The sequence below is a fragment of the Triticum urartu genome, chromosome 6A (genome assembly GCF_056163025.1).
Source record: "Triticum urartu cultivar PI428250 chromosome 6A, HENAU_Tu73, whole genome shotgun sequence".
Lineage (NCBI taxonomy): Eukaryota > Viridiplantae > Streptophyta > Magnoliopsida > Poales > Poaceae > Triticum > Triticum urartu.
The window spans coordinates 266,594,865-266,666,953 of NC_141878.1; the positions used below are offsets into that span (position 1 = coordinate 266,594,865).

Sequence of the window (72,089 nt, forward strand, 5' to 3'; positions counted from 1 at the left end):
ATGTCTTGATCTCAACACATGAGTAGGTGGTTCTCTCTCAGAACAAATGAGTTGGAATGATGTGTGTGTTCTGATGGCTCTCTCTTGGATGAGAAAGAGGTGGAGGGGTATATATAGCCTCCACACAAAATCCAACCGTTACACAGTTTTCCAATCTCGGTGGGACCGAATCATAAAACTCGGTCGGACCGAAAATGTAAACCTAGTGACCGTTAGGAATTTCGGTGGGACTGACATGCAACTCGGTAGGACCGATTCGGTTAGGGTTTGGGCATAACGTAATCTCGGTGAGACCAATTACACAAACTCGGTGGGACCGAGTTTGGTAATTAGCTAACCAGAGAGTTGGTCAGGCAAACTCGGTGGGACCGATTTGCTCTTTCGGTGGGACCGAGTGGAACTCGGTGAGACCGAAAAGTTACAAAAGGGAAACACTGAGTTTACATTGCAATCTCGGTGGGACTGATTCGCTCTTTCGGTGGGACCGAAAAGTTACGAAAGGGAAACAGAGAGATTGCAACCCCATCTCGGTGGGACCGAGAACCTTATCGGTAGAACCGAATTGCTAGGGTTTTGGCAGTGGCTAATGACAAGTGAAACTCGGTGGCGCCGGATAGGAAAAATCGGTAGGACCGAGTTTGGCTTGGAGTTTAGGTCATATGTGGATATGGGAAAGTAGTTGAGGGTTTTGGAGCATATCATTAAGCACATGAAGCAAGAGGCTCATTGAGCAACACCTCATCCCTCCTTAATAGTATTGGCTTTTCCTATGGACTCAATGTGATCTTGGATCACTAAAATATAAAATGAAGAGTCTTGAGCTTTTGAGCTTGAGCCAATCCATTGTCCTTAGCATTTTGAGGGTTCCACTTTCATATCCATGCCATGCCAATCATTGAGCTTTCCTGAAATAATCATCTTGGAATAGCATTAGCTCAATGAGCTATATGTTGTTATGAATTACCAAAACCACCTAGGGATAGTTGCACTTTCACAATGGCATAAGCCAAATCGGTGGGACCGAGTTTTTCAACTCAGTGGGTCCGAGATGGTTTCGGCGGAAACCTAACCCTAAAATTTTCGAATTAAACCTAATCTACGAGTTCATTGACTGGATAGAAGTTTGACAAACATGGCAAGAATCATGATGATCACAATGTGCTAAGAATTGGATTGGGGAATAGCACAAAGATCGAGTCCATACCCTAGTTTGGCGGAGACTCGCTACGGCAGCAACGGCGGGGTTGAATTTCCGTTGACAGCGACGGAGACCAGCGACTGGAGGCGGCTGGCGGTGAGGAGACGATCCGGAGACCAAGTTGGCAGAGCAGGCTATCGCGTGGGCGAAGGGGTTCAGAGAAATTTCCAAATTTTTGCCCGTGACTATATATAGCCCGACCCTGTCGGTGTGACCGAGTGGAACAACTCGGTGGCACCGAGATGCAAAACTGTATACAGTTGTTGCAACTCGGTGTGACCGAATGGTTCAAATTGGTTGCACCGAGATCGAAAACCTAGATCAACTTAATGATCTCGGTAGGACAGAAAGTAGGGTATCGGTCAGACCGAGAATCATCAAGAGGTTTTGGAAGTTTAAGTCTATGACGAATCGGGGACTCCGAGCGCTCCTCACACAGAGTGGTTCGAATCTGACTTGATCAAATTTTGTGATGTAGCATGAGTAGAGTTTGAGACGAGAAAAGCATAGATAGCTAGAGGAGGTTCTTAGGCATTCTTGTCCATCCACTTGGCAAAAGGAATTAAAACCAAACAATCAAAACAACAAGTGGATGTCCTCGAATGAGTAAAATATGCAACCAGCATGCTCACACAATAAGATGGCAAATGAAATATGTGACAAGGCATGCACAACCAATTCTAGCATCTATCAATCAATTTGCGATGACAAGGTCATCTATATATGAGTATATTGACTTAGGAGTCAAGTGAGAACACTTGATCATAGGTCATACTCATCGTTTAAGCTCAAGTGGAGTTACCACTTTTACATAAAGCATTGTTGTGTTCACATCTTTAGAGTTGCTTCAGCTCAAGTCTTAGAGTAAAGCTCCCCCTAGATGTGATATCCCCCCTTAGAGGGATGAACTAACCTCGGGTTTTGTCGATGATGACTTCATGTAGATGTTGAAGATGTGGATGCTCAATGTTGATGTAGATCACTTGGAGCTATCCATTTGAGTGAATTGCACTTTCAATACCTACATGGGTTAGTCCCACAAGGAACAAACAAGGATATCCATAGACATAGAGTGATGCACACACAAGATGATGTCCATGAAAACTTTTAGGTTATCTTGTCCCTTGTCTTACCAACAAGAGGGTTTGTGACTCCTTGAACTAGTGCAAGATGTGGAAGTTGATTGCACTTGTTCTTGCCAAAATGATAAGAGTGAAGTATGTTGGCGGAGTCACCCTCAAGAACTCTCTAGTTCTTCTTCTTTTGGATCCACACCATCTTGATGGGAATCCTTGGAGTTGTAGTCGTACTTGATGAAGTGGAACTTGAAGTAGTCTTGGGAATCCACTTGACTAAGGTCTTAGGAGCTTCTTCAAATGCATCAATTTCCTCTTGAAGCTTGTCCTTGCCTTTTTGCTTGTAGTTTTGTGGTGGAAGATCATCTTGAGCTTGTGTCCCCTTGAAAGAAGTATCATACTTCTCTTGTTGAGGAACAAAGTTTGTCTTGGGGTATTGATCTTCTTCCCACTCAACTCCATTGGCATTGTATTTTCGTTCAAAACCAACACCTTGATTCTTCCGGTGCATTCCTTGCTTGTGCACAATTTCCTCGAATTGCTTACTCCCGGCAAGGCTTTTGTACACTCCTTTCTCTATAATTCCCTTCAATAAGCTATTTTCTTGCTCAAGTGTAACTTGGCTAAGAGAATCATTAGTGGAATCAAGAGAACTACTAGAAGCAACAATATTGGATTTAGCATGATCATTGTTACTGCTAGAGGAAGAATCTTTCTTGTTCTTGTTACTAGACTTGACTTGAGGCATGTAAGTGGATAAGAGTAAAAGCTTGGCAATGTAAGAAGAACTTTTCTTGCGGAGATCATCATTGATTGCTTTTAAGAACTCATGCTCTTGCTCAAGATTGAGCTTTTCAAAGCGTAATTTCTCATGAGCTCTTAAAAGTTCTCGGTGATCTTCGAAGATAGTTTCATGAGCTAACTTAAGAGTGTTTAGTTCTTTAGTTAGAGCCTCAATCTTCTCCTTATCATTGTCATTCGTTTTATCTTGATTAGCATCATTAATTGACATTTCATCATAGTATTCATCACTAGAGTTGTCAACAAGCAAATCATCACCTAACAAGTCATCTTCATCACTATTGAAATCAACATACTCGGGGTGTGTTACCTTAGGACCTTTGGCCATGAAGCATCTTCCAATTCCTTCATTTGGTGAGTCAAATATGTCGTAGGAGTTGGTTGACACAAGTGCTAGACCGGCAACACCTTCATCTTGAGTATCTTCGGAGTCGGAGTGATAACTTCTCTCGGAGTGGCTGTCGGAGTCGGAGCCGGATACCCATTCACCAACATGAGCTTGATGTCTTCGTTTTGTGTAGCTCCTTGATGATTTTTCCTTCCTTTCCGAATCCTTGCTTCTTCGTGAGTATCTTCGTTCATAACGATCATCTCTACTCCTTCTCTCTCTTGGTGGTGATTCTTTGCTTCTTCTTTTTGGAGAATCTTCTCTTCTCTTGTAGGGAGCCGTACACTCATTGGAATAGTGTCCGGGTCTTCCACAACTGTAGCAGTTTCGCTCTCGACTAGAAGATCTTTTGTCATTGTAGGACCTTGACTTGAAGCTTCTATGTTTGCTTCTACTCTTGTAGAACTTGTTGAAGTTCTTCACCATTAAGCTCAATTCTTCATTGAAGTTTTGTTTCTCACTTGATGATGTAGGGGCTTCACATGAGGCTTTGTAGGCACCACTTGATTTGTTGTGAAGTTCCTCTTTATCCTTAAGTGACATCTCATGAGCAACAATTCTTCCAATCACCTCCGTTGGCTTGAGATCTTTGTAATTGGGCATCATTTAGATCAATGTGCATACGGTATCATATTTTCCATCCAAGGCTCTTAGAATCTTCTTGATGATGAATCTATCGGTCATCTCTTCACTTCCTAAGCCGGCAATCTCATTTGTGATGAGAGCAAGCCTAGAGTACATTTCAGCGACACCTTCACCATCCTTCATTTTGAACTTGTCAAGTTGACTTTGAAGCACATCCAACTTGGATTCCTTGACGGAGTCGGTACCTTCGTGCATATCAATCAAAGTGTCCCAAATTTCCTTTGCATTCTCAAGACGGCTGATTTTGTTGAATTCTTCGGGGCACAATCCGTTGAAGAGAATATCACAAGCTTGAGCATTGTATTGCAACATCTTCAACTCATCTGCGGTAGCTTCACGGTTTGGTTCTTTCCCATCAAAGAAGTCACCTTGCAAACCAACACACACAATAGCCCAAACGGCGGGGTTATGTCCAAGAATATGCACTTTCATTTTATGCTTCCAACTAGCAAAATTAGTACCATCAAAGTAAGGACCTCTACGGTGATAATTTCCCTCGCTAGACGCCATACTCTCCTAGGTTGTGAAACCAAGGCTATGACCACCAAAAGCTATGGAGATCAAAGCAAATGGAGACCAAAGCTCTGATATCACTTGTAGGATCGAAAGTATGTCTAGAGGGGGGGTGATTAGACTACTTGACCAAATAAAAACTTAACCTTTTCCCAATTTTAGTTCTTGGCAGATTTTAGCTATTGTAGGACAAGTCAAGCAATCATCACACAATTCAAGCAAGCATGCAAAGATTATATTGGCAGCGGAAAGTAAAGCATGCAACTTGCAAGAATGTAAAGGTAAGGGTTTGGAGAATTCAAACGCAATTGGAGACACGGATGTTTTTCCCGTGGTTCGGATAGGTGGTGCTATCCTACATCCACGTTGATGGAGACTTCAACCCACGAATGGTAACGGTTGCGTGAGTCCACGGAGGGCTCCACCCACGAAGGGTAATGGTTGCGCGAGTCCACGAAGGGTCCACGAAGAAGCAACCACCCACGAAGGGTCCACGAAGAAGCAACCTTGTCTATCCCACCATGGCCATCGCCCACGAAGGACTTGCCTCACTAGCGGTAGATCTTCACGAAGTAGGCGGTCTCCTTGCCCTTACAAACTCCTTGGTTCAACTCCACAATCTTGTCGGAGGCTCCCAAGTGACACCTAGCCAATCTAGGAGACACCACTCTCCAAGAAGTAACAAATGGTGTGTTGATGATGAACTCCTTGCTCTTGTGCTTCAAATGATAGTCTCCCCAACACTCAACTCTCTCTCATAGGATTTGGATTTTGTGGAAAGAAGATTTGAGTGGAAAGCAACTTGGGGAAGGCTAGAGATCAAGATTCATATGGTAGGAATGGAATATCTTGGTCTCAACACATGAGTAGGTGGTTCTCTCTCAGAACATATGAGTTGGAATTGTGTATGTGTTCTGATGGCTCTCTCCACGAATGAAGAGGAGGTGGAGGGGTATATATAGCCTCCACACAAAATCCAACCGTTACACACAGTTTTCCAATCTCGGTGGGACCGAATCAACAAACTCGGTCGGACCGAAAATGTAAACCTAGTGACCGTTAGAGATTTTCGGTGGGACTGACATGCAACTCGGTAGGACCGATATGGTTAGGGTTTGGGCATAACGTAATCTCGGTGAGACTGATTACACAAACTCGGTGAGACCGAGTTTGATAATAAGCTAATCAGAGAGTTGGTCAGGCAAACTCGGTGGGACCGATTTGCTCTTTCGATGAGACCGAAAAGTTACAAAAGGGAAATAAAGAGTTTACATTGCAATCTCGGTGGGACCGATTCGCTCTTTCGGTGAGACCGAAAAGTTACAAAAGGGAAACAGAGAGTTTGCAATCCCATCTCGGTGAGACCGAGATCCCTATCGGTAGAACCGAATTGCTAGGGTTTGGCAGTGGCTTATGACAAGTGAAACTCGGTGGCGCCGGATAGAAAGAATCGATAGGACCGAGTTTAGCTTAGGGTTTAGGTCATATATGGATATGGGAAAGTAGTTGAGGGTTTTGGAGCATATCACTAAGCACATGAAGCAAGAGGCTCATTAATCAACACCTCATCCCTCCTTGATAGTATTGGCTTTTCCTAAAGACTCAATGTGATCTTGGATCACTAAAATATAAAATGAAGAGTCTTGAGCTTTTGAGCTTGAGCCAATCCTTTGTCCTTAGCATTTTGAGGGTTCCACTTTCACATCCATGCCATGCCAATCATTGAGCTTTCCTGAAATAGTCATCTTGGAATAGCATTAGCTCAATGAGCTATATGTTGTTATGAATTACCAAAACCACCTAGGGATAGTTGCACTTTCACCATCCTTCTTCTTGACGAAGAGGACGGGGCAAGCCCATGGAAAAGAACTAGGACGGATGAAACCCTTTTTCAAGGACTCATTGAGTTGTTTCTTAAGCTCAGCTAGTTCTAGGGGTGCCATCTTATAGGGTCTTCTAGAGATTGGAACGGTTCCTGGTACAAGGTCTATCACGAACTCGACATCTCTGTCAGGTGGGACACCTGGCAGTTCTTCTGGAAAGACATCCGGAAAGTCACGGACTATCGGTATGTCTTCGAGGTCTGGAAGAGGACTGGCATTAAGAGAGTAGAGTTGACGCTTGGCCACTCGGGTTAAGACATTGACTGTCTTGCCCGATGGGTGAGTAAGTTGAACTGTTCTAGTGGCACAATCAATCTTAGCATAATGGGCTAACATCCAGTCCATACCTAAGATGATATTTATGTCCGGGGACTTGAGAGGTATTAAGGATGCAAGGAAGACAAGTCTATCGACAAGAATTTCATTCCCATGGCTTACTCTAGAAGTTTTCCATTTGGCACCCAGAGTTTGAATTGCCATGGAAGTGGGCATGTCACAAAATGTGGTGTTATGCAACCGAGCATAGCTCTCAGATATGAATGAATGAGATGCTCCAGTATCGAAAAGAACAAATGTCGGATGGCAGTTAACAAGGAGTGTACCAAGGACGATGTTGGGATCATCATGAGCCTCCTCTGCTGGGACATAGTTAACATGGCCACGTGCAGTGGTGGCTGGCTTGGCATAAAGCACCTTTCCCGTTGGCTTACCACGGCCAACGGACTTTCCAGACTGGTAGGGGGTATTGTTTTGGGGACACTCTCGGCTGTAGTGACCCGGCTCTCCGCACTAGAAGCATGTCACCGTGTTGGTGCGCGGAGCATCATTGGCGGCCGGTCCACCATAAGCCTTAGGCGGTGCATACTGCTGGGTTGGGCGAGGCGCCTCATAGGATGGCCTCAAAGTGAACCTGGGTGGCAGAGTTTTGTTTGGAATCCACACCCGACGCTTCTGGGAACCAGAGCCGGATGAAGAACCAAAATCATGGGAATGCTTACGTGTAGCTTCATAGTCAGTCTGACCGGTTTTAGCACAGATGGCTTTTTTCACAAGCTTCTGGAAGGAGGTGCACTCGTGCAAACGGAGGTCACGGCGAAGCTCGGGGCTAAGTCCCTTCCGGAACCTCGCCTGCTTCTTGGCGTTAGTGGACACTTCCTCAGGTGCATAATGCGACAAGTTTCCAAACTCACGTCTGTAGGCATCCACGGTCAATCTGCCTTGGGTGAAGTTGCAGAATTCCTCTCTCTTACGATCCATAAGACCCTCCGGAATGTGGTGTTCACAGAAAGCCGCACTGAATTCTGCCCAAGTGGTAACCTGGTCGGCTGGGCGCATAGCCTCATAGTTTTCCCACCAAAAGCTAGCAGTGCCCTCAAGGCGATAAGCAGCGTAAGTGACTTTGTCAGCTTCGGCTACGCGTGCAGAACGTAGCTTATGGGTAATGCTGCGAAGCAAATCATCCGCATCGAGAGGCTCAACAGAATGATGGAAGGTTGGTGGGGTCAGCTTGATGAAATCATTGAGAGATACCAAGTCGTTCCTCTGGGAATGTGCAGTATTCTGCACGATGCGTTCTAACAACAGGTTGGTCTCGCGTATATTCCTTTCTGCCTCCAACATGACTTCAGCCATGGAAGGTGGATGGGGCAGATTCCCATCCCTAGCTCCAATGGCTTCACCCTGCTCCTGAACAGCAGGGGTGCTTCGGGTGTTCACCGTCCTAGGAAAACAAAACAACGGTTTAGACAAGGATGGCAAAACTCTGGCATAAGAATGCAGAATGTAATGGATGACATAGAATGCAGAGATGTTCATTTGTACGACATGGTAATACAGAAACTGCCATATATACACCATCGGTCATACACACCATACATAGTTTAGTACAAGCCCAAGATGAAGTACAACTACGATGAAAGAACGGTACATCTCATCAGAGGCATTCCAAGCTCCTATACATTATTTTTCTACGCCTCTGGAATTCAGTACACACTAAGTCATATTCCACCAGACGCGCAGGACTGTGGAGATACAACGGATACAACACTAGTGAAGCTACTACCAACTCAGACATCTCCGTAGTAATCTTCATAGAGATTACCACCATGTCCTGGGAGCTGAACATGATCATCTGGAAACAGTCAGTCCTGTAGAGCTTGCGGTCCATAGGGACTTGGATGTGGCCTTGGTCCAACAAACGGTGGCAGACGGGGTCCATGGGGAGGGGTGGTGCCTCCTACATCATGCCAGTCCATACGATCCGGCAGACCAGACAGCACGGGGTACAAATCCCTCATGTCCATATACCCAGCCTGCACGGCAGGTGCAAACCGTGTCAGAGTGGCCCAGTGATCAGATCGACTGTTGAAAAGCTCCATTCGCAAAGCACGATTCTCGCGGTCCTTATCCTCAAGCAACATTGTGGTAGTGCGGAGTAGCGAATCCTCATGGGAGGAGTCAGCGTAGAGAGCCTGATAGTAACCTTCTGCCCCAAGGAGTGATGCTGGCATATAGCGGAACTCAGTGTTCCGAAGCAAGGGAAGTCTAGCTCGCATGATAGTCATCATCGAGTAAGCAGCGTCCTGCACGGACATCTCGATGGTAACCCCAAGTCCATATGAACAATGGAGGGGTTCAGTAGCTCCAGGATAGGAAGGGTATATCCTAACTGTGCAAAGGTATTGGCTCTGATTGAAATCTCGATACTGCTCCTCAACGGTATACTCAGGATACCATCAATAGCCAGCCTCGGTCATCACGCGGACCAGCATGGTTGTGTGACCAGGTACATCAAGGCACCGAGTCAAACGAACCACTTGATTCTGGATGCGGGTGGCCATCTGAAAGCACGAAATAATGCAAAGGCATTAGAATTTTCTAGGAGAAATCGGACGGCGTAACGGCTGTAATTGCTCAGAAAAAGATTTGAGACATTCACAACAGTTGGCAAAGCCACTCGGCAACATCATATCAAGGTTCTGGTTCAACTGACAACATACTAAAAGTAGTAGAAACTGAACTGAGGCCTGGAACCAACAATCCTAAGATTCTATGGATTAGTAACACGTGAACCTGATAAGAGATGAGATCCTAGTCCTTCACCCACGTAGAAAGAGAAAAGGATGACTCAGATCAGAGGGCGTAAGGTAAAGGAGTAAAAAGAGCCTTGCATCCCTCCCACAATCAATTTCCCTACATATAACTAAAGCATTTCTAGACTCGACATCGACCAGTTTGGCTTAACGAACCTACAGGCAGTCCGGCTCTGATGCCAACGCTGTCAGGACCCCGATTCTAAGTCACACCGATCTAGCCTGTAACACCTCATATCACTTTGCGGCCTCACGCACGGTATCCCCACGGGTGTCGCCTTACCATGGCTCGGGACCGTTTGCGCCTTTTGGCTCACGTATATGATAGTGTCGCTAGCATCCATATGACAGAGAACCCGGGCCGACATGACTAGTCGTGAACCCAAAGTGGCACTAACTTACAGGGACATGCATACATGAATCAACATCGAGCATGTCGGTCAAGGCGTATGAATCCGGGTTGTAGCAACTAGGCTAACAGGACTCCGGGAACCCGGGCTGTAGCAGGCTAGCAGGACTCCGGATGTCTCTGCATGACATTTCCCCGAAGGGACAGACACAAGAACGAGGTGAATCACATGTCGGGCAGTCTAAGTGTTCTGGAGAAGTAGTGCTGGGCTAGCAGGACTCCGGTAAACCGGGGTGTAGCGGACTACCAAGGCTCAGTGGAAGCACCAGACTACATTTCCCCATAAGAGAGGCTACCAAGGATAAACAACTAGATTGTCGGATCCCACACATACCAAGCATTTCAAACATACACACAATATGCTCGATATGTGTAAATACAACATGGCATCACAACAAAACTCTACAACTCAAAGTACTTTATTTAGAAGGCTCCAGAGAGCCATACATAATATGTTCATACAGGTAGGGGTCACACGACCCGACACTCAGGTCATACAAACATACAAGAACATGCAGAAGCAAACTTGTCTGAGTACAGACAACTAGAAAGCAAGAAGGCTTGACGAAGCATGTCTATCTACAAGGCCCTTCACGGCTCAGGATCACCACCTAGGTGGCAAATCACTCGTTAACGTCGAGATCTACATAGAATCCATCGGAGGGGGCGGTGTTCTCTTCTGCAACAGTAATTAAGCAAACATGAGTACAAAGGTACTCAGCAAGACTTACAAAGATCCTACTATACACGCAACATTCTCAAGAAGGATAGTGGGGTTATTGCAGCAAGCCAGCTTTGACTCTTGGCTAAGCTATCCTACGAGACAGCAACTTGTAAATGTTTTGCGCACACGAGTCCACTACTCACCACAACAATACACTACCCTGGATCCTCCTCTGTCATCCTACGGAAGGTCCATCCACGGCACTCACACTTGTCTTGAGGCTTTTAGGAGTATCCATTTACTTGTCTATGAACTATATAGGCAACCAAGTAGTCCTTTACCGCGGACGCGGCTATTCGAATAGATGATGTTAACCCTGTAGGGGTGTACTTCTTCACACACGCTCTCACCACTTACCGCCGTTTACACGACATGTACTCGGCAACCTTCAATCGGAAGCCCAACGAGGGTGTCGGCCACGGCCTACCTAAACACTCAAGTCTCTAGTCTAGGTTTATTGCCTATCCAGGTTCCATCCGCAGGGAGTCCGGCCGAGGTTTCCACATACGGCCCCGAACGATGTGTATAGGGTTCCCGAGACACCAAACGGGCGACTCGGTACACTTTGCCATGGTGTATCTACCGCATCATAGCCCACCCCTAGGGTCAGCGCTGCGCACGGCCTCCAACACATATCCTATAAACACCAGAAACTAGTTGCAACTCCTGGACAAAGGACTAGGGTGGTTAAGAAGCCGAGAGGGTCCATTGGTTTCGTACCCAATGCATGGTAGTAGCTGGTTCTTAAATCACACATACAGATCTCGGTGCTTAAGGACGGTTCCAATGAAACAACCCACCATGTACTCCTACATGGCCTCTCATTGATACCTTTACCAAATCGTGTTCAACACATCACTCACATTACCGACATATTCATTTCACTCTAGCCCATCACCCAGATGAACCAGACCTGACACGACTCTAAGCATAGCAGGCATAGCAAGGTAGGAAACACAGACATGGCTCAATCAACTCCTCCACATGCTAGTGGGTTTCATCTAGTTATTGTGGCAATGACAGGTCATGCAGAGGAAATAGGTTCAACTACCGCAGCGCACAGCAGTTTGAAACGTTGTTGTCTTAAATGCAGTAATTGAGAGCAGGAGCGAGAACATGGGATTGTATCGATATGATCAATGGGGATGCTTGCCTTATGGAGTGGTAGTAGGATACTGCCCTTTAGTCGGATATTCGTGGGTATCCTCGGAGGCAGAACCTACCACGAAAGACACATCGGAACACAGCCATCACATGGCAATATGCAACAATATGATGCATGCTATGACTTGGCAATATGGATGTGTTTTGGCTAATGCATTCTAAAACAGGTTGGTTTGAGTCCATTTGAATCAAAGATTCAAATGAAAGCCCATGATATGGAGTCATATTAATGCATTAGCTTGTTTCACTTACACAGCAAGGTTAAAGTGTTCTGACATGCATGAAACCATTACAGATGGAAAGATTGGATTTTTCTGATCAATTTTCATATATAAAACTTTGCATTTGGAGCTACAAATTATTTTCTATGATTTTTAGAAGTTAACACTATTTTCTGGAATTTCCTGAATAAGAATAAATCCAGAAAATGCATTACTGCGTCAGCATTGCGTCACTGTGACGTCACCAGTCAACTGGGGCGTCCAGGTCAAACCTGACCAGTGGGACCCACTGGCCAGTGTCTCTGTTAGTTAACTAACTAAATTAGTATTATTTTAACTCCTAATCTAGGTTTGACCAGGGGGCAGGGCCCACATGGTCAAATGGGTCAAACCCACCGGCGACATGACGATGGCGAGGCCAGACGCAACAGAGCAACGCGGGATTCCTCCTCCGGCGACCAAATGGACGGCGGAGGGCATCTACGTGTAGCTGGGAGCGAGCCGCGTCGGGTGGTGCTAGTGGTTGGGCTCGGGGGTCGCCGGAAACGACGCCCGTGACGAGTTTGGCGGCGGCCGGAGCTCAGACTCGTCGCCAGGAGGCACAGCGAGGTGCATGGAGCAGTGCTACGGGCTGCTTGGGCTGCGGCGAGCGCGATGGCGTGCTCGGAATCGAGCCAGCGTGGCTGTGGCCACGACGGTGACGTGCGGAGGCGGCGGCGCATGCGGGCGAGCTCGGTGTGGTCGCTGTGGTGCACGAGAAGGCAAACAGAGAGGAGGAGGTAGCAGGGCTCACGGCGCTTCGGATGAGCGGGTCAGAGGAGTCGGGGACGAGCCGGAGCAAGCGGGGCGGCGAAGTGGATCTCCGGTGACGGGCGGTGAAGACGAGGTCGGTGCGGTGGCTTCAGGGCGAACGAGCGCTCGGGGCTCAGTCTGCTCAACGGAGAGGACAATGGCGGAGCTGCTGGACACGGCGAGACGGCGAGGAGGCGACGGTGGCTGCGGTTTTCACGTCGGCGCGAGTGCGACAGCGTCGCCCATGATGGGGGAGAGTGAGAGAGAGGAGCATGGAGGAGAGTGAGGTGTCGGGGTGGTCGAGCGGGCGACGTGGAGGTCGACCAGCGCGTTCAGGGGTGAAGAGGCAAGCAGCTGGCGCGGTGCCGAGCTCTCGCGGCCGGCGCCACCTCCTACATACCTGCCTGGCTGGGAAGAAGCAGCTGGCTGGCACGGGCCAGCACAGTGCTGGGCCGCCAGGTGGGCCTGCCAGGTAGGTTGCGGCCAGGTAAGTCACTTCCTTTTTATTTTATGTTTTGTTTTATTTCTGCAAGTTTGTGGCATTTCTAAAAATAGCTAGACTCCTTCAAAAATCACCAAACTGCTCATGGCCACTGTTTGGAATAAATCCAACATGGAACATTTCAGTTTTAGGATTATTTGAGCATTTAAATTATTTACTAGCATTTAAATGCTCAAACTCAAATAACTAATGATTTGATCCTGTGACCTTAGGATGACCTAGAAAATTGTGCACCATTTTTGTCAGAGGTTTAGGACCAAGGCAAAGATGATGAACATTTTAGAAGGGCATTTCAGGTTCATTGAAAATATTTTTAGTAAACCCTAGTTGGTTTCAGGGGGTGCTGGGGGTTCTGTCATCCCCATTTCCAAGTTTCTGATAAAGTTAAACATGATGCAAGCACTCTAATGCATGAACTAGCTAGGGTGTGACATTGGAACATATCTATATGGATGGGGGATGTCAATAGCTACTCAACGAGCTAAAGAACGTCAAAATCGGACTCTGGATGTGGAAGATATGACCGAAACAAGAAATCAGCCGAAGCAGTTTTTGAACTAGCGGACAATCCGGTCCTGGGTAGCGGACAGTCCGGTCTTCATCCGAAAACCTTATGACTCGAGCGGATAGTCCGGTATGGCGGAGCGGACAGTCCGGTCTATGAGCGATTCGCTCCTGATGCGAGCGCACAGTCCGGTACGGGGGTCCGGACAGTTCGGTGCGGGTTGGGAAGGCACGGAATTGAAATTTTTGGGCAAAAATGAATGGTTTTGGGGTCAAAATTGAGGAGATTTCATGGATGGAAGGTGGGGAAACTTGTGGGGAAGCTAGATCCACTCGAAACACAACGAATCCATGGATCAAAATCAACAAAACATTATCAAACCAACAAATCACAAAAAAATTGGGGCTATTTTTGGTGGGGATTTTAGGACGAAGTCAAGCAAAGCAAGGCTAGAAAACGGTGGGGGAGACTCCAAATTCGTGATCAACGTGGCTCATGATACCAAGATGTTGTAGGGTGGAGACCCTAAGCGTAGATCTTTCACGAATTGGAGGGGAATCCACGAAGAACACGAAGAACACGAAGAACATGAAGAACAAGAGGGGAAATCACAAGAGGAAAACACTCAAGAATAAGTCCAATCACACATCCACTAGACTCACAACCACACAAGATCCACAAAGGCGCAAGAACGACAAAGGGAAAGATACAAGGTAAATTTCATCCCAAATCCAAAAGAGATGAGGTCTTGTTGATCCTATGATGGGGATCCTTCTCCAAGAGGAGGCCTTGATATCCACAAGAGAATCTTCTCCAAGAGGAGGGCTTGATCTCTAAGAGGAGCTTCTCCAAGATGAGGTCTAGATCTCCAAGAGGAGGAAGATGAGCAAACCTCTCTCTTTGTCTATCAAATACTTTTCTAACCCTAAAAACTAAGAGGAGCACAGAATATATAGTCTAGGGGCGAAGGGGTATGGGCCTCGGTGGTTACATGGGCTTTTTAGCCCAATTCGTAGCGAAACTGGGCCTACCAGACAGTCCGGTGGTAAGGACTGGACAGTCCGGTGAGGACAGATGCATTTTTGTGTGCCACCGGATTGTCCGCTATGGGGACCAGACTGTCCGGTAGTGCAATTTCTATGCGACCGGACTGTCCGTCGTGGGGACCGGACTGTCCCGTAGTGCAATTTCTGCACGCTTCATTTTCTTCGTCTTGACACCTCCGGTGAGCTCTTGGGTCTTGGGGTCCTTCTCCTTGGCCTCCGGGAAGCTTCCTAGCTGCTTGGTGGTGGTTGCCCTTGTACCTAATGATGCACAACGTTCCATGGTGAGGTAGCACCCAAGTCCAATGGATATTCATGTAAATCTCAAAGAGGAGCGGGTTCCCCTTAAGTCCGGTAGGTCCACTTGGGGCTTGAGGGGCTATGAAGGTGTACATGGAGATCACCGTAGGATGCTCCGCATCAGCTTGGGGATGCTGATCCGTCTCCGTCGTGTCTATAATTTTTTATTGTTCCATGCCAATATTATACAACTTTCATATACTTTTGGCAACTTTTTATACTATTTTTGGGGACTAACATATTGATCCGGTGCCCGGTGTCAGTTCCTGTTTGTTGCATGTTTTTTGTTTCGCAGAAAATCCATATCAAACGGAGTCCAAACAGGATAAAAACTGACGGAGATTTTTTTAGAATATATGTGATTTTTGGGAAGAAGAATCAATGCGATACGATGCCCGAGGGGGGCACGAGGAAAGGGGTCGCCCCAGGGGGTGGGCGCGCCCCTGGCCCTTGTGGCCACCCCGTAAGGCGGTTGGTGCCCTTCTTTCGCCACAAGAAAGCCAATATCCGGATAGAAACCGTGTTAAAATTTCAGCCCAATCAGAGTTACGGATCTCCGGGAATATAAGAAACGGTGAAAGTGCGGAATCAGGGAACACATAAACAGAGAGAGACAGATCCAATCTCGGAGGGGCTCTCGCCCCTTCGCCGCCATGGAGGCCATGGACCAGAGGGGAAACCCTTCTCCCATCTAGGGAGAAGGTCAAGGAAGAAGAAGAAGAAGAAGAAGAAGAATGGGGGCTCTCTCACCCTCTCTCCCGGTGGCGCCGGAACGCCACCGGGGCCATCATCGTGTGACGGTGATCTACACCAAGACCTCCGTCATATTCACCAACATCTTCATCACCTTCCCCCATCTATCTACAGCGGTCCACTCTCCCGCAACCTGTTGTACCCTCTACTTGAACATGGTGCTTTATGCTTCATATTATTATCCAATGATGTGTTGCCATCCTATGATGTCTGAGTAGATCTTCGTTGTCCTATCGGTAATTCGTGAATTGCTATGATTGGTTTAATTTGCGTGTGGTTATGTTGTTGTTCTTTGGTGCCCATTGATACGTCTCCAACGTATCTACTTTTCCAAACACTTTTGCCCTTGTTTTGGACTCTAACTTGTATGATTTGAATGGAACTAACCCGGACTGACGATGTTTTCAGCAGAATTGCCATGATGTTGTTTTATGTGCAGAAAACAAAAGTTCTCAGAATGACCTGAAACTCTACGGAATACCTTACAATAAATAATAAAAAATCCTCGCCGAAGATGAAGACCAGGGGGCCCACACCCTTGCCACGAGGGTGGGGGACGCCCCCCTCCCCCTAGGGCGCGCCCCCCTACCTCATGGGCCCCCTGGAGACCTCCCGACTCCAACTCCAGCTCTATATAACTGCTTTCGGGGAGAAAAATAGGAGAGAAGAAATCATCGCGTTTTACGATACGGAGCAGCCGCCAAGCCCTAAAACCTGTCGGGAGGGCTAATCTGGAGTCCGTTCGGGGCTCCGGAGAGGGGGATTCGTCGTCGTCATCATCAACCATCCTCCATCACCAATTTCATGATGCTCACCGCCGTGCGTGAGTAATTCCATCGTAGACTTGCTGGACGGTGATAAGTTGGATGAGATTTATCATGTAATCGAGTTAGTTTTGTTAGGGTTTGATCCCTAGTATCCACTATGTTCTGAGATTGATGTTGCTATGACTTTGCTATGCTTAATGCTTGTCACTAGGGCCCGAGTGCCATGATTTCAGATCTGAACCTATTATATTTTCATCAATATATGAAAGTTCTAGATCCTATCTTGCAAGTCTATAGTCACCTATTATGTGTTATGATCCGTTAACCCCGAAGTGACAATAATCGGGATACTTACCGGTGATGACCGTAGTTTGAGGAGTTCATGTATTCACTATGTGCTAATGCTTTGTTCCGGTTCTCTATTAAAAGGAGGCCTTAATATCCCTTAGTTTCCATTAGGACCCCACTGCCACGGGAGGGTAGGACAAAAGATGTCATGCAAGTTCTTTTCCATAAGCACGTATGACTATATTTGGAATACATGCCTACATTACATTGACGAATTGGAGCTAGTTCTCTGTCACCCTATGTTATGATTGTTACATGATGAACCGCATCCGGCATAATTATCCATCATTGATTCGATGCCTACGAGCTTTCCATATACTGGTTTACGCTTATTTACTTTCCCGTTGCTATTGTTACAATCACTACAAAATACCAAAAACACTACTTTGCTTTCGTTACTTTTTTGTTACCGTTACCATCACTATCATATTACTTTGCTACTAAACACTTTGCTGCAGATACTAAGTTTCCAGGTGTGGTTGAATTGACAACTCAGCTGCTAATACTTGAGAATATTCTTTGGCTCTCCTTATGTCGAATCAATAAATTTGGGCTGAATGCTCTACCCTCGAAAGCTGTTGCGATCCCCTATACTTGTGGGTTATCACCCATCATATGAGCGCGCGCGTGGATCACACCATAGGGTTAGTTGTATGTTGATTGGACTATGTATTGGAGGGTAAGAGTGACAGAAGCTTCAACCTAGCATAGAAATTGATGCATACGGGATTGAAGGGGGGCCAATATATCTTAATGTATGGTTGGGTTTTACCTTAATGAATGTTAGTACTAGCGGAAGCTTGCTAATAGTTCTGATCATAAGTGCATAGAATTCCAAGTCAGAGATGACATGCTAGCAGCGGCCTCTCCCACTTAAAACTTGCTATCGGTCTAGTAAAGTACTCAATTGCTTAGGGACAATTTCGCAACTCCTACCACCACTTTTCCACACTCGCTATACTAACTTTATTGCTTCTTTACCTAAAACAACCCCTAGTTACACCTACAAAGTACTTCTAGTTTCATACTTGTTCTGGGTAAAGCGAATGTTAAGCGTGCGTAGAGTTGTATCGGTGGTCGATAAAACTTGAAGGAATATTTGTTCTACCTTTATCTCCTCATTGGGTTCGACACTCTTACTTATCGAAAGAGGTTACAATTGATCCCCACTTGTGGGTTATCACCGCGTGGATCTGATCCAGAATCTGCGCTCGAGCGCCGCGGCGGGGTGGCAAGCAGGCAAAGGTGCGGCAGCGGCGGCGAGTGGTGCGACCGCGGGGACGAGTGGTGCGGCAGCGGCGAGGGGGATTTGGCTCGAGCATAAGGTCGAGGCAAGGAGGCGGAAGTGTGTGGGTATTTTTTCCCAGCGAATCGTTTTTTCCTTGCATAATTGTTTTTATTTTGCAGATAATGATGGATTACGGGTTTAATACACAAAACCACAGGGGCTTTTCTGTAAAAAGTGTGTGACGGTGAGCGGTTTTATATTACTAGCAAAAGGGCCCGTGCGTTGCAACGGGAGAGAAAATTAAAGTGTTCAGGATAACACCCGGCAACGCAGCATGACGGGGGTAGGGATGCATCGTGCCTAGGTAGAAATTCATCTCATGCTTCAATACCCATTACTGTGAAATATTCTTACCACCGGATTTCAATGTAGCCCCGTCTAATTCAAAAATTTCCTATGGGTGACTTCATCAATTTCAAATCTCATTTATTGGGGTGAGTGTACGCCAGCGCCTGCATCTATACTTTTTCCTTCAACCTTTGTATGCAGCAATTTAATGTGTCATCTAAAAAAAGTAATTTAATGTGTCCATTTGCATCGGAAGAAAAAAATTGTCGAACTTTTCTACTGACACATTCGTGTTGCCACTTTTCATGTTCGTCACCATCATCGATGATGGTAGGATTTTGGCATCCGCAACTGGAAAAGATTGATGAAGCCGTATTCATGTCATTTGACAATGTTTCCTTCAGTTTCACACTACATCAGATGAAAGAGTAGTGGTGTATTGAAGTTGGATTTTTCATAATTTATTAAAATATTTGATTGCAAGCGGGTTTTTACGATGTTGAATTTTCTTTAAGAGAAGGACGCGACTAACTACCAGACGTACTGATTTTAAGAAGAGATGCGGACGACCCGTACTAGCTTTGATCTGGTGAATGCAAGAGGAGAGTGAGGCTGAGGCATGCATGCGACCCAGCATGAGACGCGAGTGAGCACCTCATTTTTGAACATGCATGCATATACCAACAAATTTGATGATGTCAGCAAATATTCCTTCAAAAAACAAACTTCAAAATGATTTGTAGGTCAAACCGTCGGGCGGATTGGAAAACCGTTTTCACATAAAAAAATCATCGCGACGAGAGCTTCGAAACTAGATCCCATGTTGGTATGTTTCGACAACTTTTTTTTTCAGGCCAAAAGTTACCACGCTGAACTACGTAAGTTATCACGCATGCAGTACGTAATTTATCAACCGTACGGTAGGATTTTAGCGATAGATCTGCACGATCCCCTTCAATGGCTCCTGCTTCCCCCTTTCTCCCCCGATCGATTAGTTTGAAAATAATAAAAAACACAAATTGAGAAGAAAAAGTGTCCTATATGAGATTCAAACCTGCGTCGGGTAGCAAGGACACACCAAATGCTAATACCAACAACCATTACACCAACCTACAAATATTGTTCAATACTTGAAAACAAAATCGTCTAAACTCTTTCTCACCATTGTTAGATGACAAAAAGAAATGTATTTTCCTCAAAAAACTTCCACTGCATAAATGATGATGTACTATACGTGTGAATGTATAGAGGGGCTCCTCTATGAATTTTTATCAGGGTCAGGTACATAAGTTATCAGGTCCGGGATGTGTGAGTTACCATGTTATTCACATAAAAGTTATCGAGGTGATGTTTTATCAACCCCCCCCCCCCCCACCACCACCACCACCACCACCCCCATCGCCAAAGTTATTAGGACCGGGTACATAAATTATCAGATCTACGATGTGTGAGTTACCATGCTATTGACACAAAAGCTATTGAGGGGATATTTCATCAACTCCCCCCACCCCCACCTCGTTGCCAAAGTTACCAGGATAGGGGACATAAGTTATCAGGTTTGCGATGTGTGAGTTACCATGCTATTCATACAAAAAATTATCGAAGGTATGTTTACACTAGGTTTTTTGGGGTTAAAAAAGCTACCACGATATTTGTACATAAACTATCAGGTCTACGATGTGTGAGTTACCATGCTATTCATACAAAAAAGTTATCAAAGGTATGTTTACACTAGTTTTTTTGGGTCAAAAAAGCTACCACGATATTTGTACATAAGCTACTAGGTCTATGATGTGTGAGTTACCATGCTATTGACACAAAAGCTATCGAGGGGATATTTCATCAACTCCCCCCCCCCCTCCTCCTTGTTGCCAAAGTTACCAGGATAAGGTGCATAAGTTATCAGGTTTGCGATGTGTGAGTACTATGCTATTCACATAAAAGCTCGTCAACTCCCCCCTCCCCTTCGACCGCCAAAGATATTAGGACAGGGGTAAATAAGTTATCGGGTCTTTAAATGTGTGAGTTATCATTCTATTCACAAAAAAATTACCGGGGAATATTTGATCAACTCCTCAAAGAAAAAGGAAAAAGGAATCAACAGGGAATGGCCAAAAAGTATGATGTGCATTCTTTTGCACAACAAAATAGTTTAGCTGAGCTGGTTAGTGTGTGTTTCACATTAGCTGCTTGGTGTGTGTTCAAATCCCATATTCAGTGCTATTTTTTTTGGACTAAAAATGTAACCAGGGTGTGCCAATAGATCTAGCACCTAAAAAAATGACAAATCCAATCCAGAGAAAAAAAATTACGGTAGTCAATTCCATAGTCTCCGAATTCTTCTCACTAAATCGCCATCAAGTTAGCAGGTCGTTCGCATTTAATCTTGAACAAAGCCACTACGCTACACATTCACAGTCTGGGCAAAATTGACAACAACAAAGTCTAGGTGAGTTGGTTATTGTGGTGGTGCACATGCTAAATTCCTGCCAGCAGGGATTTAGCTTTTCGGTTAAGAGAATGTTTGTTTGTTTTGTTATTATATTTCCTTTTTTTCACTATTTGGATTTGGCCCAAACGCAAACATTTCACGTAGACATCAGATAGGCTATTTCTCAGAGAGAGAAAAACACGCACACTTCGTGAGATGCACGCGCATCTCACCCCCTAATCTCAAATCAAAAGAAACGTCGGCACCGGCCGCTAATCGGCCGCACCATTTTGGTGAGATGCACGCACACGCACACTATTTTTTTCGCAAAAAGAATATATTAAATCGGCCAGGCCGAGCGGCCGCCATGCGTCCTTCCTCGTCTCCTCCCGTCCTGCCTTCGAACTGAACGAAGCCGAAATGAATCGAAAAAGCGTATTATGACAGTGGACAACAGCTTATTACGACGGTGAACGGGCAAAAGCAATAGCCCTTTTAAAAGATGGAGAGAACTCACGTTGGAGTACATCAAGTTTAAGTTTAACTGCGCAATTGATGATTTCCCCATGGTTATACCTTACATCGTAAGATGCCATTGGCAAGCACCACCGGATAAGCAGTGAAACTTTTAACAACATATATGACTTTAAGCAAGCAGGATTTCCACACAAACACCGCGTTATCAGGTGCTGGTCCTACCAATCCACGACAAATGCACTGTTCATGAAAGGTCCCAAGCCAAAGGGAACAAAGGAGTGTCATATACATATGTGCGCAAGAAGGGAGCAACAGTGGGGGAAAGGTTAACATGATTTCTGAGCATAACAGAAGATCATGCCCTTGGTTAAAAGTACACAGTAGATCAGCAGCATCTACTGATCCAGCAATGAGACTACTGTTCCATCAACCAAAGGTAGATCCGATCATGATGGTTGCTCTAGAATTCAGTGTCGAAGCAAGATGCCATCACTTTCGAAACAACTGATCGTGCAAAGGGTATATAGCTTAGACTGTACCTGCACATAACAACAACTGTAACTTCAGAATTGCTGCCCCATCACTCATGCTCTTGGGATGCTAATTTATGTAGTTGCACCAATTATTTATCAATTTATGTAGTTGCACCAATTATTTATCTAAAAATGTTGCCCATTTTATGTGATATGATGAGACATCACATGGGATAATGTTTTTATCCATGCATCTACGGACTTGCACTGATATCTCAATCAAGCTCTCATGTTAAAGTGGCGTTGGCTGGGGAAAGTTGGGCAAGACAAGCCCTGGGCAGGCCTTCAGATTCAGTTACAGCTGGAAACGGATGAGTTGTTCGCGGCGCCTACGAGCTGCACTATGAAGAATGACATCACCTTCGCTTCTGGACTGACAGATGGATTCACAGGGTTAGTGTGGCCCAGGTTGTGCTGGCCTTGTTTCAGTTTGCCTGGCCTGCTGTGTTACGACGCCTAGTGGCGGATGCCCTTCCTGAGGCAGATTGGGCGAGGGGTCTCAGGGAAAGCCTATCTGTGCCGGCGGTTGCATACAGCTGTGGAGGACCCTGCTTGATTTTGAGCTGGGACCTGGGAGTGGATCCTAGCGAGTTCAGGTGGCGACTTTAGCCCGACGGCAAGTTATCTGCCCGTTCCACTTAGTCTTTTCTTGCTCGGTCGAGAAATTTGCCCCCTGTGAAACGGAGCTTTGGTCTTCTTGGGCTTCTCTTGGGATTAAAATCTTTGTATGTCTTGCGCTGCATAATCAGTTGTGGACTGCGGACAGACTTGCTCAGCGTCAGTTGCAACACCCGCCACTTTGTGTTCTCTGCTGTCAGGAGGAAACTGCTAACCACCTGCTTCTGAGGTGCCCTTCCTTGCGGGAGATCTGGTATAATGTGCTGCTCCCCTTACGGTTGCACAGGTTCAGGCCGGACAATCTGGCTTCGCTAACAAACTGGTGGCCGCCCTGCAGTCATGCTGTTCCAGCGCGCAACCGCAGGGAGGTGGACGCTCTGATTTGTCTGAGTCTCCGGCTCCTCTAGCTCGAAAGGAACAGCTATGTCTTCGACAAGGTGGCGTCAATGCCCTCGCTGGTCATCAAGCAGATTAGGGAGGAATTTCCTTTGTGGAAGATTTGCTAGATCATGTGGATTTGTAGGGAATGTGAGTTAGCACTTTCTTTGCCCATGGCGGAGTGCTTTCTCCTGTGGTTGCACCCCTGTATATAACTGATGTAACGCTCTACCTTTCTTTGTACAAAAGACACGAAGCTTGCATTTCTTAAAAAAATAATCTCTTTGGGTGTCTGCTTAGCTGTGGAATATTTTTAATAGAAAAATAGCACGAATATTGGTTAATTTGAAAGTAATCATCCAGTGAGTGTTGGACCTAGGAGAAATTATGAGTGTGCAGTTGGGTCAACATTGAACAGAACTCATTGCTAAAAATCAAACTTTAAAAGATATTAAACTTACCAGATAAGGGCACCAAATTCCAAGACGATGGCAAGTAGAGTCAACAGCTTACTGTGAACCTGTTTGGAGTAGAAAAGACAGATATTTGGTTGGTTATAGAACTAACACATAAACCTGGCAGAAAATTTATGAAATATGCCAGATTTCTCTAATCATTTTACTTACTAAGAGAGCGCAGAATAGAGAAATTATGATGCTTGCAATGTATATAGCAGTGGCATATATACGGACAGGATCAAGCATCATATCAAACTGTCTCTTGGGACCTATAAGAAACGCTGTACTGTCAAACAAATGATCCCAGCATTAGCTGACATGAGGAAAAACTTTGATACATAAACGATAATAATCTAGTTAAGGAAGGTGAATGAACATTACAGCACATATGAAATAAACAGCAAGGTAGTTCCTTGGATACGTCAGTACTGAGTACATGAGGCGCGATTTCAGTAAGTACTAGGCACGAGGAGGTTAGCCTTGATGGGCAGGCAGTACCTCAGAAGGACAGTAGGATACCTTTTGATATTTGAGAACAATTGTGACGACCCGAGACCGACGCTCCAGATGCCGTCCAGTTATTTCGTTGCCGATGTGTGTTTATTTGTTTGTTGCATTTCATCATCGCATCATCTGCATTGCATCGGCACTCCGTTGCCGTCATTGTTTTCAAACTTGCATCTGTTCATAGTGCCGCTTCTCTCTATTGCCTTCATTGACTGTTCGAGACCAACCACACTTCCACGCTACCGCCTGACCTCTCTACACAGCCACCGACCACCTTCGCAACCTAGTCCGAAAACTTCTCCCGGACCCGACCCGGGCAGTCATGACCGTTGGATCCGGATCATCCCCAAACATCCCTAAATCATCATCGGTTTCTCGTTGGACTCTCCTAACCCATTTATTCCAGACCGCCCGATCGCGATCGAAGGATCCAGATCATCCCCTTTTCGTATATATATATAGTCCCATAGCCCATCTTTAGACCCAAACCCTAAAATCTAGGACATCTGTCCCCGCCGCCGCCGCCACACTCAAATCTCACCTCGGGATCCTCCCAATTCCCATTCCACCAACCAGATGCGGCGCCCGATCCAAAAATCTCCTCAGCCTCCACCACACATCCATCTACCCACCGAGCAGCCGCGTTGCAACCTCGTCGCCGGCCAGCGTCAGGCCAGCCACTGCCGCCCTCTCCTTCCCCCTTGCCTTCTCTCTCTCACGCGACCCTCCCTCTCTCTCTCGCAGAGACCACTGATGCCGTCGACCTCGAGCTGCCGTGGCCTCTGCCACGCCATGGATCTCCGGCGCCTGCTCCTGCATCAAGCAGGGGAGCGAGGAGTACGAAGCCCCAGCACCCGTCGCCGCCGTCCTGCTACCTCCACCGCCCAGATCCGTGCCTCCGTCCGCCACCATCTCCTTCCTGGAGCCCCGCGCCGAGCTCCTCGTCCGCCACCACCTTCAACCAACGCCGCTGCAGCCGCTCCTTAACGCCCGCGCCGGCCGCTCGCGAAGGCCACGACCAGACCGGCCGCTTCCCGCGCCTGCCGGACCCCCTCTGTCGCGTCGTGCTCCTTCCCCGAGCTCCTCCTCGTCGTCCCAGCAGTAGCACCGAGCCACCGGCGAGCAGCGGCGGCTCCCTCCTCCCTGACCGCGGCCGTGCCGCGACCATCGTCGACGAACCCAGCAGCAATGTCGTCGTTCCTCCTCCGCAACCCCGAGCTCCCCACGCGAGCCCCTGCTTCCTCGCGTTCCGTCACCGTACCGCTCGTCCCAGCAGAGCCCCGACCTTCCCGTTCCCTTCCCCGATTCGCTTCTCTCTCTGAACCGCCCTCTGTTTTTCTTTGGGCAGCAGCACCGTCAAAGCTTCATGGTATCCGCCGCATTCAACCGCTGCCCACGTCCCAATCCGAGTCCTCCACACCAGGTCCTCCGGCCCCGCAGCGACGCCACGCCGGAGCCGCGCCATCCCACCGCTCGCCGGAGTCCCACGCGCCCCTGCGTCGTCACTGCCTTCTGACGAGCACGAGCTCGATCCCCTGCCTCCATGCATCGAAGGAACCAGGCGCGTTTGACTGCGCCTGGACCGGCCTCGCCTAGGCCTAGCGCCACCTCTTCGCTGCAGCCCACCGAACCGGCCCAGTTGATGTTGGCCCTTGGTGAGCCACCACAGACCCAGCGCCCAGTGCACTGTTCAGATTCGGCCCATTTTTTTTTCAGATCTGCGATTTTAGCATTATCCAGAGTTTACCAGATTTGCAGAAAACCCCCTAGACTTCATGCATTTAATTACTCCACAACCATGCATCGGTTAAAAATGATTTAAATATGAAAAATGCTTAGAATTTTGTCTAGTTTCATAATATGCCACTTTCATCCATGTTTAAAATGTTGTTTGATTAAATTTGCTCAAATGCCATGCTAAAATGATTTATCTAATAACTAAATAAGTAGCTCCAAATTTAATAAATTTTATATGTAAATGGGGCAGAAAAATGCATAGTTTAACATGGTGCACTTTCTTTGCATGTTTAACTACTCTAAAATATGGTTTAGGGCAGAACAGTACCAAATCATAATATGTATATGGGGATTTTCCGAAATTGTTGTTTGTTGTTCCGGCCTCATTTAAACTTGCCTAGATAGGTAGTTTTCATATACTTCACCCCTTGCCATGTTTAATAACATTTAATATTGTTGGGTACATAAACGAGAGAGAACTAAATAATTGATGTGGTGTTCCGTCAATATGCAACACTTTGCCATGACATGCCTCTTTAAACCGGACATGCATCATACTTGATTGTGTATCATGCCATGTTTATGCTCGTTGGTTTACCATGTTGTTTGCTCCTTTCGGGTGTTGCTTCTTCTTGTTAGTTCCGGTAACGTCGCGTTTGTGAGGATTCGTTCGACTACGTCCGTTTGTCTTCTTCATGGACTCGTTCTTCTTCCTCGCGGGATCTCGGGCAAGACGACCATACCCTTGATATCACTTCTATCTTTGTTTGCTAGTTGTTCGCTCTATCACTATGTCGCGCTACCTACCACTTGTTTATCATGCCTCCCATATTGCCATGTCAAGCCTCTAACCCACATTCCTAGCAAACCGTTGTTTGGCTACGTTACCGCTTTTGCTCAGCCCCTCTTATAGCGTTGTTAGTTGCAGGTGAAGTTGAAGATTGTTCCATGTTGGAACATGGAGATGTTGGGATATCATATTATCTCTTATTTAATTAATGCATCTATATACTTGGTAAAGGGTGGAAGGCTCGGCCTTATGCCTGGTGTTTTCGCCCTAGTTTCCGTCATACCGGTGTTATGTTCCTCGATTTTGCGTCCCTAACACGATGAGGGGTATGGAACCCTCTTGACAGTTCGCTTTGAATAAAACTCCTCCAGCAAGGCCCAACCTTGGTTTTACATTTGCCTAACAACCTATAAATTTCCCTTGGGGTTGCAAACCCGAGGGTCAATCTTTATTTTAACCCCACGGGCCAGTGCTCCTCTGAGTGTTGGTCCAACCTGGGCGATGTCCGGCGCCCCCTGGGCAACCAGGGTCTATGCCAACCCGACGTCTTGCCCATCCGGTGTACCCTGAGAATGAGATACGTGCAACTCCTATCAGGATTTGTCGGCACATCGGGCGGTCTTGCTGGACTTGTTTTACCATTGTCGAAATGTCTTGTGCACCGGGATTCCGAGTCTAATCGGAAGGTCCCGCAATGGAGGATTGTCTCCGCGGATCGTGAGCTTGTCATGGGCTAAGTTGGGACACCCTTGCAGGGTATAAACTTTCGAGAGTCGTGCCCGCAGTTATGTGGCAGATGGGAATTTGTTAATATCTAGTTGTAGAGAACTTGACACTTGACTTAATTAAAATGAATCAACCACGTGTGTAGCCGTGATGGTCTCTTTTCGGCGGAGTCCGGGAAGTGAACACGGTCTTGTGTTATGCTTGAACGTAAGCAGTTTCAGGATCACTTCTTGATCACTTATAGCTTTTCGACCGTTGCGTAGCTTCTCATCTTACTCTTATTTGCGTAAGTTAGCCACCATAATTGCTTAGCGCTTGCTGCTGCTCCACCTCATTACCTTATCCAACGCATAAGCTTAAATAGTCTTGATCTCGCGGGAGTGAGATTGGTGAGTCCTCATGACTCACGGATACTTCCAAACAGTTGCAGGTGCCGATGATACCAGTGCAGGTGACGCAACCGAGCTCAAGTGGGAGCTCGATGAAGATATTGGTCGTTGTTATGTGTCTTTTCCGGTTGATCAGTAGTGGTGCCCAGTTGGGATGATCGGGGATCTATCATTTGGGGTTGTCTTCTTTTATTTTGGTTCCATAGTCGGGCCTTGATTGTACTCTGGTTGATGTATGTTTTACTTGTTATTTGTGTGAAGTGGAGATTGTAAGCCAACTCTTTATCCCTTTCTTATTCAATAAATGGGATTGTGTGAAGATTACTCCTCTTGCGACAACACCACCATGCGGTTATGCCTCTAAGTCGTGCCTCGCCACGTGGGAGATATAGCCGCATTGTGGGCGTTACAACAATGCTGCAGAAGGATGGTGATATAGATGAAGATGTGAACCATTGAATCAAAGCCGGATGGATAAAGTGGTGCAAAGCTTCCGGCGTCCTCTGTGACAAAAGAGTGCCACAAAAGCTAAAAGGCAGGTTCTATGGGACGGCAGCGATGTTGTATGGCGCAGAATGTTGGCCAACTAAAAGGCGACATGTCCAATAGTTAGGTGTAGTAGAGATGTGCATGCTGAGATGGATATGTGGCCACACAAGGATCAGGTCCGGAATGATGATATGCGTGATAAAGTTGGGTAGCACCAATGGAAGAGAAGCTTGTCCAACATCGCCTGAGATGGTTTGGGCATATACACCGCAGACCTCTAAGAAACGCCGGTGCATAGAGGAATGATAAAGCTTGCTGATAATGTCAAGAGAGGTCGAGGTAGATCAAATTTGACATGGGAGGAGTCCGAGACACCCGAAGGACTAGAATATCAACAAAGAACTAGCCATAGACATGGGTGCGTGGAAGTTAGCTATCCATGTGCCAGAACCATGACTAGGTTTTGATATCTTATGGGTTTCAACTCTAGCCTATCCCAACTTGTTTGGGACTAAAAGGCTTTGTTGTTGTTATTTTGTTGTTGTAGTTCCGCGGATATTGAGGTGCTCACAGCCAAATCAAATCAGCACCTTGTAAAGAATATTTGTTCTACTATGCCAAAGTTAGTTTGCATTTAGCAAAAATTTCTATAACCAGATAGAAGTTGCAAAAGTGGAAAAGTCACATTCTTCTTGGTGCTATGAAGAGTATATGGAAGTTCTGATTTTTGCATCCAGATGCAGAAGTGAAATGTGCCACTGAGCGTGTACTTAGGTGGCTAGCCTCACAGGTCCACCCGCCTGCATTCAAGGCACAGCCTCAACAGGGTGGGTGGTTTGATCTTCTTTCAAAAAACGGTGTGCCTCTGCGGAGTGGGTAGGTTTGATCTTCCTTCAAAAAATTCCACCAGGGGTGTAAGTGCATGTGCATCTAGTGCCCCTGGTGGGTTTTGATGATGACAAACAATTAAGGGACTCATGTATTTGTTGAGTACACACAAATGAGCAGTCATTGAAGCAATGGATAGTCACCGAAGTAATGGGCCAATGGTTTAACTGAAGCATGTCAACCCCCGAAAATGACGAGGAAACATTAAAGATTTCAGTCTGCCACCTGAAGCACCAGAAGGTTTCTCGTTCTTAATCGTTCTTAAGTTTCTTCAGTTTTGATGATTTATGACAAACAATTAAAGTACTCATGTATTTCTTGAGTATACACATATGAGTAGTCATTGAAGCAATGGATAGTCACCAAAGTAATGGGCCACTGGTTTAACTGAAGCATGTTGACCCCCAAAAATGATAAGGAAACATTGAAGATTTCAGTTTGCCACCTGAAGCACCAGAAGGTTTCTCGTTCTTAAGTTTCTTCATTTGAGTCATAGGGCAAACTGTACTATTAAGAGGGGTTGGCTATCAAAGCAAGGTGAATCGTGTGTGATTATCAGTTATAACTCATAATTCTACACACATAAGCCTTTGAAATCTCCTTGCAAATGAATCTGCTAGCTTTAGTGACTAAGTTGAATACATATGAAGAATCAGCATGGCCGAGACTCAAGAGTGTAGTTCTTCGGTGTCACTAGGATAGTAGGATTAGCTTCTTCAATGACGAGTTAGGAAACCCGGTTTTTGGAGTTGCCCTAGGTTCTTCAAATAGAATTGTTGTGCACACTGCCAGTTCAAATTCTAAGAGCATCTCCAATAGACGGTCCATATGTAAAAATACCTAACTTTTGGATCACTGAGAGCAAAAAACGCTGCTCCAACAGATGGTCCATATGTAAAAAAAATTACATCACCGCCTCCCGGAGATGTAAAATACAACACTTCGTGATGCAAATTTGCATCACGAGATACATCTGATGTAAAACCGCTGCCGCCCGCGAAACGACCAACCGCCCGTTCATTTTCCTTCCCGCCCGAGCACCAGCCGCCGCCACCGCCCAAATTACCGTCACCGTCGCCGCCACCGCCCCAAATCACCACCGCCGCCCTTGCCCGCGTCGCCTCCCCCGCCGGAGGGCGTCTCACAGCCGCCCCGGCGGCGCCGATTCGGGAAGCAGCCGCGACGGGATTCGCCGACTCCGACGGTCCGACAGCCCGTATAGCTCCTCTCCGCCGGCCGCCGAGCTCCCTTCTCCTCTGCGCCGCCGTCCGCGGCAATGACTGGCCACCAATCCAACTGCCGGCCATCTTCTTCCACCCCGCACACAAGGTGTTCGACGAAATTCCCCAAGGTAAAAAAACAACGAAACTTGATGATTTAAATTGGGATTAGATAGTATGTTTGACTGTGGTTAACTGCATTGTAGATGAGCTCGGTTGACTCCTCATTCGTGGACGATTCATCGTCGGACGAGGAATTTGATTTGCATGAAGAGGACATTGCTATGCTAGTGGCCATGCACAAGGGGAAGAAGCCGAAGCACGGTGGTTCCGTCTATGGTCGTGCGTTCATTCGGAGAGAACGGATTGATGCACACAAACGGTTGATGCACAACTACTATAGATCACCACCTGTTTTCCCGGAGAATTACTTTCGACGCCGTTTCAGAATGTCGAAAGACTTGTTCATCCACATTTGCAATTCCGTGGAGCAGCATAATCCAGCCTTCGAGCAGAGAAGGAACCGTGCCAGGTTGCTTGGCCATAGCACCGAACAGAAGGTCACTGTCGCTTTGCGCATGATGGCATATGGTGTTCCGGCAGATTACATTGATGACAACTTGGCGATGGCAGAGAGCACTTCTATCTTCTATGTCAAGCAATTTGCAATGACTATGGTAGAAGTGTTTGGTCCACAGTACTTGAGAGCACCCAATGCTCAGTATGGTGGTGAGGCTTTGGCTTTCTTGTTCTTGCCGGTAGAGCTCTCTGGTACATCCTCAACAGGCATGCTACACTCTGAGGTGCGCTACCCGGTGGCCTCGCCAGAGGTCTTATCGGTCTTCTTCTTTCCTCCTCGGGAGCTTTGCCGGCAGGAGCAGGTGCCTTGACGGCAGATGTTGTCACTGCCTCTTGATAGAGCTTGTCAGCGCAGATAACTGCGTCCTTGTCGGAGTGGATGGTGATGATGCTCATCGAACCCGACATTTTCAAAGTATTATAGGCGTAATGTGACACTGCCATAAACTTTGCCAGGGCCGAACGACCAAGAATCCCATTGTAGGGCAATGGTATCTTGACGACGTCGGAAACAACCTTCTCGATCTTGTAGTTCGGTTTGGTGCCAAAAGTGACCGGCAAGGTAATCTTTCCAGTAGGCTGGCTCCTCCCCGGATTAACCCCTTGAAACGTTCCCGTTTCTCGGAGATCTCCATCAGGGATTTGCAGCCTCCTGATCACATCGGGGGAGATCAGATTCAAGCGGCCCCACCGTCAACCAGCACTTTCGTCACCTTGAGGTTGCGAATTGTTGGAGAAACCAACAAAGGCAAACACCCGACCACAGTGGTGCGGTCAGGGTGGTCCTCGGTGTCGAAAACGATCGGCGTGTCGGACCACTTGAGCGGCTTTTGCACCTTACTGCTAGTCTGGCCGCATTGATCTCACGCGCCCACTGCTTGAGCTGGTGGTGAGGGGAGTGCAAAGATGCACCTCCATCAACGCACATGGCATCCACAGCCTTTTGAAATTCATGTCCCTCGGATTCTTCATCGGTGTCATCACCATCATCCTCGCCCTCCTTCTCGTGGTCGGGAGCAGGCTTCTCCTTCTGCTGTTGGCCCTTGGCGCGGCGACCCCCACGACCACCGCGGCTTTTGTTGCCGAACCCACCGGCGCCATCTTGGCCTTTCTCCTTGTCACGCTTCTCGTACTCTTACTTTTGCTTTTCGGCAAGATGTTCCACTTGCCGGCAATCCTCGACGTCGTGGCCCTTGGTACGGTGGATCTTGCGGTATTGCTTGCCGGAGCTCTCCATCTTCTCGCCTGCCACAACCTCCTGACAACCAGCGTATCCAGCAACCTCGTTGTCGTAGCTCTCGGTCTTCGGCTTCTTGGCGGCATTGGAGTCGCCAGAACCCTTGACGGCCATCACAGTCTTGCCTTTGCGCATGCGGTTGCGCTTTTGGCATGTCTTCTTTGGGCTGGATGTGTCGTCGTCCTCAGAATCAGCTTCGGCTCTGGCATCCTCCCCAGGAAGTCTCCCTCCTCAGCATGCGCACACTGGTTCACCGAGGCATACAAGTCGTTGACGGTCTTCAACTGCTCGATGTTCAACTCAGCCCACATCCTGCGATTGTGAACATTCGTGTGGAACGAAGCAATCACAGCAGCGGGGTGCACATCGGGGATGTTGTGATGCACACGGCTAAACCTCTGGACGTACTTACGAAGGGATTCACCATCCTTCTGTGGAATCAAGTGGAGGTCACTGGGCTTCCCCGGAGGCTCATGGCCCCCGATGTAGGTCCCAACGAACACATGACACATGTCCAACCAAGAAGAAATGGAGCCCTCCAGCAAGTTCATCAGCCAAGATCTCACGCTGGGCTTGAGCGCCAACGGAAAATAGTTGGCGAGAATCTTGTCGTCTCTGCCACCACCAGCTTGCACTGCGATGGTATAAATATGCCAAGAAACTCGGACGGATTGAGCTTGTTGTCATACTTCTCCGGCAAGTCAGGCTTGAAACTTTGGGAAGAGGGCTACTGAAGTTGCCGCAGCTCGCGGATAAATGCTGGGCAACCCACATCGTAGGGTACGCACCCAAGGAACCCCTGTGCAGGCTCGTTCACAATAGGTCCTTCCCGCGCGTCTGACTGACGGCGTGCTTCCTGGCGGTAGTTCGAGCATCCTCAACGCACCGGTCGTTGATGACCTAGCGCTGATCTTGGTAGCGATTTCAACAGCCTGGCGGATCAGACAACGCCATTGACATATCGTCACGGGCGTCGACCCGCTGGCTCTGCCATACTTACCAAGGAGGGGACTGCACCGTTGGTGCACCACCCCTGGTTCGCCCATCAGCCCCTCGTACCGGCGTCGTTGGCTGCCATTAAGAGGGCCCCGCCGGCCGCACCCCATCGTTGTTGGCGAAGCCCATGAGGCTCTAGATGGTGGCTCGCCACTCATCCATCTTCTCCGGAGCCGAAGGAAAGTTTAGCAGTAGCTACACCTGCGCCAACGCCTCCGCCGGCGACTTGGGCATGACTGGGCGCAAGGACTAAGAGGTGCCTCGGCTTCTGTGCAAGCCAGAAGGAACTCCATCTCTGTCCTGCTGCCGCGGTCGATGCTCACCAGCAATTCGACGTGGCGGCAGGCCATGCGCGTCTGGTGCACATGCTCCTTTCCTGGACGCCAACCAAGGTCGATGTCGTTGCGGGGAAGCGCTTCGTGTCCATCTTGTGATGGCCTCGGCATGCGTCCCACCGCTCCAACAGTCTTGGATCTCGCGGCGTCATCCTTGGACGTAGCCGCAGCGACCTTATGAGCCACAGCGCCGCCTTTCGACATAGCGATGCGCGGGTCTTGACTCCCGACAAAGTGACGACTCATGCCTCCAGAATGGCGGGGAGAGTGCTCGCCGGCGCCCCTGTCCGCCGGAGGTGTCTGGGTCGGCAGCTTAGAGGCAAACGGTGCACCCACCGTCGCGCTCTTCTTCTTGGGCGCCATGGATGAAGAAGATGGTGAAACTTGCACGAGAATTGCTGGAGTAGATCCGCACAAGCGATCCCCCTGCCTGGCACACCAAAGATGTTAGGGTACGACAATCTATGGGACCAGCGAGGCCCCTTTGCAGTTCGGCTGGGGAGATGAACAAGCACGGAGAGCAAATCCAGAGGTTAATGTGCAGGGTTTTCTTAGGTTCGGGCCGCCATGGGGGCGTAAATTCCTACTCCTCCTGCCTTTTGATGGATTGACTTGGGGCTCAAGTTACAAACAAGCGCAGCTTGCCAAAAAGGTGCATGCAAGGTGCAGCTACTGTGTAAGAGTGAGCAAAGTGTCAACCCGTGCCCAGGTAGCCATGGGCCTTCTTTTATAGACAAAGGGGGTCACCACAGTGGCAACATGGTCATTTACATGTATGGAATAGTGGCTTCGACGTTATCCAATCTAATCCCGCCGGACTAGGACAAGGCATTTAATGCACCATGAGCTGATAACGATCCTTGGCAAAAAAGCGTCTCTCCTTCTATGCCATCGGTCCGGGCGAGCCTATCGTCTTGACACGTCCACTAGACGGGTGTCAATAAAGTTAACCTTTATGCAATGTGCTGACACGTGTCCTGATGATCATCTCTAAGCCGCCTACCCGCTCGACACCTAATCTTGACAAGCCATCAGCTGACCGATGAGGAGGAGCGGCCGAAAAGCGGGAGGGAGAACTTCCCAGCAAGGATCTTGTCGGATCTTGGCTTGCCGGTGTGGAGCTTGCCGGCAATTGGAGTCTTGACCTTCAGTACTAACTTAGTACTTCTCAATGACCTGCCGAGAGATGTTCTTCACGGTCTTGTGAATTGAATCTCGAGTCTTGTATGCAATAGTCCTCCGACAAGCGTTGCCGACGAAAAAGCTACAACTGCCTGTGCACAAGTCAGGATACTAAGGCACCCATATCTTAGTGCACCGACAACCTAGAACATCAATTATTTTGGAACGGAGGGAGTAGTGTTTTAGAACAAGAAAACATAGTATGTGGTTAACTCATTTGTACTCACCCGCAAAAAAAACTCATATGTACGGGATCAAAAACTAAATATGAAGGGATATAGATAATTCTCGAAAGCAAAACAAAGTGAGAGAAGACACATATTCTATCAAAAAGAACTACAAATAGTGCAACAGACCTTCCGAGTGCCATCGCATTGCCAAGCGTGAATGTAACTCCAAACTTCACAGGATTGAAGAAAACGATCATCGACTGCAATGACAAATACAAAAGCCAAATAAATAACACAGTTGGACTAAATACTAGCAATTGCAATGACTGGCATTTATACTTCTATATAGTGCAGGAATAAGTTTCAATGCTAGCCATTGATACTACTACATCCAACGGCAGAAACTATCGTGAATCCCTGTGTTTTAAGTCATGGATACATTGAATCAAACGACGAACATCCTCTCGAAGCTCGGCTCTAGAAACTTCGCTTGCACCCGTGTCCCTAGCCACTAACGCCTAGTGAACCAGTCGTTCTTTGCATCTTAACCTAAAATCCAGTGATCCGCCTGCCGAAACAACAACCAGGGTTAACTTGGTCCCGCGTAGAAGTAGAATAGGGATTAAATTAGAAAAAAAAGAGAAGTGCAAATTTTGGAAAATAAATCCTAGAGTCACGGTTCCGATTGAGCATCAAAGCAACCGGCAAATTGCAGCAAAATAAAGAAACTTTCACATGAGAATGAGCCGAAAAAAGTACCTTCCAATTTTCTTCTTTGTTGCTCCAGCGGAAAATGGATGCCCTATACACCCTCACTCCAACAACCCAGTTTCTAGATCCTTTGTGCTTGCCTCATGCTCTTGGCACCAAATGGAACAACAACAGCTACCGCCCATGTCAAGATCAAGACCAACAGGTCACAACCAGGAGCGCCGCCGCGGTTTCCGCTATCAGCATCAATAACTCCATCCAACTGTGCGTGTGGTGCCAGGTAAAGCCAAGAGATCAATGCGGCCTGGTACATCTCGAGGAGAGACGGGCCGGTAATCTGAGGTCAAGGTGGGCAATGGGCCATGGATCATCCATCCCTCCTGAGGCAACAGATATGCTGAGGGTAAGAGTAGTAGTAGTTCTGATCATAGTGGGAAAGAAGTGCCTTAGAAAGATGATGACATACGTCGAAAGGGATGCAGCATTAGACAAAAGACTGGAGGAGGGGGTCATTCCTGGTGAAGTTGGGGAATCAAGATGTGAGAAGAGTGCGAGTGAGTGCCGTGTGCGTTGATTCTTCCACTTCGATGGATTATTGTGTTCCGAACAGAGACGAAGATCGGGATGGAGAAAAAAAGAAGAACAGGATGCAGCCCCGATGACCCATGCTAGCCTAGAAGGATAGAGAATGACTACAACTAAAAGGACTATCCCTTTAGAAAAAGAGGAACCATGACCGTCAAATACATTGTGTGCATGAAAATTAGAAGTAGCTCCCTACAAAAAAAAGGTAGCTCTGTAGCTGATGTAACCCTTCAATAAGAACATATTTTTATTCATTTGCAGGACTAGCCCTTTAAAAACAATTACCAATTAGAGCCATAAGAAAACAATTCAACCAGTTCAGACTGATTTTATAGACATTTGACAAACTCTAACAAAATGTTTAGTCTAGCTGTTTTTTATTTTCATGGTTAATAGAATTACCAGTAGTAAAAACACCGGGCAAGACACATGATATTCATTGAACACAACAACAATGATATTAGTGCAGAAATATATACAAGGCTTTATATTGTTAAGCTTCATGCACTAGCCAACGCAACCAAAAGTCTGAGCTGATGAAAAAGGCGGGTGCAATCCACATATACTGTAACACCCCCTCTCACGTGTGACGGGGAAGACAAGTCAACATGTGCAACCGGAAGAGAGACGGCGCGCAAAACTCACATATGACTCAAGAGGCCTCTACGTGGACACAAAGGGGGCCTATCAGCAGCAACAACAACAAAGCCTTTAGTCCCAAACAAGTTGGGGTAGGCTAGAGGTGAAACCCATAAGATCTTGCAACCAACTCATGGCTCTGGCACATGGATAGCAAGCTTCCACGCACCCCTGTCCATAGCTAGCTCTTTGGTGATACTCCAATCCTTCAGGTCTCTCTTAACGGACTCCTCCCATGTCAAATTCGGTCTACCCCGCCCTCTCTTGACATTCTCCGCACGCTTTAGCCGTCCACTATGCACCGGAGCTTCTGGAGGCCTGCGCTGAATATGCCCAAACCATCTCAGACGATGTTGGACAAGCTTCTCTTCAATTGGTGCTACCCCAACTCTATCTCGTATATCATCATTCCGGACTCGATCCTTCCTCGTGTGGCCACACATCCATCTCAACATACGCATCTCCGCCACACCTAACTGTTGAACATGTCGCCTTTTAGTCGGCCAACACTCAGCGCCATACAACATTGCGGGTCGAACCGCCGTCCTGTAGAACTTGCCTTTTAGCTTTTGTGGCACTCTCTTGTCACAGAGAATGCCAGAAGCTTGGCGCCACTTCATCCATCCGGCTTTGATTCGATGGTTCACATCTTCATCAATACCCCCATCCTCCTGCAGCATTGACCCCAAATACCGAAAGGTGTCCTTCTCAGGTACCACCTGGCCATCAAGGCTAACCTCCTCCTCACACCTAGTAGTACTGAAACCGCACATCATGTACTCGGTTTTAGTTCTACTAAGCCTAAACCCTTTCAGTACTACTAGGTGTGAGGAGGAGGTTAGCCTTGATGGCCAGGTGGTACCTCAGAAGGACACCTTTCGGTATTTGGGGTCAATGCTGCAGGAGGATGGGGTATTGATGAAGATGTGAACCATCGAATCAAAGCCGGATAGATGAAGTGGCGCCAAGCTTCTGGCATTCTCTGAGACAAGAGAGTGCCACAAAAGCTAATGACATCCAAGGAGCTCTAGAAAAATAAAAACCAGCTCTCCAAAATGCTTTTTATTTTAAATTTACTGCTAATGCCGTGTGCCAAATTGGCAAAACATCGTGAATACTAACAAGAACTCCTAATCATACACGATGTTATCTCCATATGAGATCCAAAAGGAGACGGCCTGATAAAGCATAAGAAGATGACTTAAACCCGAAGGTTAAAGAACATACTGCAAGGGTGTAGCATCGGAATAGGTACAAATAACAGCGTTCAGGAAGAAAAAAATACTATTAATCAGGCGATGTTACACGTGCAGAAAAAAAAATAGGGGGAACTGCGCATAAGAATGCTGATAAGGCAGGTAAACTCACCAAGAAAGTGCAAGTCAAACCGGCAGCCAAGCATGTCGCAAAACCATACAACCTCTGCACACAGAAAAACAAAATCGAAAGGTCTTGGATTTCAGTTCTGTGGTACAACCACTATATACAACAAGAACAGTAACCCAGATTTGATGAGCAGCGTAGCCGCATTGATGGAGATGTTCTACCGCGACCTATCCTCATCAATCCTTGCTGGCCAGTCCCCGAGAAGGTAATGACTGCAACTACGTAGTTAGCATTAGCTTGGCTGATAGTCCCGGGTGACTCTCACAGCCAGATCTGAGCGGAGACGCCTCGGGTCCGAGAGGTAGCAAGTAAAAGATGGGGAACGGAGGAGGAGGAGGCGGCGGCTTTCCTGGGTGGTGTTGAGGGTGCAGTGCCGGTTGATGTCGTCGAAGAAGGACTGCTCCTCAGGCGGCGGCGGCGCGGACTCCTCGTCGAACTCCATGCCGACCAGCATCTTGACCCGCTCCAAGGCATCCCGCATCCTATCCATGCTAGCTCAGATACTGGGCGTCTCCGATGGGGGCAGCCTCGAAAGCACGGCCAGCGACCCGTCGGTGAAGGCTGGTGCGGGAGGATCCCGTCCGGCGAGGAAGATGGCGCAGTGTTCTTTCACGGCCAGCGGAGTTCACTTTGGTACCACAATTGGGCCTGGGTAACCACTTTACGGTTTTTTTTTCCCGGATCAGGCCGCAACTGACCAGCGGGCCCCGCTTGTCAGGTGCTGACGTTGCGAGGAGGCGCGTGTCGGCCCCTGACTAGGAGTAAGTCCGACTCACTCGCTCGATTTGGCTCGGTTGGAGATGAAGCCTAGCATCTACGCGACGTAGAGAAACAGCTCAGATTCGGATTGCCCTATTCCGCGGCCATGACAGCGTCAAAGAAGCCATGTACTCCCATGGCCTCGATGGCTACCTCCAAGTCACGTCCTCCTCGCTGGACACATGGGCTTCGGCCTTCCTTGATCTCCACTCGCCGACTCGACATCCCGTCGTTGCGCCCATGCACGAGCTACTCTCCCGCGGGCCACAGCTCTCGGAAGAAAGGTCGTTGACATGTGCTGCTCGCGAACTCCAGCCTTGCACAAGCTGCAATCCTCCGCTGTCGTTGCCTTCTCGCGAGATCCTGCCTCTTGAGCTCGTGCACACCACCAAGCTCCTCCCAAATTGTCGCACCCGACAGCGGCGGGTGTGCTCATGTGTGTGATGTTTGATGTGTGTTTGCGTGGGTGCATCATTCTGTGTTGTGGTGCAGGCATGTGTATGGCGTTGATACGTCTCCAACGTATCTATAATTTTCGATTGTTTCATGCTATTATATTATCCATCTAGGATATCTTATATGCTATTTTATATGATTTTTGAGACTAACCTGTTAACCTAGAGCCCAGTGCTGGTTTCTGTTTTTTCTTTATTTTTGAGTATCACGGAAAATGAATATCAAACGGAGTCCAATTGACCTGAAAATTTACGAAGATTATTTTTTGACCAGAAGAAGTCCACGAAGTATCGGAGATGGATCAGAAGAGTCACGAGGCCACCACGAGGGTGGGGGAGCGCCTAGAGGGTAGGCGCGCCCCCTGCCTCGTGGCCGCCTCGGGACCCTCCCTGACTTATTCTCAACGCCAACAGCTCTTATATATTCTCAAACTTTCAGAACATAACCTAGATCGGGAGTTCCGCCGCCGCAAGTCTCTGTAGCCACCAAAAACCAATCGGGATCCCTGTTCCAGCACCCTGCCGGAGGGGGGATCCATCACCGGTGGCCATCTTCATCATCCCGGTGCTCTCCATGACGAGGAGGGAGTAGTTCACCCTCGGGGCTGGGGTATGTACCAGTAGCTATGTGTTTGATCTCTCTATCCCTCTCGTGTTCTTAATATGGCACGATCTTGATGTACCGTGAGCTTTGCTATTGTAGTTGGATCTTATGATGTTTCTCCCCCTCTATCTCCTTGTGATGAATTCAGTTTTCCCTTTGAAGTTATCTCATCGGATTGAGTCTTTAAGGATTTGAGAACACTTGATGTATGTTTTGCATGTGCTTATCTGTGGTGATAATGGGATATTCACGTGATCTACTTGATATATGTTTTGGTGACTAACTTGCGGGTTTCGTGACCTTGTGAACTTATGCATAGTGGTGGCACACGTTTTCGTCTTGACTCTCCGGTAGAAACTTTGGGGCACTCTTTGAAGTTCTTTGTGTTGGTTGAATAAATGAATCTGAGATTGTGTGATGCATATCATATAATCATACCCACGGATACTTGAGGTGACATTGGAGTATCTAGGTGACATTAGGGTTTTGGTTGGTTTGTGTCTTAAGGTGTTATTCTAGTACGAACTCTAGGATAGATCAAACGGAAAGAATAGCTTCGTGCTATTTTACTACGGACTCTTGAATAAATCGATCAGAAATAATAACTTTGAGGTGGTTTCTGTAACACCCACGATGCGGCTATATCTCCCATGTGTCGGACCACGACTTAGAGGCATAGCCGCATGGTAGGTTTGTCGCAAGAGGGGTAATCTTCACACGATCCCATATACTGAATAAGAAAGGGATAAAGAGTTGGCTTACAATCGCCACTTCATACAAATACAAAACATACATCATCCAGAATACAATTAAGGTCCGACTACAGAACCAAAATAAAGGAAGACAACCCCAAATGTTAGATCCCCGATCGTCCCAACTGGGCTCCACTACTGATCAAACAAAAAGACACATAACAACGACCAAGATCTTCATCGAGCTCCCAGTTGAGCTCGGTTGCATCACCTGCACTGGTATCATCGGCACCTGCAACTGTTTGGAAGTATCTATGAGTCACGAGGACTCAGCAATCTCAGACCCGCGAGATCAAGACTATTTAAGCTTATGGGTAGGAGAAGGTAGTGAGGTGGAGCTGCAGCAAGCACTAAGCATATATGGTGGCTAACATACGCAAATAAGAGCGAGAAGAGAAGCAACACAACGGTCGAGAAACTAGAAGTGATCAAGAAGTGATCCTGACGCTACTAACGTTCAAGCATAACACAAGACCGTGTTCACTTCTCGGACTCTGCCGAAAAGAGACCATCACGGCTACACACACGGGTGATGCATTTTAATTAAGTCAAGTGTCAAGTTCTCTACAACCGGACATTAACAAATTCCCATCTGCCACATAACCGCGGGCACGGCTCTCGAAAGTCTATACCCTGCAGGGGTGTCCCAACTTAGCCCATCACAAGCTCTCACGGTCAACGAAGGATATTCCTTCTCCCGGGAAGACCCGATCAGTCTCGGAATCCCAGTTACAAGACATTTCGACAATGGTAAAACAAGACCAGCAAAGCCGCCCGATGTGCCGACAAATCCCGATAGGAGTCGCACGTATCTCGTTCTCAGGGCACACCAGATGGGCCAGACGTCGGGTTGGCATAGACCCTGGTTGCCCAGGGGGCGCCAGACATCGCACAGTTTGGACCAACACTCGGAGGAGCACTGGCCCGGGGGTTTAAAATAAAGATGACCCTTGTGTCCGCAGAACCCAAGGGAAAAAGGCTTAGGTGGCAAATGTTAAAACCAAGGTTGGGCCTTGCTGGAGGAGTTTTATTCAAAGCAAACTCTCAAGGGGTTCACATAACACCCAACCGCGTAAGGAACGCAAAATCAAGGAACATAACACCGGTATGACGGAAACTAGGGCGGCAAGAGTGGAACAAAACACCAGGCATAAGGCCGATCCTTCCACCCTTTACCAAGTACATAGATGCATTAAATAAATAAGAGATATTGTGATATCCCAACATTTCCATGTTCCAAACATGGAACAAACTTCAGCTTCACCTGCAACTAGCAACGCTATAAGAGGGGCTGAGCAAAAGCGGTAACATAGCCAAACAACGGTTTGCTAGGAAAGGTGGGTTAGAGGCTTGACATGGCAATTTGGGAGGCTTGATAAACAAGTGGTAGGTAGCATGACATAGCGATAGAACGAACAACTAGCAAGCAAAGATAGAAGTGATTTCAAGGGTATGGTCATCTTGCCTGAAATCCCGCAAGAAAGAAGAACGAGTCCAATAAAAAGGCAAACGGACGTAGTCGAATGAATCCTCACAAACGCGACGTTATCGGAACTAACCCGAAGAAGCAATACCGGAAAGAAGCAAACAACATGGTAAACAACCATCACATAAACATGGCATGATGCACAACCAAGTATGATGCATGTCCGGTTTATAGAGGCATGGCATGGCAAAGTGAACAAGCAAAACAACAAATTAAGTGGAGCTCAATATGCAACGAGTTGCACATTGACGAAACACCACATCAATTATTTAGTTCTCTCTTGTTTATGTACCCAACAATTTTAAATGTTGTTAAGCATGCAAGAGGTGAAGCATAAGTAAAATACACAGTTAGGCAAGTTTAAATGAGGCCGGAAATAACAAGCAACAATTCCGGTAAGTCCCCATATGCATTTAGCAATTTAATGCAACCACCAATTTTTAAACATTTTAAATGTTATCATCATGTTGCGGATGCCATATGAAAGTTTTATGCAATTTTTTTTAAAAGTTGACATGAGCATATTTTGAAGCATTTGTCACCGTGGTGGAAAGAAATGGTGCCACGGCGACAATAACGAAAACGGTGCCACGGCAACGTTCCGGTTCCGGTAACTCGATTGAGATGTCGGTGCAAAAGAAGCAAGGGTGCGGATGTGCGGAACATGCTAGAGATGGTTGGGTGATCCCAGATTCCGGGTGTCCCATGAGTTGGCGACAAGGAAACGAGTGACAATTTGGACATGGTGCAAACACGAGCATCTCAAACATTGCAAGCATTCGTTCACGGATGTCGTCTCGGGGTTATACCTTCGAAGCGTGCAAACGAGACGGTTCGGGTTCGGTGCAAAGTATAGGAAGTAGACGTTCTCGGGGCGTTTGTAGTGGAGGTAGTCGTTCATGTTCGGGAAGCGGTAGAGGTACGGGTCTTCGACAACTGTCATCGTACACGTTCCGAGGTCGTCGGTAGATGTAGGATCGAAAGTATGTCTAGAGGGGGGGTGATTAGACTACTTGACCAAATAAAAACTTAACCTTTTCCCAATTTTAGTTCTTGGCAGATTTTAGCTATTGTAGGACAAGTCAAGCAATCATCACACAATTCAAGCAAGCATGCAAAGAGTATATTGGCAGCGGAAAGTAAAGCATGCAACTTGCAAGAATGTAAAGGGAAGGGTTTGGAGAAATCAAACGCAATTGGAGACACGGATGTTTTTCCCGTGGTTCGGATAGGTGGTGCTATCCTACATCCACGTTGATGGAGACTTCAACCCACAAAGGGTAACGGTTGCGCGAGTCCACAAAGGGCTCCACCCACAAAGGGTCCACGAAGAAGCAACCACCCACAAAGGGTCCACGAAGAAGCAACCTTGTATATCCCATCATGGCCATCGCCCACACAGGACTTGCCTCACTAGCGGTAGATCTTCACGAAGTAGGCGATCTCCTTGCCCTTACAAACTCCTTGGTTCAACTCCACAATCTTGTCGGAGGCTCCGAAGTGACACCTAGCCAATCTAGGAGACACCACTCTCCAAGAAGTAACAAATGGTGTGTAGGTAATGAACTCCTTGCTCTTGTGCTTCAAATGATAGTCTCCCCAACACTCAACTCTCTCTCATAGGATTTGAATTTGGTGGAAAGAAGATTTGAGTGGAAAGCAACTTGGGAAGGCTAGAGATCAAGATTCGTATGGTAGGAATGGAATATCTTGGTCTCAACACATGAGTAGGTGGTTCTCTCTCAGAACATATGAGTAGGAATTGTGTATGTGTTCTGATGGCTCTCTCCACGAATGAAGAGGAGGTGGAGGGGTATATATAGCTTCCACACAAAATCCAACCGTTACACACAGTTTTCCAATCTCGGTGGGACCGAATCAACAAACTCGGTCAGACCGAAAATGTAAACCTAGTGACCGTTAGAGATTTTCGGTGGGACTGACATGCAACTCGGTGGGACCGATATGGTTAGGGTTTGGGCATAACGTAAGCTCGGTGAGACCGATTACACAAACTCGGTGAGACCGAATTTGGTAATTAGCTAACCAGAGAGTTGGTCAGGCAAACTCGGTGGGACCGATTTGCTCTTTCGGTGAGACCGAAAAGTTACAAAAAGGAAACACTGAATTTACATTGCAATCTCGGTGGGACCGATTCGCTCTTTCGGTGAGACCGAAAAGTTACGAAAGGGAAACAGAGAGTTTGCAATCCCATCTCGGTGAGACCGAGACCCCTATCGGTAGAACCGATTTGCTAGGGTTTGGCAGTGGCTTAAGACAAGTGAAACTCGGTGGCGCCGGATAGAAAGAATCGGTAGGACCAAGTTTGGCTTTGGGTTTAGGTCATATGTGGATATGGGAAAGTAGTTGAGGGTTTTGGAGCATATCACTAAGCACATGAAGCAAGAGGCTCATTAAGCAACACCTCATCCCTCCTTGATAGTATTGGCTTTTCCTAAAGACTCAATGTGATCTTGGATCACTAAAATATGAAAAGAAGAGTCTTGAGCTTTTGAGCTTGAGCCAATCGTTTGTCCTTAGCATTTTGAGGGTTCCTCTTTCACATCCATGACATGCCAATCATTGAGCTTTCCTGAAATAGTCATCTTGGAATAGCATTAGCTCAATGAGCTATATGTTGTTATGAATTACCAAAACCACCTAGAGATAGTTGCACTTTCAATCTCCCCCCTTTTGGTAATTGATGACAACATATAGATCAAAGCTTTGACAAATGATAATAAGCATGAAATATATCATCGCTTTGAGAAGTATGTGATAAGTAAGAGCTCCCCCTAAATTTGTGCATATTTAAAATTTGCTTTGGACTGCAAATGCACAAAGAGTTAGAGTCATGGGTTATTCTTCCTTGTCACATACATCTTGGTGGAGCGCTTAAAATGATAAGAATGAAATACATGCACTCATCACCAAGAATAGTGAATGATCACATAAGATAGATAAGATAATAGCATTAAGCAAACATTAAGTGTAGCTTATGATCAAACACATGATCATCATTGTCTCACAGATAATGACGTAGTATCTCAAGCACTCAAAAGCAAACAAAGTTCGAAAAACCACCAAATAAAGCAAGAGAGAAAAAAGCAACATTCTCTCTCTCTCGAAGCCTATGATTTATACAATTTTCTCCCCCTTTGGCAACAAGTTACCAAAAAGTTCCTAGAAAATGCATAGTGCTAGATCGACACTCAGGCTTGATCTTCTGGTGGTGGTGGAGTCCGGATCACTCCAAGGACGAAGGCTTCTGTAGACGCTGAAGTAGACGTTGGAGTTGGAGCTGAAGTAGATGCTGGAGCTGGTGGAACTGAGGCTGTAGCTGGTGCTGAAGTGGTGGCTCTGGTGTCAGCAACTGGCACGGCAGACGTCCTCGGACCTCGTGGCACTCTGGCAAAGGCATGAGTGGTAGTCCTGCCTCTCCTCTCTTGCATGTCATCCTGGAGCTGCTCCACTGCAGTCTGAATCTCTGTCACCTTGACATCCAAGTCATAGAACTTTTGTTCCATGATTCTCTCTAGGCTTGCCTGGTTTTGAGTTAGGGTGGCTAGTCCTTTCTCAATCCGCAGGGTGGATGCAATCAGGTAACCAAGCTGCTTTTGTTTGGTCTTCAAGAAATACTCAGATGCCTCCTCTTGAGTTGGCATCTTGGCAGCTTTCTCCTTCCTTGCCTTCTCCTTCTTTGCTTGTGCTTGGGCAGACGATGGTTCATTTTCAGTCATCACAACTTGATTGTCCTCAAAATCTGGACGGATGGGCAAGTATTCCTTGTCCAACAAGTATATGCCCATGCCCATCTTGGAGTTAATGAGCTCCTGAATTTGTGGGGCATACCCACAACTCCTCTTTTGGTCTGCTGCAGTCCTCTTGATAGTCTCTACTATAGGCTCATGACTTTGAATTTCTGAGGTACATCAAATACATGAAGCAAATTGATTGCATGGCCTCTGATCATCTTGTGATCTCCAGACTTGGGCAAGAGAGTGTGCCTCAATATCCAATTTATAGTAGGCAGCCCTGACAGAAGATAATGCACAGACCCAAACTTGAAAGTATCAAGAGCTTCATTGGGAATTTCCTTGTACATATTGGACATTGAGTTATGATCCATCTTCTTCTTGGCATAGATATCCAAGTCATCCTCATGCTCCTCTGGGGCATTGATGAGCTGTGCCCACTCAGCAACAGTAGATTGGTACCTCGTACCCTCTGACATCCATGTGATCTTTCCATCTGGGTAAAAGTGTGCTGTGGAGTAGAACTGCATGATTAGCTCCTCGTTCCACTTTGTGAGCTTCTGCCCAACAAAGTCTGCAACTCCACATGCACTAAAGCTGTCATACACTCCAGGGTAGTGTTCCTCATTTTCCTTCATGTAGGTCCAGTCGACCCATCTCATGTCACAAACTATTGGCTTCTTGTCAAGCAAAACTGTCTCATAGAAGTCCTGCTGTTTCTTGGTGTGAAATCTGTAATCCACAGCAGTCCTTCTCCTTGAAGCATACGGATCTGCTTCTCTCCATTTCCTCAGCCCTGAGTCTCTCCTGAGCTTCATGTCTTCAGCCACAGGATGAGCATCGTTGTGGTCTGGGATCTTGGGCTTGAGCTTTCTCAGAACATTCTCTTCCTCTTCCTCTGCAGCTTCAGGCACTGGGGCCTTATTCTTTTCAGCAGCTGGGATGCTTCTTGTATTTCTCTTTGGTTTTGGCTTTGAAGCTGGCTTGGCCTTGGAAGCAACTGCCCCTGATCTTATGGCATCACCCATCAGCTTGGGTGCCTTAGGTGCTGGTGCAGCTACCTCTTCTTCTTCCTCTTCTTCCATGATGGAAGACTTTCCAAGCACTCTGGCTACGGTCTTCTTGACCCTTTCCTTCCTCTTCTTGCCTTCAGCAGCAACTGGCTCTATGGGTGCAGGCTTTTCAGTTGAAGCTCTAGCCTTTGACATAGGCTGCCTGCCTGCTGGCCTTTTGATCTTCAGTCCTGGCTTTGTGCCTTGAGCTGGCTCAACTCTCTTTGATGTGGCCTCTTCCTCTGCCACATAATCTTCATCTTCAGAATCTGAAGTTCTCTTCTTCCTCTGTCTAGTGGCAGCTTTTGGCAGATTGCTTGGGGTACTTCTGTTGCCATCATCTGAAGAGCTGGAGGGACTAGTGCCCTCACTCATCACCACTTGCTGTCCTGACACATTCTGGTTGTCACTCCGATCTGACATGTTGAACAAGCTGACTGCTGACCCTGTGAATAGTTTATAGATGAGGTAGAGTGGATGAGCATCACAAAATGCAGAGATCTTTGCAAAAAGAATGATCCAAAAACTTAGTTTTAGTTTCCCACTGAAATCATCTCGGATCTACCGATTTTCAAACTCGGTGATACCGAAGCAGTTTTGGAACCTAAACTAGTGAACTCGGTTGGACCGAGTCACAGTTCGGTGGAACGAGACTGCTAGGGTTTCACAGAGTTCCAAAATCGGTCACACCGATAAGTAATTCTCGGTCAGACCGAGTCTCACTTGTGCAATGGCATAAGCCAAATCGGTGGGACCGAGTTTTTCAACTCAGTGGGTCCGAGATGGTTTCGGCGGAAACCTAACCCTACAATTTTCGAATCAAACCTAATCTACGAACGCATTGACTGGACAGGAGTGTTTCAATCGTGGCAAGAATCATGATGATCACAATGTGCTAAGAATCGGATTGGAGAATAGCACAAAGATCGAGTCCATACCCTAGTTCGGCGGAGACTCGCTACGGCGGCAATGGTGGGGTAGAATTCCCGTTGACGGCGACGGAGACCAGCGACTGGAGGCGGCTGGCGGCGAGGAGACGATCTGGAGACCACGTTGGCAGAGCAAGCTATCGCGCGGGCGAAGGGGTTCGGAGAAATTTCTAAAATTTTGCCCGTGACTATATATAGCCCGACCCTGTCGGTGTGACCGAGTGGAACAACTCGGTGGCACCGAGATTCATAACTGCAAGCAGTTACTGAAACTCGGTGTGACCGAAATGTTCAAATCGGTTGCACCGAGATCGAAAACCTAGATCAACTTAATGATCTCGGTAGGACCGAAAGTGGGGTATCGGTTAGACCGAGAATCATAAAGAGGTTTTGGAAGTTTAAGTCTATGACGAATCGGGGACTCCGAGCGCTCCTCACACAGAGTGGTTCGAATCTGACTTGATCAAATTTTGTGATGCAGCATGAATAGAGTTTGAGACGAGAAAAGCATAGATAGCTAGAGGAGGTTCTTAGGCATTCTTTTCCATCCACTTGGCAAAAGGAAATAAAACCAAACAATCAAAACAACAAGTGGATGTCCTCGAATGAGTAAAATATGCAACCAGCATGCTCACACAATAAGATGGCAAATGAAATATGTGACAAGGCATGCACAACCAATTCTAGCATCTACCAAGCAATTTGCGATGACTAGGTCATCTATATATGAGTATATTGACTTAGGAGTCAAGTGAGAACACTTGATCGTAGGTCATACTCATCGTTTAAGCTCAAGTGGGGTTACCACTTTTACATAAAGCATTGTTGTGTTCACATCTTTAGAGTTGCTTTAGCTCAAGTCTTAGAGTAAAGCTCCCCCTAGATGTGATATCCCCCCTTAGAGGGATGAACTAACCTCGGGTTTTGTCGATGATGACTTCATGTAGATGTTGAAGATGTGGATGCTCAATGTTGACGTGGATCACTTGGAGCTATCCATTTGAGTGAATTGCACTTTCAATACCTACATGGGTTAGTCCCACAAGGAACAAACAAGGATATCCATAGACATAGAGTGATGCACACACAAGATAATGTCCATGAAAACTTTTAGGTTACCTTGTCCCTTGTCTTACCAACAAGAGGGTTTGTGACTCCTTGAACTAGTGCAAGATGTGGAAGTTGATTGCACTTGTTCTTGCCAAAATGATAAGAGTGAAGTATGTTGGCGGAGTCACCCTCAAGAACTCTCTAGTTCTTCTTCTTTTGGATCCACACCATCTTGATGGGAATCCTTGGAGTTGTAGTCGTACTTGATGAAGTGGAACTTGAAGTAGTCTTGGGAATCCACTTGACTAAGGTCTTAGGAGCTTCTTCAAATGCATCAATTTCCTCTTGAAGCTTGTCCTTGCCTTTTTGCTTGTAGTCTTGTGGTGGAAGATCATCTTGAGCTTGTGTCCCCTTGAAGGAAGTATCATACTTCTCTTGTTGAGGAACAAACTTTGTCTTGGGGTATTGATCTTCTTCCCACTCAACTCCATTGGCATTGAACTTTTGTTCAAAACCAACACCTTGATTCTTCCGGTGCATTCCTTGCTTGCGCACAATTTCCTCGAATTGCTTACTCCCGGCAAGGCTTTTGTACACTCCTTTCTCTATAATTCCCTTCAATAAGCTATTTTCTTGCTCAAGTGTAACTTGGCTAAGAGAATCATTAGTGGAATCAAGAGAACTACTAGAAGCAACAATATTGGATTTAGCATGATCATTGTTACTACTAGAGGAAGAATCTTTCTTGTTCTTGTTATTAGACTTGACTTGAGGCATGTAAGTGGATAAGAGTAAACGCTTGGCAATGTGAGAAGAACTTTTATTGCGGAGATCATCATTGATTGCTTTTAAGAACTCATGCTCTTGCTCAAGGTTGAGATTTTCAAAGCGTAATTTCTCATGAGCTCTTAAAAGTTCTCGATGATCTTCGAAGATAGTTTCATGAGCTAACTTAAGAGTGTTTAGTTCTTTAGTTAGAGCCTCAGTCTTCTCCTTATCATTGTCATTCGTTTTATCTTGATTAGCATGATTAATTGACTATTCATCATAGTATTCATCACTAGAGTTGTCAACAAGCAAATCATCACCTAACAAGTCATCTTCATCACTATTGAAATCAACTTACTCGGGGTGTGTTACCTTAGGACCTTTGGCCATGAAGTATCTTCCAATTCCTTCATTTGGTGAGTCAAATATGTCGTAGGAGTTGGTTGACACAAGTGCTAGACCGGCAACACCTTCATCTTGAGTATCTTCGGAGTCGGAGTGATAACTTCTCTCGGAGTGGCTGTCAGAGTCGGAGCCGGATACCCATTCACCAACATGAGCTTGATGTCTTCGTCTTGTGTAGCTCCTTGATGATTTTTCCTTCCTTTCCGAATCCTTGCTTCTCCGTGAGTATCTTCGTTCATAGCGATCATCTCTACTCCTTCTCTCTCTTGGTGGTGATTCTTTGCTTCTTCTTTTTGGAGAATCTTCTCTTCTCTTGTAGGGAGCTGTACACTCATTGGAATAGTGTCCGGGTCTTCCACAACTGTAGCAGTTTCGCTCTCGACTAGAAGATCTTTTGTCATTGTAGGACCTTGACTTGAAGCTTCTATCTTTGCTTCTACTCTTGTAGAACTTGTTGAAGTTCTTCACCATTAAGCTCAATTCTTCATTGAAGTCTTGTTTCTCACTTGATGATGTAGGGGCTTCACATGAGGCTTTGTAGGCACCACTTGATTTGTTGTGAAGTTCCTCTTTATCCTTAAGTGACATCTCATGAGCAACAATTCTTCCAATCACTTCCGTTGGCTTAAGATCTTTGTAATTGGGCATCATTTGGATCAATGTGCACATAGTATCATATTTTCCATCCAAGGCTCTTAGGATCTTCTTGATGATGAATTTATCGGTCATCTCTTCACTTCCTAAGCCGGCAATCTCATTTGTGATGAGAGCAAGCCTAGAGTACATTTCAGCGACACCTTCACCATCCTTCATTTTGAACTTGTCAAGTTGACTTTGAAGCACATCCAACTTGGATTCCTTGACGGAGTCGGTACCTTCGTGCATATCAATCAAAGTGTCCCAAATTTCCTTTGCATTCTCAAGACGGCTGATTTTGTTGAATTCTTCGGGGCACAATCCGTTGAAGAGAATATCACAAGCTTGAGCATTGTATTGCAACATCTTCAACTCATCCGCGGTAGCTTCACGGTTTGGTTCTTTCCCATTAAAGAAGTCACCTTGCAAACCAACACACACAATAGCCCAAACGGCGGGGTTATGTCCAAGAAAATGCATTTTCATTTTATGCTTCCAACTAGCAAAATTAGTACCATCAAAGTAAGGACCTCTACGGTGATAATTTCCCTCGCTAGACGCCATACTCTCCTAGGTTGTGAAACCAAGGCTATGACCACCAAAAGCTATGGAGATCAAAGCAAATGGAGACCAAAGCTCTGATACCACTTGTAGGATCGAAAGTATGTCTAGAGGGAGGGGTGATTAGACTACTTGACCAAATAAAAACTTAACCTTTTCCCAATTTTAGTTCTTGGCAGATTTTAGCTATTGTAGGACAAGTCAAGCAATCATCACACAATTCAAGCAAGCATGCAAAGAGTATATTGGCAGCGGAAAGTAAAGCATGCAACTTGCAAGAATGTAAAGGGAAGGGTTTGGAGAAATCAAACGCAATTGGAGACACGGATGTTTTTCTCGTGGTTCGGATAGGTGGTGCTATCCTACATCCACGTTGATGGAGACTTCAACCCACAAAGGGTAACGGTTACGCGAGTCCACAAAGGGCTCCACCCACAAAGGATGATGGTTGCGCGAGTCCACAAAGGGCTCCACCCACAAAGGGTCCACGAAGAAGCAACCACCCACAAAGGGTCCACGAAGAAGCAACCTTGTCTATCCCACCATGGCCATCGCCCACACAGGACTTGCCTCACTAGCGGTAGATCTTCACGAAGTAGGCGATCTCCTTGCCCTTACAAACTCCTTGGTTCAACTCCAAAATCTTGTCGGAGGCTCCGAAGTGACACCTAGCCAATCTAGGAGACACCACTCTCCAAGAAGTAACAAATGGTGTGTAGGTAATGAACTCCTTGCTCTTGTGCTTCAAATGATAGTCTCCCCAACACTCAACTCTCTCTCATAGGATTTGGATTTGGTGGAAAGAAGATTTGAGTGGAAAGCAACTTGGGAAGGCTAGAGATCAAGATTCGTATGGTAGGAATGGAATATCTTGGTCTCAACACATGAGTAGGTGGTTCTCTCTCAGAACATATGAGTAGGAATTGTGTATGTGTTCTGATGGCTCTCTCCACGAATGAAGAGGAGGTGGAGGGGTATATATAGCCTCCACACAAAATCCAACCGTTACACACAGTTTTCCAATCTCGGTGGGACCGAATCAACAAACTCGGTCAGACCGAAAATGTAAACCTAGTGACCGTTAGAGATTTTCGGTGGGACTGACATGCAACTCGGTGGGACCGATATGGTTAGGGTTTGGGCATAACGTAAGCTCGGTGAGACCGATTACACAAACTCGGTGAGACTGAATTTGATAATTAGCTAACCAGAGAGTTGGTCAGGCAAACTCGGTGGGACCGATTTGCTCTTTCGGTGAGACCGAAAAGTTACAAAAAGGAAACACTGAATTTACATTGCAATCTCGGTGGGACCGATTCGCTCTTTCGGTGAGACCGAAAAGTTACGAAAGGGAAACAGAGAGTTTGCAATCCCATCTCGGTGAGACCGAGATCCCTATCGATAGAACCGATTTGCTAGGGTTTGGCAGTGGCTTAAGACAAGTGAAACTCGGTGGCGCCGGATAGAAAGAATCGGTAGGACCGAGTTTGGCTTTGGGTTTAGGTCATATGTGGATATGTGAAAGTAGTTGAGGGTTTTGGAGCATATCACTAAGCACATGAAGCAAGAGGCTCATTATGCAACACCTCATCCCTCCTTGATAGTATTGGCTTATCCTGAAGACTCAATGTGATCTTGGATCACTAAAATATGAAAAGAAGAGTCTTGAGCTTTTGAGCTTGAGCCAATCGTTTGTCCTTAGCATTTTGAGGGTTCCTCTTTCACATCCATGCCATGCCAATCATTGAGCTTTCCTGAAATAGTCATCTTGGAATAGCATTAGGTCAATGAGCTATATGTTGTTATGAATTACCAAAACCACCTAGGGATAGTTGCACTTTCAGTAGAGGTTCTCGCGATCTCGGCGACGGTAGTGGTACACGTTTTCTTAGATGTTCGAGTCATCGGTAGCGGTACTTGGTGAATCCTGAAACGGTCTTGGCGTCTTCACCCGTAGGGGTACTTGGTGAATCCGTGTAGTCGTGCACGCTCCAACATCAAACTTGGAGGGACACCGACGGCGTGGTACTTGGCGAATCCTGGACGGTCTCCGATGGAGGTGTTTGTTCGTTTAACCGAGGAAAATAGCGGCAGCAGCAGACATCGCAGGAGCAAACGGGGACGGCCGGAGAAGCAGCAGCAGAAGCAAAACAACAGCAGCAGCGAAGAAGCCGGCGGCGGCTGGAGAAGATCGGGCGCCGTGGTGCTACGCTCCATGGAGAGCACAGGCGAGGCAGAGGGAAACCAGGGGTCATCAGCGTCGACCGGTGCTCCGGGAAGGTCGAGGAGGCAGGGGCGCGTAGACGGGGCTTGCTGGAGGACGACCAACGATGAAGGGAGCAGCAAGGCGGAGCAGAGGACGGGCAGAGGCTTCACGTCTGCTGGGGCTCCGGTGAGGCTGGTTGTTGCCGCCGGCAGTGACCAGACACGGTGGCGGGGGCTTGCCGGTGACGAGGAGAAGCAGGGGCGCCGGACCGCTGGGAGCATAGCGGCGGCGGCCATGGCACCCGGCGAAGGAGGCTGAGGCGTGCAGAAGGCTTCAGTGGGCGAGAGGAGGCCACGACAGGAGGTTGGAGGGATCTGGCGACGGGATGAGGGATTGAGAGGAGGGGGGGTTCGAGCGAGAGAAAGATCGAGCACGAGGCTCTCCTGGCTCGATGCGTGCATGAGCGGCGGCCTGGAGGGAGACGATGGAGATGCCAGGGGGTTTGAGAGAGGCTAGGGTTAGAGGGGTGCGGGCCAAGGAGGGGCAAAAGGGGTCGGCGCTAGTGGTTGGGAGGCCCAGGTGGCCAGAGGCCTGGCTGGGCTCTCTCTCTCTCTCTCCACCTCTATTTATTTTTCTTCTCCATTTTCTTCACACAGAAACTTGGAGGAAAAGAAAGAAAGGGGTAGACAGGGAATTTGACAGAGATAAAAATATATTTGGAGTCCTGGAAACATGCATAGTTTGAATAAACTGGTTTGGGCATTTTTAAGGATATAAAAATAATTCAAGTTTGAATTAAATTCAAACTTGAGCCATTTTTAAATCCAGCCAAAACATTTCCAAAGGATCTGAAATTTGGCAGAGAGGGTGTAGGCATCATTTAGGATTTATAGGGATAGGTTGAACATTTTTCCGAATAGGGGAAATGCCACAAGAAAAATAAATGGAATAAAGAAGAAAAGAGAAGTTTGGATGGGATAGAAACTTGGGTGAATCCAAGTTGAAGTTGAGCAAAAAGTAAAAAAAAAAGGATCAAGGACAATAAGAAGGAGTTGTAATGCACATGAACAAGTAAAAGAAAACAAACACAACAATCATATGGAGACGAATGCATGATGCAAAATAATAATAATAATAATAATAATAATAATAATAATAATAAAACACAAGCAAGCAAGCAATCATGAACATGATGGATGCAAATGCACATGGCAACATACATGAAGATGGAATGCACAAGGTGAGAATAAAAGATAGCACAAGCATGATGATGCAACAATTTATTATGACAATCATGGCAATAGCAAAAAAAGGAAGGCATTTGGATCATCAGTCTCGGGGCATAACAACACTCCACCACTACAAGAGGATCTCGTCCCGAGATCTAGGATGGCACCGGAGAGAAACTGAAGTGGAAGAGAAGAGGTAAAACTAAGTTGCTTCTTTGACAAACGAGTGAAACCAAAGAACCTTGATAGGTTGAACATATTGAAAGAAAGAATACAACGAAGATGAACAAAATTGAAAACACTCCATTAGAAAAGAGTAACAAGAATCATTACGAGAACCTTGTAGGTTGAAAGACATAAGAAAAGTGTTACAATGGACAAGAGGTAGATGCATGCACTCCGATTGAAACGAGATGTGCAAGGAATGATAAAGATCAATTGCGACAACACTCCGGTTGGAAAAGGAAGGCATAGAATATGAACTTGACAAGATGAGAGGATACTTGATGAAATCAACAACACACTGCCTCCGGATCTATTGAAAGAATGGCACAAGGGGTAAGAAAGATTTCAGACGGCACTCCCGTTGAGAAGGGAGGCAAAACTTGACAAAATGGGAAGAACTTGAAAATAGGGGACGACACTCCGGTTGAATGGATAAGCAAAGGAAAGAACATGATCTTTGACAAAAATGAGATAATGGGTTGAATAGAACAGCATCACAAAGCCTCCATAAGAAATGAAAGAATGGAATTAAAGGAACGGAGAAGAAAACAACATCTTCTACCTCAAATGAGCTTGAAAAAGCATCTTTAGGAGAAGGGTCGAACGGAGTTGTAGGAAAACCAACAACGAAAAGAGTAAGCTTGTAGTGGGCTTATGGAAAACTTCTCGAAACTATGAGGTGAAATTCTGCCACTAACGGAAACAATAGATTGGATTGATATGAACAAGGAGACAAGAAGCTTATTTCACAGGGAGGATAAATGAAGAACTTGGGTCATTTATAAGCACCATAAATAGCAACAATCCTTAGAGAAAGCTTTAGGTGAAATATAACCCAATATAACTCCAATGAAGAGATTGATGGATTGAGAAAAGCTCATGCTCGAAGAAATTGATGTGTTTAACTATCTCATTCTTGACAATTGTTGAATCATGACACACGAAGGGAAATTGTCAAGAGTGACATAACACCACCTCAAATGATAAGGTAGAACGAATTGTACTTCGGAATGCAAGATGAAGAATGCTTGGACTCCTCAAAACAAGACATGTGTTGACACCATGTTTATTTGAGAGTATGGCTTAGCGGATCTTAACTCCGAGATAAATCTTGAGGACAATTGAAGAATGAAAGGAATCCTTGACGAACCATGATGTAGAGCCTCCATGAAGAACTCTGGTAACAAAATGATGATAAAAAGAAAGAGAAGTTGAAAACACAAGGTGAAGCCTTGTAATGATTTAGATGGATCTTCGCGACGATATAATTGTTAGAGCTTGGAACACTGGGAAAAGAAAAGATGAAACAATTGAAACCGAGAATTTGATGAGCCTCTAGAATAAGGAATTAATCGCTTGGATGAAACAAGAATAAGAATTATGTTATGCTTATCCTTCATCAATTAAATTGATGACAAGCAACGGATTTGGCATACTACTTATTCTCGTAGAAAGCATTAAGATAGATATAGCGCCAACTTGGGAAGATCTTCAACGAACTACTGGTAGGATTGAAACAATGAATAAATTGATATGATAAACGAAGGAAGAAGAATCTTGGAAGAACCACCGTAAGAATTAAAAATGATGAAGGAAAAGATAGCGAAACATCGGGAAGAATTAGCAAATGAACGAAGATGCTTGATTAGAGAATATTTGCATGATGCACCGGTAGGATTTGGGGAACGAGAGTTGAAAGCTGGAATGAATAATTCTGAGAAGACGGGCTTAGTTTCCTATATGCTCACTTGCACTTGTTGTAAGTTTCTATTGATTTTGGGGGAGCTATGATCCTATTTTGTGCACTTTGTATCCAAATACAAAAATTCTTGAGGTGCACAAATCATGGGGAGCTTCTCTAGGTTCTTTAGAACACTTCTCTGCTCTTATCATTATATCTTTCTTTCTTGTGGCTCGTAGGACCATTGGCCTAGTTGGTTCAATTGGTATCTTTTGATAGCTTGCTTTAATTGGTATCTTTTGATCGCTTGATTGCTTGTGTCTCTGTCGATTATGTCTTTGTGGCATATCTTTCTTTTTGCAATCTTTGGGCCTCAATATAGTTTGTCTTCCTCCAAGTATTTACCGTTGGATATGTGTATTGCATTCCACTCTCTTGTTGAGAAATACACAACTTATGGAGGAACTCAATCTATATTGGCCTTCTAAGATTTTCGCCCATTTTGGCAATCGATGCCAATGGGGGAGAAGTTTCAGAGAGTTTTGTGGAGAAGTCTTTAGAGTTTTCTCCTTGCTTTGGTTTTGTTCCTAATCATTTGCATATCATACGCATGCATTATTGGTTGTTGCATTGCATGGTGATGCATAATTCCTTGTATTAAACTCTCTTGAAAGTGATTGTCATCAATTACCAAAATGGGGGAGATTGAAAGAACATGCGGTGCCCCCATGTTTGGTTTTGGAAATTGATGACAATCTCTATGGACTAATGGTTGCCTTGAGTTATATTTGAAGGTTTTGTCCATAGGCTTTTCTTGGAGTACATGTGTTGGTTTCAAGAAAAGTTTGTGTCGACCAAGGTGCTATTCAAGGAATTATCCAAAGATTGGTCATTTGAGAGTTGAGCTTATTGCAAGCATGTCTTGAAGAAGAAGATTGTGTGATCATTCATGTTTACCTTCAAGACATCATCCAAACGAAGAGAGTTGGAAAGATTCAAGGTTGATCAAGACTAATTCAAGAGTGAATCAAGTTGATCAACTCACAAAGCATAGAAGATGTACCGAGAGGGTTCAAGTGATCCCATGGTTTGGTAAGCATTGTCCATTGTGCTTTGTGTACTAACCCATGGTCTATGTGAGAGTTCTACGTGGGGTTAGGTACGTGTTCATGGGCTTGTGTCAAGAGGAAGATATCTCTCAACCCATGGAGAGGATGACATCAAGTGGTGATCGTCATCAAGATTGCCGTGTGCAAGTTCAAGTGGATCATCGCGAAGAGATCAAGTGCTTGAAGCTTGCCGGCCATTGTGGTGACAATAGACTTGTGAAGATGTGCCGAAGAGTGGCTCACCCATAGTGGTCTATGGGGGAGCAATCATCTCGTCTTCATCGTGCCAACACAATCAAGAAAGGTGGTCCAACTTGAGGAAGTCAAGATCGTCATCATCTAGCTCAAGTGGACCATGTGCAAGGCAAAGGTTTGCCCTTGATAGGTTTTCTATTTTACCGGTCTCATGATGGTAGTTGGGAGACCGGGTTATAGGATCGATTGCCGTACTATCAAGGGGGGCTCTCGATGAGTAGCTTGATCGTATCGTTCGTAGAGAGCTCAAACCATTGCATCCTTGCATCATCTTTCTTGGTTCTTGTTTGGTTCTCTTTGTGAGTCTTAGAGCTTATGGTCATCTTGATGACAAGCTTGAGTTCATCGAAAACGGAGTTCGCATGCTTCTTCTATGATGTTTTCGATGTTGGAGGTTTTGCCGGTTCTTCTCGGTTGGAGGTTTCACTCCTCTATTTGTTGGCATTCCTCCCCTGCCTTTTCTTACTATAACCACTCGCTGTTTTGATGCTACTCGTCGTCTTGTTTTCAACAAGCTTGAGTTTGCTCAATTCGGAGCTCATATGCAGAAGTTATGGCAGTTCTGATTTTCTTGAGTGTGGTTTTTGTCAGGGACCCAGCGGTAGTACCACGGGCCACAGCGGTAGTACGGCTGAAGCTCAGCAAGCGGTAGTACTGCTCCTCCGAGCGGTAGTACCGCTGGATGGCCTCAGCCGCAGTACCGCTGTGGCTCCGTGCTCCTACCGCCTCGACTCGAGTGCGCATTTTCTCGTGTCGGGTTTTACGGTACTAGCTGCAGTGGTAGTGGCGGTAGTGCTGTTTGTGAGCGGTAGTACCACCCTGCCTCCGCGGTAGTACCGCTCTGGGTCCCAGCCCCAGCCCCTTCTCTTCTAGCGCGGCAGTACCGCTGAGGGGGAGCGGTAGTACCGCTTATGAGCGGTAGTACCGCCCTGCCCCCACGGTAGTACCGCTCTCTGCGGGGCTGAGTGGGGGATAACGGTTGGATTTTCCCCCTCCTATAAAAGGGGGTCTTCTTCCCCTTTGAACCTTATCCTTTGAGCTCGTGTTCTTTCCCATTGTTGACCTTCTTCAAGCTTGCTAACTCTCAATTCCTCCATGGATTCTTGCTAGTTTTTGAGGGAAAAGAGAGAGGAGATCCAGATCCACATCTCCACCAATCACTTTCTCCTCTATGTGAGGGGAACCCCTTGGATCTAGATCTTGGAGTTCTTGGTGTTCTCTTTCTCGTTCTTCCTCTCATTTTCCTCCCTAGCATTAGTTGCTTCGGTGGGATTTGAGAGAGAAGGACTTGGGCACTCCGTGTGCCCTTGCCATTGCATTTGGTGCGTCGGTTTGAGTTCTCCATGTGATACGTGGAAGTTGCAAGTTGAGAAGCTTATTACTCTTGGGTGCTTGGTACCCTTGAGCTTGTTCCTCTTGGGTGCTTGGGCGCCCTAGACGGTTGTTGGTGTTCGGAGCTCAATCATTGTGGTGCAAAGCTCCGGGCAAGCGTCGGGGTCTCCAATTAGGTTGTGGAGATCGCCTCGAGCAATTTGACGGGTTCGGTGACCGCCCCCAAGGGTTGCCAAAGTGTACGGGTTCGGTGACCGCCCCCAAGGGTTGCCATTTGTACGGGTTCAGTGACCGCCCTCAAGGGTCCCTTAGTGGAATCACGGCATCTTGCATTGTGCGAGAGCGTGAGGAGATTACGGTGGCCCTAGTGGCTTCTTGGGGAGCATTGTGCCTCCACACTGCTCCAAACGGAGATTAGCATCCGCAAGGGTGTGAACTTCGGGATACATCGTCGTCTCCTCGTGCCTCGGTTATCTCTTACCCAAGCCCTTTACTTATGCACTTTACTTTGTGATAGCCATATTGTTTCTTGTCATATATCTTGCTATCACATAGTTGCTTATCTTTCTTAGCATAAGTTGTTGGTGCACCTAGGTGAGCCTAGTTGTTGTAGGCTTTGTGCTTGGCAAATTAACCGCTAGGTTTATTCCGCATTTGTTCAAGCCTAAACCGTAATTATTTTAAAGCGCCTATTCACCCCCCCTCTAGGCGACATCCACGATCTTTCAATTGGTATCAGAGCCAGGTTTCTCTTTATAGGGCTTAACCGCCTAGAGAGTAAGGATGTCGACTAGGGGATTAGGATTCTCTGACACTCTTTGTTTCGATGGCACAAATTTTGATGTTTGGGTAATTCGCATGCTTAATCTCTTTAGGGTCATGGACCCAAATTTAGAGCGAATTGTAGATATGGGTTTTTCTCCTCCGAAGGATCCCCAAATATTATCTTTAGAGGATGAGAAAAACTCTTATCTCAATGCTCAAGCTTCTAATGTGCTTTTCGATGCTTTGAGCAATGTAGTTATATTTCAACTCATGCCGTTCCGGGATGCTCATGAGTTGTGGACGAAGCTTCAAGATAAATATGGTGTGTCCAAGATTTGTGGGGATGATTGTTCTCCCTCCACCTCCGGTCGTATAGTCTTCTCAACTTCTTCTACTTCACCTACATGTGGTTTGCCACAAGGTAATGATATGGTGAGTAGTGTTGGTCATTGCAATGATAATAGTATGCGTATTGTGGATGATCCTTCATCACTATCTTATTGCAATGCTCCTTCTTTGGGCTTTAACACTTCGAGCACTCCAAATGTTTCACATGCTTGTGTTGATAGTCCTTGCATATCATGTAAAAATTGCTTGACTAAATCTCATGATGATATGCTTGCTATATCTTGTTGCCATAATAAAAATGCATGTATTTCCTCGAGTTGTTGTGCTAACAATGTAGAGGAAACCCAACACTCCATGGAACAAGATGTGTTTTTAAATGGTGCTTCAAGGGATCCTACATCATCATCTATTGCTTTTTGCCTTATGGCTAAGGCTTCAAAGGTATCTCCTACTTTGAAACCCAATATGTCTCTTGATGATGATGTTGATGCTAATGATGATGAGGATAATGATGAAGAGAATGATAATGTTGCCTCCTTAAAAATTAAGGGGGAAATAGTTTTTAAAGCTCTTCATAAAAATAAAATTGCTCGTTCCAACTTCATGGAAATCATGTCCATTGCCATTGAGGGCAAGAAGTATATTGATGAGTTGGAATCTCGTCTTGAGGAGCATGAGGTCACCATTGATAAAATGGAAGGTTATGAGCGTGATTACGCTAATGAAATTGCGGACCTCTCTCAAGCTCTTGAACTTGAACAAACCACCAAGGAATCTCTTGAGGAGACTTTTGCTCTAGAATTATCTAGAGTGAGGGAATCTCGTGATAGAGCTCTTGAGGTGGCCAATGATTTTGAAACTAAAAATGAGGAGCTTGAAGTTGCGCATGCTAAACTCCTTGAGGACTTTGAGCACCTCAAAAATGGCTCAAGGGTCATTAAGAGTGAGCTCATCAAACTCACCGAGTCTCATGCTCAACTTAAAGCTTCATATTCTAAAGAGCTTGCCAAGTTGTCTTCTCCTCTTGTTGCTAATGATGATGCTTGTGCTACTAACTCTATCTCTTGTGAAGCATCCATATTGAAGGAGAATGTTGAGCTAAGGGCTCAACTTGAGTTGCTATCTAGCAATTATGGAATGTTGGAAGAAAATCATGTAAAGCTCACAAGCTCTCATGATGATCTTCTAGTATCCCATAATGTGCTAAAATTAGCTCATGAGGCCATGCTTGCTAAGGTAACATCTAGTGAGCCTCATGTGGATACTAGCACTACTTCTAGTCAAAATGCTATATTGCCATATGCTAGTCCTTGTAATTCATCTACTCACAATGTTGGTACATCTTGTGATGAATTGCTTTTCTTGCCTTGTTGCTCTAACGATGAAGCTTATACTTCCTCTAGTACTTGTGTTGAGACTAACCATGTAGAGGAAATCAAAGAGCTCAAGGCCCAAGTCACTTCTTTGAAGAAAGACTTGGAAAAGAGTCATGAAGGGAAATCCACACTCAACAATATCTTGAGTGTGCAAAAATTCCCCAATGACAAAGGTGGACTTGGATTCAACTCCAATAAGAAGAAGAAGTCCAAGATGATCAAGAAGAAGGGCCAAGAACAAGTCAAGAACTCGGCCAAGATTATTTGTTTCAAGTGCAAAGTAGAAGGGCATCATGTTAGATCTTGCCCATTGAAGAAGAAGCCCATTAGTGACAAGCAACAAGGGAAGCGGCCACAAGTTCACTCTCATTCTCAACCTCAAGTTGAAGAAAGGCCTCTTCCCAAGAAGACTCAAGCTAATGCTTCTCAAGTTGAGAAATCAAGTGAGAAGAAAGTGAAGAGTAGACATTGCTACCTATGTCGCGAGAAAGGTCACCTCGCTTCTTCATGCACTAGTGGTAACTTATCCAACCCAATTATTATTGATGATGTCTATTCTCTTGGGAAGGATAAGGTTGGCAATGTGGTTGCCAAGTTTGTTGGTACTCAAAGTGGTTTGAAGCAAAGAACCATTTGGGTAGCCAAGCCTATTGTGACTAACCTCTTAGGACCCAACTTGGTTGGGGACCAACAAGCTCAAACTTGATCAATAGGTGATGTTGGAGGTCATTGGAGACATGGCTACATTATGAAGAATTAAGGGGACTTCATCATTCTTATTGTCTCAAGCCAAGTCATTCGGATTATCAAGTTTCTATCTTATATCCAATGTTTCTCCTTGCGGTAACTCGTGCTTAAATTGTTTACATTGAAAGTTACTTGCCCCTTTGCATGTTTGGCTTTGTTCCTTGCATGTGTTTGTATATGTTGTGCTTCCAACTTGTGTGTTGGTTTGGACATCATGTACGTGTGTGTCGTGCGTAGAGCCTTTATGCTTCTTCTTGTATCTTAGTTGGCTCTTGTGAGAGATTAATGGAATATCCCGTTATGGGGGAGTAATGTGCTTTGTGCACCTCACAATCCTATAAATGTGTGTACATGAGGAATACCATTTAGTATTGATATTACAAGAATATCTAGTTGCTATGTGGTATGTCTCCTCATGAGAAATTCAAATTCTAAATAGTCCATTAATTATCTCTTGTTGGTTCCTCTTATTGCCTCTTGTTAAAGTCTTTAATTGGTATCACATTATGGGGGAGTAATATGCTACGTGTATATTACTAGCCTAGAAAATGTGTACATTTGAGATATTGTCATCTAGAGTTGATATTGTAAATTATCTTGTTCCTAGGTGGCATGCTAGCTCTACAAGTTGCAATTTGCTTTTTGTTGGTATGAAGATGATGTCGGATATCCTTGCTATCTACCACCGGGAATTATTTCCGTTTACTTCTTGTCTTTTGACAATTGGTACTCACTTTTGTGGTAGATTTTATTGATCATCTTTACATTGGCTTTTGCTTTTTATTTGCCCTTTCTCTTGCCAAGGTTTGTATCAACTCCCTTTGTCTTCCATACCGCTTGTGGATCTTGTGTATTTCTTGATCTTGTCTAGTGTTTTCTAGATATAGTGAAAGTGGTGATCCCACCTTGTGCATTTTGTATTCAAATGCAAATTCTCTATAATGCACTAGTCTTGGGGGAGCTATCCTATTTTCTATAAAACACTCATCTTGTGATCCTTATCAAGTGTGTGTTTGTGGAAGGCAAGCCGTTTCTTTTTGGTGCTTTGTGCCATCATGAAACTTTGTAGAGAGCTTGGTTTGTTTGGAACCATCCTCTCTTTTGGGAGTTTGATGTCTCTTCTTTGTATATATCAATGGATATCTCATTCCTTGTTGTATCCATTATGGATATCCTCCAAGTGATGATTTATTCATTTGGTATATTTTCTTCGCTTGGTTTTTCTTTGTCTTTTGGTCTCAGTTCTTGAAAGTCTTGAGCATGCATATTAACTTCGTGTAGTATCTTTGGCATGCTTTCTTTCTTTGACCCAATATATAGGGGGAACTCCACCAAGTCTCAAAATTGGATGAGATGTGCATGAAATTCATTTTCATATCTATATGCACATATTTATGTGGAGTTTGTCCTATGTGTTGTTGGTTCTCTAACTCTTTGGTCCCAATGAGGTTGGGTACCATTTTGTTTGTGTTGTTGTTCTAGGAACAAGTTGAGATGCATTGGATGCTCGGCTCACTCACAAGGAAGGAGTTGTCACCATGTGCTTATTGGAGTCAAGCTAGGATGATCAATGAACTACATTGTACCTTCTATTGGTATCTACTACATCCATCCAATGTTATCTCGGTAACAAGTATCTTCATATACTTCATGCACACATTCCTTGCATCAACCTTGTGTAGGTTGTATCATGGCATGTTATCCATTCTTTCTTGTGATACTTGTTTCCTTTCTCAAAGCATCCCAACAATGATGTCTTGTTGCTAGTTGTGATGTCTTTGATGTTCGTGTGGTTGGAATTCATTTATATGCAATAAGACCATATCTAGCCTTGTGCCATGCTCTCAAGCAAATATCTTATTGGTATATGTATGACTTCCTTTTGGATATCTTGTTCCTTCATGTTGTAACTATTTCGGGTGTACATCCTTCTTTGTAGATATATATCATCATGATTTCGTCTACGTAGAACCTTATACACTTGAGAGAAATTACATCTCTAGATGATATCCTTTCTTTCACGTCCACCGTGTCTTTCTTATGTTATTTCTTTGGTGGCTCCGTGAAAGCTTTTGCCTTGAGTGCGTGTCTTATCTCGTTGCATCTTGATGCACTCTTGTGTGATGAAGATTAGTTTCCTCTTGCTTATCTTTACGAGGCTTTTGCCATCTTATTGGTATCCCTCGTCTTGATGAGGCTTTCATCTTCTATCTTCACAACGGGTTGTCACAAGCATAGGTTCTTTATATGCTTATTAGTAAGCTTGTGAACCCATTTACTTGTTGTGTGTGGGAATGATAGGCCTTGCACCGTGTTGCCTCATTCTTTCAAGACTTTATTGATGCTTAATGCTCATCCGTACATTAGTCTTCTCAAGTGCATTGCCTTGACTCACACACATCATTTTGGTTGAGCCCATTCTTAAGTTGCCTCTTTTACTTGTTGCTCAACCATGTGTTTCTTGCAAGTACTAGGCTTAGTTTCCTATATGCTCACTTGCACTTGTTGTAAGTTTCTATTGATTTTGGGGGAGCTATGATCCTATTTTGTGCACTTTGTATCCAAATACAAAAATTCTTGAGGTGCACAAATCATGGGGAGCTTCTCTAGGTTCTTTAGAACACTTCTCTGCTCTTATCATTATATCTTTCTTTCTTGTGGCTCGTAGGACCATTGGCCTAGTTGGTTCAATTGGTATCTTTTGATAGCTTGCTTTAATTGGTATCTTTTGATCGCTTGATTGCTTGTGTCTCTGTCGATTATGTCTTTGTGGCATATCTTTCTTTTTGCAATCTTTGGGCCTCAATATAGTTTGTCTTCCTCCAAGTATTTACCGTTGGATATGTGTATTGCATTCCACTCTCTTGTTGAGAAATACACAACTTATGGAGGAACTCAATCTATATTGGCCTTCTAAGATTTTCGCCCATTTTGGCAATCGATGCCAATGGGGGAGAAGTTTCAGAGAGTTTTGTGGAGAAGTCTTTAGAGTTTTCTCCTTGCTTTGGTTTTGTTCCTAATCATTTGCATATCATACGCATGCATTATTGGTTGTTGCATTGCATGGTGATGCATAATTCCTTGTATTAAACTCTCTTGAAAGTGATTGTCATCAATTACCAAAATGGGGGAGATTGAAAGAACATGCGGTGCCCCCATGTTTGGTTTTGGAAATTGATGACAATCTCTATGGACTAATGGTTGCCTTGAGTTATATTTGAAGGTTTTGTCCATAGGCTTTTCTTGGAGTACATGTGTTGGTTTCAAGAAAAGTTTGTGTCGACCAAGGTGCTATTCAAGGAATTATCCAAAGATTGGTCATTTGAGAGTTGAGCTTATTGCAAGCATGTCTTGAAGAAGAAGATTGTGTGATCATTCATGTTTACCTTCAAGACATCATCCAAACGAAGAGAGTTGGAAAGATTCAAGGTTGATCAAGACTAATTCAAGAGTGAATCAAGTTGATCAACTCACAAAGCATAGAAGATGTACCGAGAGGGTTCAAGTGATCCCATGGTTTGGTAAGCATTGTCCATTGTGCTTTGTGTACTAACCCATGGTCTATGTGAGAGTTCTACGTGGGGTTAGGTACGTGTTCATGGGCTTGTGTCAAGAGGAAGATATCTCTCAACCCATGGAGAGGATGACATCAAGTGGTGATCGTCATCAAGATTGCCGTGTGCAAGTTCAAGTGGATCATCGCGAAGAGATCAAGTGCTTGAAGCTTGCCGGCCATTGTGGTGACAATAGACTTGTGAAGATGTGCCGAAGAGTGGCTCACCCATAGTGGTCTATGGGGGAGCAATCATCTCGTCTTCATCGTGCCAACACAATCAAGAAAGGTGGTCCAACTTGAGGAAGTCAAGATCGTCATCATCTAGCTCAAGTGGACCATGTGCAAGGCAAAGGTTTGCCCTTGATAGGTTTTCTATTTTACCGGTCTCATGATGGTAGTTGGGAGACCGGGTTATAGGATCGATTGCCGTACTATCAAGGGGGGCTCTCGATGAGTAGCTTGATCGTATCGTTCGTAGAGAGCTCAAACCATTGCATCCTTGCATCATCTTTCTTGGTTCTTGTTTGGTTCTCTTTGTGAGTCTTAGAGCTTATGGTCATCTTGATGACAAGCTTGAGTTCATCGAAAACGGAGTTCGCATGCTTCTTCTATGATGTTTTCGATGTTGGAGGTTTTGCCGGTTCTTCTCGGTTGGAGGTTTCACTCCTCTATTTGTTGGCATTCCTCCCCTGCCTTTTCTTACTATAACCACTCGCTGTTTTGATGCTACTCGTCGTCTTGTTTTCAACAAGCTTGAGTTTGCTCAATTCGGAGCTCATATGCAGAAGTTATGGCAGTTCTGATTTTCTTGAGTGTGGTTTTTGTCAGGGACCCAGCGGTAGTACCACGGGCCACAGCGGTAGTACGGCTGAAGCTCAGCAAGCGGTAGTACTGCTCCTCCGAGCGGTAGTACCGCTGGATGGCCTCAGCCGCAGTACCGCTGTGGCTCCGTGCTCCTACCGCCTCGACTCGAGTGCGCATTTTCTCGTGTCGGGTTTTACGGTACTAGCTGCAGTGGTAGTGGCGGTAGTGCTGTTTGTGAGCGGTAGTACCACCCTGCCTCCGCGGTAGTACCGCTCTGGGTCCCAGCCCCAGCCCCTTCTCTTCTAGCGCGGCAGTACCGCTGAGGGGGAGCGGTAGTACCGCTTATGAGCGGTAGTACCGCCCTGCCCCCGCGGTAGTACCGCTCTCTGCGGGGCTGAGTGGGGGATAACGGTTGGATTTTCCCCCTCCTATAAAAGGGGGTCTTCTTCCCCTTTGAACCTTATCCTTTGAGCTCGTGTTCTTTCCCATTGTTGACCTTCTTCGAGCTTGCTAACTCTCAATTCCTCCATGGATTCTTGCTAGTTTTTGAGGGAAAAGAGAGAGGAGATCCAGATCCACATCTCCACCAATCACTTTCTCCTCTATGTGAGGGGAACCCCTTGGATCTAGATCTTGGAGTTCTTGGTGTTCTCTTTCTCGTTCTTCCTCTCATTTTCCTCCCTAGCATTAGTTGCTTCGGTGGGATTTGAGAGAGAAGGACTTGGGCACTCCGTGTGCCCTTGCCATTGCATTTGGTGCGTCGGTTTGAGTTCTCCATGTGATACGTGGAAGTTGCAAGTTGAGAAGCTTATTACTCTTGGGTGCTTGGTACCCTTGAGCTTGTTCCTCTTGGGTGCTTGGGCGCCCTAGACGGTTGTTGGTGTTCGGAGCTCAATCATTGTGGTGTAAAGCTCCGGGCAAGCGTCGGGGTCTCCAATTAGGTTGTGGAGATCGCCCCGAGCAATTTGACGGGTTCGGTGACCGCCCCCAAGGGTTGCCAAAGTGTACGGGTTCGGTGACCGCCCCCAAGGGTTGCCATTTGTACGGGTTCGGTGACCGCCCTCAAGGGTCCCTTAGTGGAATCACGGCATCTTGCATTGTGCGAGAGCGTGAGGAGATTACGGTGGCCCTAGTGGCTTCTTGGGGAGCATTGTGCCTCCACACCGCTCCAAACAGAGATTAGCATCCTCAAGGGTGTGAACTTCGGGATACATCGTCGTCTCCTCGTGCCTCGGTTATCTCTTACCCGAGCCCTTTACTTATGCACTTTACTTTGTGATAGCCATATTGTTTCTTGTCATATATCTTGCTATCACATAGTTGCTTATCTTTCTTAGCATAAGTTGTTGGTGCACCTAGGTGAGCCTAGTTGTTTTAGGCTTTGTGCTTGGCAAATTAACCGCTAGGTTTATTCCGCATTTGTTAAAGCCTAAACCGTAATTATTTTAAAGCGCCTATTCACCCCCCCCCTCTAGGCGACATCCACGATCTTTCAAAGAGGTGCACCGGCATGAGAAAACATTTGAAACGAGGAAAAAAATATGATCTACAAAGCCTGAATTTAAACCACCGGAGAAGAAATAGAACGAAGAATGATGAACTTGAAGAGCATCTTCATGAGAACCATTGGGTAAGAACATTGACAGAAAAGAATGGGGAGACTTCCCATCAATTAAAGGATACTTGATTAAGAAATATGAGTCCTTGAAGAAAAAAAGGGTGGGAGGGTGAGAAAACAAAGGCAACTTGGAGCAGCTGGAATGGAACAAACACCTTTGAGAAAAAACTTAGAATTGATCTTGCGGATGTTGAAAATGATCGGATCCACTTGAAGAGAAGCACGTCGGTAGGAAAAGAATTGACATGGCAATCTCGATGATCAAGAAGAATTAGTATTCACATAGAAATAAGAGAACACCGCTTAGGAAAGGTATAGATTCAACACTTGACATTGAAGCAACTCGAATACCACAACTCAAAACAAAACAAAGGATTGGCTTGCAGAATAAACCGGAGACAAACATATGATAGATCCCATATCGTATCATGTGTCTGTTGGAAAGATATACTAGGAGCTATTTGAATTCCCACTTATAAAATCCCGAAACTTTCTGGTTATGCAATGTAACGCCCCGAGACCGATGTGCCAGGTGTCCTTCAGTTATTCGCTGTTATTGCTTTGTCATTTGCTTGCGTGTCGCATCTTGTCATGTCATCATGTGCATTGCATCATCACGTTTTCAAAACCTGCATCCGTTCGGGTTCCTCCAGTTCCTTCTGTTGTCCGTTCTGAGCCCAACCACACTTGCACGCGCGCGCGGCATGTCTGAAATAGTATTGTATAAGTGGCCGGAAAATGTTCTCGGAATGGGTTGAAAGTTGGCGTGTGGTCTTATTATAGTGTAGATAGACCGCCTATCAAGTTTCATCGCATTCGGAGTTCGTTTGATAGCCCAACCGTTAAACTATAGCGACATTATAGCCGGTCTTTTCGTCGGACGTTTTCGGTCTCCGGAAACAGTCGCCGGGTCTCTCTCTTCTCTTCTCTCAGCTCGAGACCGTCTACACAGCCCAATACTCACTGCCAGACCCTACCTAACCTCTCTCGTCAGCCCGCGACCCTCCTCGCGCGCGCCCGAAAGCTGTCCCGGACCCGACTCGGGCTGTCGCTGCCGTTGTGTCCGGATCATCCCCAAACGTCTACAAAACGTCACCGTTTTCCTTTTTGGACTCCCTAGCTATTTTATCCGCGATCATCCGATTGCGATCGTAGGGACGAGGTAGCCCCTAACCTAGTCTGTGAGGTATATATATACTCCACTCCTAGTCTATTTGGACAAACCCTAAAAATTAGGACCCTTGTCCCACCCCACCGCCGCCAGCATCTCCCAGCTCGGGATCCTCCCCAAATCCAAAATCCACCTCGACCTTGCCGGAGCCACCGCCCGTTGCATCAGGCCGGCCCCCTCACCCTGCGCCCGTGTCTCTTCTCCCTTCCCTTCCCTTTCTCTCTTTCTCCCTCTCATCTTCTTGCTTCCTCTCTCTCGCAGGGAACAGATCCTCCATGGCGCCGCCACCTCTTCCCCGTCGTCCTTCATCTCGTCGCCGCCCCGTGCCCATGTCGCCAGCGCCGTTGACGTGCTCTGTCCGGGGACCTCCAAGAAGCACCTCCCGACGGATCTGCTCAAGCTCGCCGCCCCTGCGCTTCAAGTCCCTTCTGTCAGAGACCCAAGTACAGCGCCGCCCGGCCATGGATGCCGTCCAAGCCCGTTCTCGGCCAGATCCGGACGCCCAGGACCTCGATGCCCCTTCGCCCCGCTCGCCGGAGCTCTGCTCCCAGCCACCACCGCCCTGCTCGCCTCCTCTGCTTCTCCCTTGCGCGAGGAGGATGACCCAGAGCCTCACCCCGCATCGAGCGAGCCGAGCGCAGCTCTTGGGCCTCGAGCCGCCAGCAGGCCCAGCTCCCTCGCGCGCTGCCTAACCCACCTCCGAGCCGGCCTATGGGCCCTCTGGTGAGGACGCGCCCAGCCTCCCCTGTGCACTGTTGGCCCAGTCCAGCAAATTTGGCCCGCTTTATTTTTTTCCCTATCAGCGAATTTGTTCTTTTCCCAGGAATTATAGATTTGCAGAAAAACCTCTAAGCTCCATGCATATCATAACTCGCCAACCGTGCATCTTTTGCAAAAACATTATATATGAAAAATGCTTAGTTTTTCATCTAGTTTGATAATATCCAACTTTCATCTATGTTTAAAATGTTTAAAATGCTGTTTGTTTAAATTTGCTTAAATAACTTGCTAAAATGATTTAATTCATAACTATTTAACCGTAGCTCCGAATTAAATAAATTATATATGTAAATGGGGTAGAAAAATGCCTAGTTTAACATGGTGGCATCACTTTGCATGTTTAACAACTATAAAATATGGTTTAGGGCAGAACAGTACCAAACCTAATATATGCATATGGGGATTTACCGGAATTGTTGTTCGTTGCTTCCGGCCTCATTTAAACTTGACTAGATAGGTAGTTTTATTTTTCTTCACCCTCTTGTCATGTTTAACAACATTTAATATTGTTGAGTACCTAACCGAGAGTGAACTAAATAACTTGAACATGGTGTTTCGTCAATATGCAACGGAGTTGCATGTTGAGCTCCACTTAATTTGTAGGATTGTTTGTGCATTTTGCCTTGACATGCTTCATTAAACCGGACATGCATCATATTTGATTGTGCATCATGCCATGTTCATGTCGCGGTTGTTTACTATGTTGTGTGCTTCTTTCTGGTGTTGCTTCTTCGGGTTGGTTCCGATAACGTCGTGTGTGTCAGGATCCGTTCGACTACGTCCGTCTGTCTTCTTCATGGACTCGTTCTTCGTCCTTGCGGGATTTTAGGCAAGATGATCATACCCTCGAAATCACTTCTATCTTTGCTTGCTAGTTGCTCGCTCTTTTGCTATGCCTACGCTGCGATACCTACCACTTGCTTATCATGCCTCCCATATTGTTGAACCAAGCCTCTAACCCACCTTGTCCTAGCAAACCGTTGATTGGCTATGTTACCGCTTCGCTCAGCCCCTCTTATAGCGTTGTTAGTTGCAGGTGAAGATTGAAGTTTGTTCCTTGTTGGAACATGGAGATGTGGTTCCTTGTTGGAACATGTTTACCTGTTGGGATATAACAATATCTCTTATTTAATTAATGCATCTATATACTTGGTAAAGGGTGGAAGGCTCGGCCTTATGCCTGGTGTTTTGTTCCACTCTTGCCGCCCTAGTTTCCGTCATATCGATGTTATGTTCCCAGATTTTGCGTTCCTTACGCGGTTGGGTTATAATGGGAACCCCTTGACAGTTCGCCTTGAGTAAAACTCCTCCAGCAATGCCCAACATTGGTTTTACCACTTGCCACCTAGCCTTTTTCCCTTGGGTTTTGCAGACTCAAGGGTCATCATTATTTTAACCCCCTCCCTGGGCCAGTGCTCCTCTGAGTGTTGGTCCAACCTGTCAGCTGCCAGTGGCCACCAGGGGCAACTCTGGGCTGGCCTACTCGTACCTAAGACAATCTGAGTGTGCCCTGA

At 46.1% G+C, this 72,089-nt stretch overlaps 1 protein-coding gene across 1 annotated transcript; it reads right to left on the reverse strand.

The window, feature by feature from the left end:
- Positions 1 to 21,746: 21,746 nt before the first annotated feature.
- LOC125512963 (Got1/Sft2-like vescicle transport protein family) lies at positions 21,747 to 38,812 on the reverse strand. Its single transcript, XM_048678018.2, has 6 exons — positions 38,511 to 38,812; positions 38,144 to 38,197; positions 35,027 to 35,100; positions 23,764 to 23,881; positions 23,599 to 23,657; positions 21,747 to 22,147 (listed from the first exon to the last, which is right to left on the reverse strand). Exons 1-6 carry the CDS (start codon positions 38,649 to 38,651, stop codon positions 22,069 to 22,071), a joined length of 525 nt encoding a protein of 174 aa, XP_048533975.1. The 5' UTR covers positions 38,652 to 38,812; the 3' UTR covers positions 21,747 to 22,068.
- Positions 38,813 to 72,089: the final 33,277 nt, after the last annotated feature.

Excerpts from the sequence above, each read along its gene's own strand:
- LOC125512963 (XM_048678018.2), bottom strand. The coding sequence starts at position 38,651 with ATGGATAGGATGCGGGATGCCTTGGAGCGGGTCAAGATGCTGGTCGGC. Across the intron at positions 38,198-38,510 it reads GCACCCTCAACACCACCCAG|AGGTTGTATGGTTTTGCGAC; the intron begins GAAAGCCGCCGC and ends TTCTGTGTGCAG. Across the intron at positions 22,148-23,598 it reads GAATTTGGTGCCCTTATCTG|GTACAGTCTAAGCTATATAC; the intron begins GTAAGTTTAATA and ends TGTTATGTGCAG.